Genomic DNA, 55,693 nt, shown 5'->3' on the forward strand with positions numbered 1-55,693 from the left:
AAGCGCAAAACTTATCCTCCATCGCGCTAAATGACATTTGAATTTCACCCCTCAAAATATCTTTAATTTCTGCAGATATCAGCCCTTGGTTGATCGAGTTTTTCTGTTGTTTACATACGGGGCAGAACCAAAGTAACCCGAGCCTTCGAGTCATTTTTATGAATAAGTTGTATTCCGGCTCTGTCATTTCCAAGCATACGATGCATACCCAGGATTAACATGAGTCGCAAAGCAATGCAAAGTCGTCATCTTAAAATTTGGAGTTACAACCTTAGCACTCATCAATACCTTTTTTAGGGGAATGTCTTGGTCTTTTTTTGGGCAACTGAGTTATATGATCCTTTATTCTTCTCCATAACTCTATCGTTCTAATGGTGACAACAGTGCGCGCGCGCTAAGTTTGAAACGGAGCGTACACGTGGGCTAATTAAAACAAGGTCCAACAAAAAGTCCTTAAATAACAAGATTGACCTTAAAAATGCGAGTTACGGTAATACACCACTCTATAGGGTCACTTATTAGCAAAGCAGGTAAGCAGATTGATACTTATTTCCTATGATTTTTGAAAATTTTTGGATTACACTTAGTTAAGATAAGAAAACAGCGTTGTTTTCTGTTTCCCGCGGAATGTTTTTTCACTTATATCAGATTTGAAAGTTTTTTCTCCAGTGTGAGCTCCTTCATAATAAGATAGGTAGGATTTATGCCTTAATGTTTATTCATGTTTGTCACATCTGAAAGGTGTTTCTCTAGCATGAGTTCTTTTACGCTGAGTCAGGTTGGATTTTTGGCTGAATGTTTTTTCCATCTATATCACACTCAAAAAGTTTTTCTTCAGTATAAGTTTTTTGATGATCAGATAGGGTGGATTTATGGCTGAAATTTATGGCTGAAAGTTTTTCACATACATCGCAAACGAAAGGTTTTTCTCACAATTTAAAGGTTTTTCACTAAAATGAGTTCTCTTATCCTGAACAAGGTTGGATTTTTGGCCAAATGTTTCTCCACATATATCACACACAAAAGTTTTTCTCCGGTATGAATTTTTTGATGATCAGAAAGTTTCAATTTATAGCTAAAAGTTCTTTCATACATATCAAATTTGAATTTTTTTTTCTCTGTTATGAGTTCCTTGATGATAAGATAGGTGGGGTTAATGGCTGAATGTTTGTTCATATTTATGACATCCGAAAGGTTAATCCCCAGTATGAGTTCTCATATGCTGAGTACGGTTAGATCTTTTACTGAATGTTTTTCGACATATATCACACTCGAATGGTTTTTCTCCGGTATGAATTCTTTGATGATTAGATAGGGTGGATTTTTGGCTGAACGTTTGTTCGCATATGTCACACTGGAAAGGCTTTTCACCAGTATGAGTTCTCTTGTGCTCAGATAGGTTGGATTTAATGCTGAATGTTTTTTCGCATAGATCACACTCGAAAGGTTTTTCTCCAGTATGAGTTCTTTTATGCTGAGATACGAGACGTTTCTGGCTGAATTGTTTTCCACATATCTCACACTTGAAAGGTTTTTCTCCAGTATGAGTTTTCTTATGATCCGATAGGTTGGATTTATGGCTAAATGTTTTTTCACATATACCACATTTTAAAGGTTTTTCACCAGTATGAGTCCTATTGTGCTCAGATAGGTTGGATTTATGGCTGAATGTTTTTCCACATACATCGCACACGAAAAGTTTTTCTCCAGTATGAGTTTTTTGATGATCAGAAAGTTTGGATTCATAGCCGAATGTTTTTTCACACTTATCACATTTGAAAGATTTTTCTCTAGGATGAGTTTTTTGATGATAAGATAGGTGGGATTTAAATCTGAATGGTTGTTCATATATATCACACCCGAAAGGTTTTTCACCAGTATGAGTTCTCTTATGATGAGTAAGGTTGGCCCTTTGGCTGAACGTTTTTCCACAGATATTACACTCGAAAGGTTTTTCGCCAGTATGAATTCTTTGATGATTAGATAGGGTAGATTTATGGCTGAATGTTTGTTCACATATATCACATTGGAAAGGTTTTTCTCCAGTGTGAGTTCTCTTATGCTCAGATAGGTTGGATTTAATGCTGAATGTTTTTTCACAAAGATCACACTCGAAAGGCTTTTCTCCAATATGAGTTTTTTGATGATAAGAAAGTTTGGATTTAAAGCTGAATGTTTTTTCACACGTATCACATTTGAAAAGTTTTTTTCCAGTATGACCAAGGTCATGTTTCCTCATACAATTTTCGGCAAATACATAAATGTTACTTGGTACCTCATGTTGATTATTCAAATCCATTTCTTTTTTTAGACATGTTCTTGTAAAATTAGGGATGCTAAGCATTCCATGTCCTTGTTTGTTGATATTATTATCATAGAACGCCGTATCAGGAACAACTAAAATAACAAAAAATCTACTCAGAATAAATCACTTCATTATAAATATTTTCAGCACTTTTTTGTATAAGACAAACAATATGGTTTTATATATTTCTAAACGTTGTACAGTTTTACAGTAGATCTAATTTTGATGACTATTCCCGAGATGATTAGTTTTTAACAACAAATTTCATTATCTGTACCTTATTTGGTCTTTATTTTTTTTATTCTTTTTTATTATCTATGTATACATGAATAATTATTTTTGTTTACAAAAATAATTACACAAAAGCTCTTTACACTAAAGTTTTTCACTGTTTTAAAAAGAAGAGTTGGGAGAAAGAGTCAAGCTTTAGCGTAAAGAGGGGGGCGTTGATGAGGAAGCAGCCCCTTTCATATACGAAGTAATTTCTGTTCGTTTTAAGTTTTAATGTCGCTCCTTACTTTCAGTTAAAAAAACTTGTTTTTTTTATTCAATAATATCAAGGGTTGTATGTAGCCAATAAAGCTTCCTGAAGAGCCATTAGAAGTCTGATATGATTTAAGCATGAAAAAAATTCATAAACAAGAAAAAATCACTGGTGATGCGACCATGCATAAACTCTTGGAAGTTCTAGGGGCATAATCGACATGTCACACTCCAAAATAAACTTTAAAAAGTAATTTATCAGGAACATTTAAGTTTAGATATTTCGTATTTCAGTTATTTAGTTGAAGTCTTTTTTTTAATTATATTAGTATTTTTCTTTACTTTTTGTATCTCATATTTTTAATTATATTTTAATTTATATGGGTGGTAGTAACCACTGAGTGGTCGCCACCCATACACAAAATCAACTTCTTCTACTCTTGGTATTGCATTAAAATCAAATGAGATTAAAGTTTCTTAGAAAAAAAAGTCCTGTGCCATTGGAGTGGGACAAAAAAAATTTCCCAGGCACAAGAGAAACCAGAACCACCACTGTGTATGCCATAAACGGCCTATTATTTTTATTACTCATACTACTTGTATATTTAGCGAAGTTCTTACACCAGAAATAAAAGAAACAGAGCCATTAGCATCTATAAAGAATTTATTGGGGTCTTTATAAAAAAAGGGACATATTAATCGGGGTCTTTTAGGATGCAATCTGTTTTAATTGGTTTTAATCTGTGTAACAAAAGGAGCAGAACCATTAGCATCTAAAGAGAATTTATTGGAGTCTTTATAAAAAATTGAGAAATATTTGGGGAATGAATATTAGAAAATTTGGGAAATAAATTGGGGTCTTTTAGGGTGCAATCTGTTTTAATTGGAGACTCTAACTTTAATTTACTTTAATTGAGTAATGTAGGGATTTTAGGATTTCTGACTGCTATGTTATCGGCTAATTTTTACCTTCGATTACTATCCTAACCAGTATAACTTCGCTGAGTGCTACGTAAACCGAAAATATATTTTTAACTTGGATATGGTAAAATTTTCGGGAGTGCTTGTTTCTCCAGGTTCAGATCATTTTTTTTAACTATGTTTTATTAAATCTGCACAAGCAGGATTTTGAAAATGGCTGCAGTTCAAGGGCAACCAGCCATACTCCCCGAGGAAATATCTTTAATTTTTCAGCTAGAAACTGGGAGAAATCGAAAACTTTTCTTTCAAAGAGATTGGGAAGAGGAATAGGAAATGGATAGGGTAGCAAGTGCATATTGATTATTTATGGATAAAATTCTTCATGCCATGGATTCATGTTGAGTGACAAATCCAAAAGATTCGAAAAAATCTGTCCGTCCGAAACCAGTTTTGGGATGTGGTTCGAAACCACTACTGAGATGAAAAATATGATAAAACTGGGGAATAGTCCCTATGTAAAGAATAAAATTCCCCGGCTTTGAATATAATAAACTTTAAAGGGAATACCGGGCAACTATGAACAAAAAGAAAATTATAATTAAAAAGAACAATTATTATTCCGTTCTTGAATTAAATAAGAATAATACACGAGCAACATGGAAAATAATAAATGAGATGTTATCATCCCATAAGAAACAACAAAAAGAAGAAATTTAAAATGTTGTTATCTCCCGGGATGAGAATTTGTTAAAAGAGGATAAGGATACTGCTAATAGATTTTGTACTTATTTTTCAGAAGTTGGTTCAAGCATATCTCGGCAAATTAATAATATTACTAGACCAATTGAAATAACAGAAAACATTAATGTGCTTGATACAGTTAATTCAGTTTTCACTCAGAATGATAGAATACAAATGGAAGAGTTACAAAAAACATTTACATCGCTTGGTCCCTCCGAATACCTAGGAGTTGATAGAATACCAAAAATGGTACTAAATCAATTTTTCCGGTTATTTGTCATGTTTTCTTTTTTGTTAAACATTTCATTTAAAAAAAGAATTGTTACCAGACAACTGGAGAAAAGTCAGATAATACCTATACATAGGAATGGAGATAAATGGGAAATTACTAACTATAGGCCCATTTCCATTTTACCGGTATTCTCTAAAGTATTTGAAAAGGTAAAACATGAAAGAATGGGGAAATTTCTAAATGAAAATGGAATATTGCTATCAGGCCAATATGGTCTTAGTAAAGTCGTTCCACAACACATGCTGTATATCATTTTATTATAAATTTTTGGATTCACTACGTCGGCAATTTTCGTGAATCTTTCGAAATCTTATAATACTGTTAATCACGGGGTATTAATATCAAAACTGAGTGAAATGCAATTTCCAGTTTGGATGGTGAAATGAATAAAACTGTATTTGGAAGATAGAACGCAAACTGTAGTTATCAGATAGAATACAGGGTTCCTCCGTGCTCCATCCTAGGGCCAATACTTTTCTTGGTATATGTTTCAGAAACAAAAGAATATATACCTAATAGCATACTAGTAGCATATGCTGATGACAGAGTAATGTTGTTTAAGTCATATACGGTAGATGGTTTGTTTGCTATTATGGAGACCAGTTTAGCTCAACTGTCTAGTTATTTGGGAATGAATCATCTATCATTACGTTATAGGTAACGATAATGCGATGCCTATAGTAAAGGCCATAAAGCTTTAATGTTGTTTTTTTTCCAGAGGCACTTCATATGGAAGGGGTGGTTGTATAAACTCCGGAGGGGTCTCATTCGGTTGGAAATCAGGAGTTCTAGCGACCTCTTTGAGAGTCAAAAGTGATTGGAGGGCAACTAGCCCCCCCCAAACACTTTTCCCCCCAAATTAATCAGATAAAAATTTTGAGGTTAGTCGTTTTCTTAAAAATAGTTCAGATAACAAGAACTCCGGTGTAGAAACAAACCCAACGGCTCGGGAGCAGGTGTTGTAAGTTATGGTATCGGGGCATATATGGTTCTTATGGAAGGGATGCTTGTATAAACTTCAGAGAGGGCTCATTTGGTTGGAAATCGAAAGTTCTAGTTTACTTTTGAAGAATCAAGAGACCAGAGGGCAACTAGACCTCCCCATGCCCTTTTTTCCCCGAGCCCATCCAATAACGAAATCTCTGGGGTCAACACAACCCCAAAGCCCGGGGGCAATTGTTTTAAGTTATGCCATGGGGTGTATAAGGTTTTTATGTAAGGGGTGGTCGTATAAACTTCGAAGGGGGTTCATTTGATTCGAAACTGAAAGCTCTAGTTACATTTTTATGAGTCCAAATTGATCAGATGGCATCTGCTCCCCCCCCCCGCCCACACAATATTTTACTAGAATCATCCAATGAAAATTTTGAGACGCTCAGTTTGTTTGAAATAGTCCAATGATCAGATAACAAAACTTCTTTGACTACATGCTCCCCCCTCGACCCCGGGGATGGTTTGTAACTTATGCCGCGGGGGCATGCATGGTTTTTATGGAAGCGGTGGTGGTATAAATGTTAGAGGGGACTCCCCAAACCTCCCAACCTTCTTTTCCCCAAATACGTCCATTAAAATTTTTTAAATAGCCATTTTGTTTAAATAAACCAAAAACTCTATATATAACAAAAACTCCAGTGATAAAACGGACCCTAAAATCAGGGGCAAGAGTTGTAAAATGTGCCCTGGGGGCATATAAGATTTTTATTGAAAGATAGATCGTATAAACTTCGAAGGGGGCTCATTCGATTGTAAATAAGAATTTATATTGCCCTTTTTAAAGTGATAGGAAAGCAACTAGCCCCCCTCCCAAGGCCCTCTTCCCCCACAAGCATCCAATTCAAATTTTCAGATAGCTATTTCGTTCAAAATAGTTTAAAGATCAAACAAAAACTCCAGGGTCAAAATAACCCCCCAGAGCCCGGGGTAGGTGTTATAAGCTATGCTCCAGCAGCATATAAGGTCTAATGTAAGGAGCAGTCGTATAAACTTCGAGATGGCTCATTTGATTAGAAATTCAAAGTTCTAGTTACCGTTTTAAGAGTCATCAAAAGTCACTGGAGAGCATCTATCCTCCACACTCTCTTTTTCTCAAATGCATCCGATCAAAATTTTTAGATACCCGTTTTGTTTAAATAGTTCAGCGATCAGACGACAAAAATTTTGGGGTCAACGTAACCTTACCAGAGCCAGGAATAAGGGTTGTAACTTATGTCACAGGGGCATATAAGGTTTTTGTACAAGACGCGGTCGTGTAAACTTTGAAGGGGAATCAAATGATTAGAAACTGAAAGTCCTAGTACCCATTTAAAAGTCAAAAGTGATCCGATGGCAACTAGCCTCCCCCCATCAACCCTAAGGCCATGAGGCTCTAATGTTTCATTTTTTTTCGCATGGGCACTTTATATGGAAGGGACGGTCATATCAACTTTGGAGGGGGCTCATTCGATTGGAAATTAGAAGTTGTAGTTACCTTTTAAAGAATCAAAAGTGTTGGGAGGGCAACTAGCCCCCCTTCCACCACCTCTCTTTTCCTAAAATGCTTCCAAACAAGTTTCTGAGATATTCTTTTTGTCCAAAAGAGACTAAAGATCATATAATAAAAACTTCGGGTTTAAACAACACCCCAGGACACTGAGGCAAGCGTTTTAGATTATGCCCCGGGGGTATATAAGGCTTATACGGAAGATACGGGTTCCTTCCATTGAAAACTTAAAGTTCTAGTTCCTTTAAGAATCACAAGGGACCAGAGGGCAACTAACCCCAACCCTCTTTGCCCAAAATCTTTCCGATCGTAATTTTTAGATAGCCATCTTGTTTAAATAAGGCTAAAGATCAGACAACAAAACCTCCAGGGTCAACATACCCCCCCCCCCCCCGAGCCCCGGGGCAGGTGGTGTAATTTATGCCCTGGGCGCATATAACATTTTTAAGCGAGGTTCTTTAGAATAGTTTAAAGATCAGAAAACCCCAACCCCTACTCAAAAACTTGCCAGCGATATTTTATTCCAAAGCTTATGGGAGCTAAAACCCCAACCCCCACTTAAAAACTTGTTAGCGATATTTTATTCCAAAACTTATGGGAGCTGACCCCTGGTCCTCTATAAGCCGATACCCATCCCTCCCCAAAAAGAATCCTCAATTATAAATCATTTTAGCTGACCCCTGGCCCTCCCTCTAAAATCGTTCATACCCAACAGCCTCATCTGAAAATAATTTACTCATTTCGGAAATGCGCCACGACCATAGAGGTGCACTGTCATTACGACATGTGTGTAGAGGTGTCGAATATGTTGCTCAACTATATAAAAGAATCAATTTAGCCAAGTTGGTTCCAAAAAAATATTAAAAGATATCTTATTGAGAAGATTAAAGTTGTTGTTTAGTTTTTCCGTTTTATGTTTTGTAAATAAGGTATATGTCCTGTTTGATCCGATAATCCTGTAAAGTGATTTTGTTTCACTACATGGAATACTCGTACATTGCCCAAATAGAAGAATCAATTTGGCTAAGTTCGTTCCAAAAATTATTAAAAGATATCTTATTGAGTATATTAAAGTTGTTTGTTCCGTATGTGTCCTTTTTGATGGGATAATCTTGTAAAGCAATTTATTATTTTTCGTATATGGAATGCTCGTACATTGCCCAAATAAAAGAATCAATTTCGCTAATATCGTCCTGAAAAAAATACTTAAAATACCTTATTAAGTAGATGAAAAAATTGTTTGCACTTTTTATTGTTTAGTTTTTGTTTGTTTAGTTTTTCTCATTAATGTTATTTGAAAAAGGTATGTTTTTTGTTCGATGATATTTTTGTCAAATATTTTGTGATATTTTTTTTTATCAAATGATTGATTTTTCAAATTCCTGTCATTTTTTCAAGAATGATGTCCGACACAGAATCTTATGTCATTATAATTTAAAGCAATCTGTAGTTTTACTAGCTAAGTGTGTCTTTTCAAAACCAACCTTGGCACTCAGATACAAGAAAACACATCTCTTCCAGAAAGTATAAATACACCTTTTCATTTAGGACAAGCAAGAATACAAAAGAAACTTGTCTGGAGCAAGCATACCTTTCTCCCAACTACTTTTTGACTCCAGTTTAAGATGACGTTTACAATCCGCTGATATGCCATGAGAAGTAGAAAAAAGATTGGCTCCATGATCCACCGGTGATATGGGTTGCGTATCTCCAAAAACATCTTTATGATCATTTGAAAATCCATCTTCAGCTTCAATAAAAAAAATGAAAAAAAAAATCACAGAAAATCACTAACAACAAAATCAGTTTTTCCTGGAAGACATTTAGAATGCCACACTATTTCTACATGGTATTTCATCAATAAGCAAAAGGTTTGAATTTTTTTTAATATAAGAGAGTTTTAAGTTAAAAAATGAAAAAAATATACAAGGATAATTACCAAATATTGTAATTTTTTTCAATAAGTTTCTTCGTAATAGCTGAAGCAATAGGAGCTACCAAGTAAAGAACAAACCACGGCCGATTCTAACAGGAAGTACTAGACTGTTTCTAAAAATCAAACTTTCTAAAAAGGAGGTTTGGACATTTGATAGGGATTGGTGACTCAGCACTTGAGTGACTGTGCGGATTAATTGGAACAGTGACTAATATTTCGGTCTGCTTCACCAGAGGTTTTCGCATCATTATTTTCTTTGACCTAGTATAAACTTCTTTAAGACAAGTTAACTAAGTCACACCTGGGAGATGGTCTGAACCAGGGTGCAAAACCACATCTGCACATCCATGATTCAAATAAGTAGAACCAACGAAAAAACTATCAATCAGAGCGGCAGAGTGACTTGTTATATGATTGGAACACAAGCTAAGGGGTAAAGATCATTTGAAATCACATAATTCAAAAATTGATAAACCACATCTGCACAACTATGATCAAAACCACATCTGGGCTATAATTCAAATAAGTAGAACCAACGAAAACATTATTAATCAGAGTAGCAGAGAGACTTGATATACGAGATGGAACACAAGCTAAGGGGTAAAGATCATTTGAGATCACATAATTAAAAAATTGATAAACCACATCTGCACAACTATGATCAAAACCACATCTGGGCTATAATTCAAATAAGTAGAACCAACGAAAACATTATCAATCAGAGTAGCAGAGAGACTTGATATACGAGATGGAACACAAGCTAAGGGGTAAAGATCATTTGAGATCACATAATTAAAAAATTGATAAACCACATCTGCACAGCTATGATCAAAACCACATCTGGGTTATAATTCAAATAAGTAGAACCAACGAAAACATTATCAATCAGAGTAGCAGAGAGACTTGATATACGAGATGAAACACAAGCTAAGGGGTAAAGATCATTTGAGATCACATAATTAAAAAATTGATAAACCACATCTGCACAACTATGATCAAAACCACATCTGGGCTATAATTCAAATAAGTAGAACCAACGAAAACGTTATCAATCAGAGTAGCAGAGAGACCTGATATACGAGATGAAACACAAGCTAAGAGGTAAAGATCATTTGAGATCACATAATTAAAAAATTGATAAACCACATCTGCACAGCTATGATCAAAACCACATCTGGGCTATAATTTAAATAAGTAGAACCAACGAAAACATTATCAATCAGAGTAGCAGAGAGACTTGATATACGAGATGGAACACAAGCTAAGGGTAAAAGATCATCTGAAATCATAAATGCGAATGTGGAACATATTATGAAGTGTAATGAACTACTATTTTGCTTTTTTTTTAATTAGCTTCCTGTATGATTTATTCGATTGAATTATGAATCTAAACGTTATATCGTGCATCAAGGTTGCCAGTATCTTAGGAACATAACAGGGTATTAATTTACTTTTCGGGATAATTCAAAAAGGAATGTATTATTGGATCTGTTGAAAAACTTTGTCGAACACGCGAATAGTCAGCGAAAATTTGGATTTTTATGGAGAAATACTGAAAAGATTTAAAGTTTTCTTTTATTAACCAACGATAAAGAATGTGTCAATTAAAAACATAAATTATTTTTAAAACTTTTTCCCGAAAACAAGTTTTTCATAGCAAAGTAAAGAGCTGCATTAAAACAAAGATGAACAGAAATAAAGTTAAATAACCTTCCAAGAGTAAAACTATCAAAAATCACCCTCAATATATAAATGACACCCGAAACAAGCAGAAACTATGAAGAGTCGAGCTGGCACATCCTCGTGCCTTCTAAAGACCAAAACATTGTTTAACTTCAGTGAAAACAAAATGTAACTTGGTCGTAGCTTTAACAAATCAAAAATTACTGATAAATTTGTTTTTGCAGTAATCCTGGTTATGATGGTAATTTTTTCTCTTTTTTCCAAAATTACAAGTAAAAAATATAATTGCTGGAATTGAATTAGGTTTTCAGCAAAGTGAAAATTATGATCTGTCATTTAAATGGGAAAATTACATAGTTTCCAAGCCCCGCTACAATTTCAATGAAGTTTAAAATACACATTTGATTTTGGACATGAAAATATACAGTGAAAAGTCAAGATATCTAAAGCATACCTTTGTTTCCGTCACTATTTAACTCCAGATTAAGACGGTCCAAATTTGGTTTGCAATCTTCAGAAATGCCAGGAGATATAGAAAACAGATTGACGTCATGATCCATCAGTAATATAGGATATGTTCTTCCAAAAACATCTTTATCATCATTTGAGGATAGATCTTCAGCTTCTAGAAAAATTAGAGCACAAATGACATAAAACACTCACACAAAGATAAGTCAGTTAATTGTAAACCATTTAGAATTCCATAAAGGTTATATTATATTTTATTAATTAGTAAAAGTAACTAAAGAGGTAATTAAAAAAATAAACAAATTGGCAAGGATAATGTTCAGTTATCAAAAGCTTTGTCAAAAACTTTTCCATTAAGGTTGAAGAAATAGTTGCTACCAAGTAAAGCGCAAACCACGGTTCAGAATAAATGAAAGTCGAAGAATTGTTTTGAAAAAAAAATTGTCTAGGGAGAAAACTTAGGCATTTCATTAATTTCTACGCGGTTGGAATACCTACACTGTAGGTATACAATCTCATGTCACGAATATTTACCCTCCTCCCCCCCTTTAGAAAGTGAAAAGTAAAATACACGTTTGGCGAAAACAACAAAAATGAAATAAAAAACCGTTTAAGGTATATCTTCCATCAGAAAAAAAAAAATTGCAATAAGCATTGCCACTGTAACTATACCTTAATGAAGACACTTGTATGATTCGTTCATCAGTTATAGCTCCATTCATTACCAATACGATATTATAATTGTCAACAGTACGGGCATGCAGCTTTAACCTCTAAAAATAGTACTCGATGTTCTTGCTGCGCAGATGATCACAAGAACTCAAGAGAGAACCCTTGCTTGTAAGGGCACAAAATGTGTATTGTGTGGTTCTGATGACCATCCTACTATAGTATAAAATGTCCAGTAGCAATGATTCTAATGGGAAATAAATTGTAATCCTCAGGTAGAGGTGTGCTTATGGAATGTAAATGGCACTGTAATTGAAAAACCACCCTTTCTTGAAAGTTCACTATGATGTAATAATGTGCTATGTTTACAGGAGCATTTCCTGACAGCTTCTTCTGTCTCTTGACTGAAATTAACTGACTGCATCCAACTTTTTGCTGTACCTGCTATCACAAAAAAGCAATTTACTGCTGCATGCACCAAACTAGTGCACTCTATCAGGGGATGTTTAGATAAGCATGGTCAGGTGATCGTTATGGTTGACTATAATTGTAATCTGAATGATAATGCTAATGCAAGGACTCAAATCCTTTTATCCACTTTTACGGATCTGCAACATGACTTGAATGACTGCTCCTTCACCTATGTCCATAATTGAGGCTCTACTAGCTCTTTGGTTTGCTTTCTCTGTTCTAACAATATACAAGCGCTCGATAATTGTCACGTTGACACCGCCTTATCAGTTTCTGATCATTTTCCCATATTCGAAGGGACTCATGTTGAGAATAGGTCCCCAAGTAAAAGAACGTGGTATTCTAAGTATGAATGGACCAAATTGACTTAACTTCATAATCAAGCGTTCTTGACAGTATTTTAACTAAAATTAAAATACCATTCCAGCTCCTTCAGCAGAATGCATATATATTAGCTAGTCTTAAGTTTTCAGATGGTCTCTTAACCCCGAGCTTGTACGAGCAAGTGAAACTTATATGGTATCGTATTTCGACCGATTGTGTCAGACCTCTGTTTGGTGTTGTTAACGACGTTAGACTTTATACTAAGCGTAATTTTCCTAAGATCCTTAGTAAACATAAGGCAGATAATATAGACAAATATAGTGATAGGCTGTAAAGAAAGCCTAATGAGAAATGACGGTTCATTGGCTTAATGAACACCGAATGCGAATCAAATGACTATACCTCACCCTTGAACATGAATTGGTCATATATGACACAAGTCAGTTCTCACCCCCTGATAGTCCTTTACAAGATAAAATTTTCTCAGCGCTGGATATGTCCTTGGGTTATTATGAATCTCGTCCAGGGTTTCTGATAAATCTAAAAAAATTAGTCCATGTATTTTGAAACTTCAGAGAAAATATTCACGTGGAATTGACCAGTTGTGTGGCAAGCATATAGTATATGACGATTTAAATCTGTTACACCACCTGGGAGTACAGTTTCAGACAATGTTCAATAGTGGGTTAGTTCCTCATGTTTTTTGTGCTGTTGTTGCGACCCCTGTGTCTAAGAAAGGAAAAGATCAAAATAAGTTAATTTTGTACCGAGCTATAACTGTTTCACCAGTATTATGTAAATTATGAGAGCTCTTAGTTATTGATGAGATCACCCGAGTTTGTTCTATGCCAGACAATCATAATTTCTAGGTGAAAAGCTTCGCAAGGCATACGGCCTGCTTGTTCCTTGCAAAGCACGCTATAAAAGAAGAGTGCTTTCTAAAATTTATAACGCGTTTTCTGCGCCCCATATTTAAGCATTGTCACCTTTTTGGAATGTTTTTAGTATGTTTTTAGTATGTCAGATAAAGGAGCTTGTCGGTCGATTTTTTTTCGTTACGCTAGGTTCCTACTGGGTGTACCTCTGTGGGCTAAAAATCAACGCATGGTTTCTGTATATGGGATTGTCGATCCGCTTGCTGTTGTCGCGGAGCGTAGCTCACGCTTTGAACAGAATTTGGATACTTCAAATAGTTTATTTAGTGCCTTTTTATAAATGTTTTTCCTTTTGAGGTTGTTTTTTGTTTCCTTCTTTTTTCCCTGTATGCTTCATTTGACACCATTGTCTGTTTATTGGGTTAATAAAGTTTCATTCATCCATTCATCATGATATATAATCGCCATTTTGGCTCCGTAATTATGACATCATTTAGAATTTTTCTAAGGGAAAGATCTAAAATAGTTCTAAAAATTGGTTAGAAATCTTAGAACCGGAAGATGATTTTTCGGCAGTTTTAAGAAAGCACTTAAAACGCTGATATGTATTTTTCTTTTTTTCTTGTTTCTCCAGACTAACAGGTGACTAAAATCACGTAGAGATCTGTGAGATTTTGTGATAATCCTAGTGTGGATAAGAAAGACTGGGAAGATTTAATAATTTTTTTGTAAATTGCCATGATCAAAAACCTTTAACCAAACATATATATTTTCTCTTTCTTTCAGAGCTAAAGGGGCAAAGATATATGCAGGGGCAATGAGATGGATAATGAGGGCAAAGAAAACTTAGAAATGATCTAATATTCCCCAATTTTCTTGTTCGTAATTGCCTTTTTTTAACTGGATATTCCTAAATAGACATAATATCCAAAATCCTGTTAAAATTCAGTTTTATCTTTGTTCAATTTTTGGGGCTATTAAATACAATATGCCTCAATATGCAGAGCTATAAATAATATAGCCTCAATTACAATAGCACCAACTATTAATTATAATATGTATTATGTGTTTGTGGCTATGAATTATAATGACCCACAATAATAGGGCAGGTATTTGGGGCCAAATAGATCAATGACGCAAATTTTAATGATTGCAATGATTTTTGCTACGAAATCGCCTACAGACTGCTTTAGGTATCTGATTGACTGGCCACATTTAAAAACAGAAGGCTGTAAGAAAAGAGTGGCTCAATCCAGCTTTCTAGGAAAATACTGAGAGAGAGGTTGAGATGACTAAGGTATGTTCTGCTGATGAAGGTCGTCCACGGTTGGGGTGGTCTACCTTGATCGTTTGGAACGTCGGTGGACGTGCAACAGGTCACTTAAAAAGGTTTTTTTTTTGTCCGAGGCTTTTTATTATTATCAATCATAACCTGGTAAAAGAAGCTTTGTCGGGTGGTTAGCCCTACAAAACCTATACATCCATTGCCATGCATCATTAGATGGAAAACAGTGCCACCTGCCAACACACATCATTACCACATCTTCAGCATGGAGGTGGTGCCCCATAATGTGTTAGGATTCAGCACAAGTACCTCTTACCATTGCAAATTTTCAAATGTACCTTCTTATCCGTTAATGAACAATTTGAACGGAGTGAAGAAGAAACTGATGCAATTATATAAGAGTAGAGGTTCAATTGTACATAACTGGTAGTTGAAAAATCTTATCATGTTAAAAGAAAGCCCAAAAGTAATGGAAATTTTTATAACTGAATAATTCCTTCTTCTGCAGCTGCTGAACAACTATTTTCAGCTCAAGCACATCTTTTAAAAAATACTTGATACAGTACTTAACATAAAGTAAAAATTTTCTGGAGTAGGCGAATTGGTACCTATGCTCAAGTAAGACTTTTAAATTACTTGACACAACACTGGTGGTAGGAATAGAAGCAGTTGCAAAAGTGGAAATACTAGCATTTAAATAGTGTCTTTTAGTTGGTTCAACATCCTCTTCATTTCTCCCTGAACCCTAATACTTAATACTCTATGCAGTTTATGACAAATTCCTGATCTGCCATTCTGACAGCCTGCATCAACACAGGGTGTTTTAATTTAGGGTGATATCCCTCAGCATTCCCAGGCAATTTGAGCTTAATGCTTTATGTCCTAGAAGTGGTAGTAGTTGAACCCCTCATCATGCCTTAATTCAATTTAGCTCCCAAAGCAATTCGTGAGTTTCAATTTAACACCCAAAGAAATTCTTGGGATACTAGTGATAAGCTCTTTCGACAATCTGCATGCAAATTAGTTGGTCATTTAGTTCAGAATTCCTCTCAAAATGTCCTGCAAGTTTCAAACTTATACCCTAAGCCGTTCCTGAGATATTACTGGAACATCTTTTTGACAATCTGGATGCTTAAAGTAACTTTTGATTTAGTCAAACATTCTGTAAAAGTTTCACCTTAGTAATATTGTATATAGGAGCAGTAGCTGTAGTAGTACAAGCAGAATGCCAATATTGCCTCTTTTTAGTCATGCATTACCCTCGACATGTCCTGAAAGTTTAACTTCATACATTAAAAAAATAAATGTGGTTATTCTGAATTTCGAAAAGTATGTAAAGCAAAGGCCAAAGTATGGCTCGTGGAGCGAGGAAAAGGTGATAGGTCAGTCACTTTTGTTTAAATTATTTTATTTAAGCTTCTTTCCTCCACATAGAGAATCCTTATAATTAAACAAACACACGCATTAGCATAATAAGCACCAATAGCGTCATGACAGAGAGCTTTGAGTGGAGGAACTTGGGGTATGGTGACTTTTCATGGGCACAAGTTTGAGAAAACAAATATGGAAAAGGTTTGACCAAAAAAAAAAATCAGGGAAAGAATATTACGAATTTAGGAGACCCAAAGCCAAGATACTACACATATATTTAAACATTTATGTTTTTTCTGCAATGTCAGTCTAACTTGAACATCCTAATGTTTATATTAAAGTACAACCAGTTTGTTTATAGAAGCATTCTAGAATGAAACGAAAAATCAAAAGAGATAATTATATATATTCAAACAATTATATGTTTGAATAAGATAGAAGCTATCTTATTCAAACAACGATAAAGAAAAATACCAATTTGATAATGTCTTAACCACCCAATATTTAAGACACAGAAATTGCAATAAAACACAAAAATGTTTTCAATCAATTTTTTGATTAATACAAGTGTCAAAGATTATTTCATCCATTTTCAAGTAAAAGAAGCCAACAAAGTGAAGAATAGCAATGACTGTCCTAATTTTCAAAAAATAACATAAATTGGCTCAATCACTAAGACAAACAATTACCTTGCTTAACAGTACTGATGCCCAAGAGGTCAGGTGTTTCCATGTTTCACCAATTAAGTCAAATACACAGTGAGTGTCTCCTAGTCCAGACAATTGGCAATCTGTAGAAAACGAATAATTAGTTAATTCCAATGTCACATCTCCAAAATAGAAGGCTCAGAAATCCTGCAAAATATTTGGAAGGTACAATTGAAACATAAAACATTGCTTGGAAAAAAGATGGAATATAAAAAGCATAGATCAACATATTCCAAAATCAAGATCAATTTATTGACATTTCTATACATTATAGAAAGGATGCCTCAAATAGCTGTCAATGCTAAGGTGCAATGATGGCCTGGTGCGAGCAATACTTTCAAGTTTTGCTGATGTAAAACAAGTTTTTCACCGTTTACAATGGCAACAAGTTTTCACCGTTTACAATGGCGGTGAAACAAGTTTTCACCGTTTACAATGGCTGTAAAAACAGAAGCATATTTGACACATGGCGGGAAATAAGGAATTGTAATAATCAAAAGGTGGTTACGAGTGAAAAAACTGTTTGTTAATTAGAACAAAAGACTGTTCAGGCTATATGGCAGAAGAGTAAATTACTATCCATGGATTAAGAAATCTAGTTAGAAACTGTACATATAAAAATGGACAAATATTGTAAAGTATATTGGTGTCATGATAGATGAAAGCCTTAGTTTTAAAGATCATATTGCATTTATAAGTAGTAAATTGCCCAAAAATATTGGAATTCTGCTAAAGCTGAAAACTTTTTCCCTCAAAAGGCTATTAGAGTGATATATTTTTTTCTTATTCGTCCATATTTGTTGTACAGCGTGACACTTTTGTTGTAGACGTTCACTAGCCATTTATAGGTGCTCCCTGTGTTACAAAATAAAGCTGTAGGAGTTTCGACTAATTATTTGTCCCAGAATTCGGTAAGATCTAGGCATCATCAATACAAATTTTTCCATTTTTTGGTTTGGTTAAATTTTATTTAAATTGTTTATGTATAACATTTTCTTTAATGTGTTACCTACATGTTTTCAGAATTTTATAAAGAAAGGGAACGTAGTTATGAAACTAGAAATGTTGAATTGGTTAGAACACCGATTCCAATTACTACCAGATCTAGCTTTCTATTAGGTATATCGTCCCTGAAGTCTGGACCAGGCTGCCGGAGGAAGTAAAAGGTAAGAAGGCCCATGAGGAATTCCGTGCTCTTTGCGATGCCTTTATTTTAACCAGCATTGTAGACATGGATTAAGAGTTTGATTTAGGATTCGCTATATAATTGTGAGTGTTAGAGATATAGATTTGTGTGTTGATTGAGGTGAGTACTGGTATGTGTAAGGAAGCATGATGAACTATAGAATATGAGTGAGGGATTCCTTTAAGTTCCTTATGGATATATTATTTTTAGAATCGCTGATTAAAAGTTTAGTAGGGATGGGGGAGGGAAAAATGAGTCGGAATTTTTTTCCCAGGGAATTGTGTCTCAAACACACTAATTTGCATTGGGACCTATTTTAATCGTAAAAGATGTTGTTTAGTTTTGTTAGTATTACAGTGAACTTGGGTAAATCCGACCCTTTAACGAGTTTTTGTCAGCTTAATTAGGTCCCAAAATCGTTTTGGAGATGCTTGTATAATACAAACTATTTGACGACGCTCTTGGTCATAATAGTACAGGGTGACCCAAAAAAATGCGTACCCATATTTTTTTGACGAACTTCCTTTCAGTTGCAGGACGTGAAAAGTGAACCTATGGATAGCGCTTGCAGCTATAGTAGCCCCAAAAATATCTTGGACAAATCAGCAGAAGATATTCTCACTGGAGCCTTATTTTGTGATAAAATCATACCAGAGTGTACAGATTCAGTTTCGAAAATGTTTCCATTGTCGCAACTTTCCACTAAAGCCAACGATTGTTAGTTGGGTTACGAAGTTTAGAGAGTATGGGACTGCAGTGGACTTGTTCTAAAGCCACAGGGGTAACTTATTCAGGCAGGAAAAAGAGGAAAACATTGCTGCCGTGAGGGACTCAGTAGGAAATCACTGCGTAGACACAGCCAAGAACTCGGAACAACAAGGGAGTGCAAGGATATGCAAGGAATACAGGGACAGAAGAAAACATTGCTGCAGTAAGGAACTCAGTAGGACGCAGCCCTAGAAAATCAGTGCGTATCCAAAGCCAAGAACTCGGAATGGTAAGGGAGCCACTGTGGCGTGTTCTTACGTTTAGTTGAATGGTGAGGGACAGTGTAGTCCGTCACTGCAGCAATGTTTTCTTCTGTCCATGCACTCTCTTTCCTGCCTGAATAAGTTCCCCCTGTGGCTTTAAAACATAAGTCGACTACAGTCCCATGCTCTCTGAAGTTTTCTGAGAGTACCAGCAGGCAAGTCGCGGAAATCTCTTTGGTTCTTTGTCTGATTAATTAGTATGTGGTAAATTATGTATAGTGTGTATTGTTAACATTGTACACAGTTGAGAAATACATTAAAATATAGGTGAGAACTGCCAAAACCTAGCCACTTGTTTACGAGGGTTAAACCCGACCCGTTGTCAGAATTTACCCTGCATGGGATAAGTCGGACATGTCAATAATGTATACTTCATACTTAGAACACTTTTACTTTTTAAAATACTTTAACTTTCTAAAATGGTTAACATAACACTGGTCAGATGCAGAGCTTGAGATTTGGTATTTAAGGTCATTGACCATCCCTTATTTTAGAAACCACTTGTTTTGACTTGCCCCTCCCCTTCCTCAAATAAATTTCTGCACTAACCCGCCGTATAGTCGTCCGTTGCCAAATCGTCAAGAATTAAAGTGCACAATAAAATAATTAATGACATCACTTATTTAGTTGCTTTCAATAGAATTTGTTTTTTTTACTTCACTTTGTGGAATTTACAATATTTTGGTCCCTTAGAAGCAAGGAAATTTTGGCCCATAAGCCTAAAGATTTACTACTGGTATACTTCTGCAGATTCTGGTGATAAGAGAGGCACTCCTTTTTCAAAGTGAAAAGACAGCCTATAAAATATTTCACATTTTGGGAACTATGCAGGTGTGTATTTTCTTCACTTTATTTTTCAATTATGTAAATCAAAATAATTTTTACATCATGTTGACGATTAGTGAAAGGTTTATGTCAAAGTAAAAATATATTTTGAAATATCTGAGAAACAAAAAAGCACCAAATATCTTTCATATACAATGAAAAAATTAGAGATTCTAAATACATTAGGAAGAAGCCAACTCCCTCCCATACCACAACATGAGTTGAAACCCTTCAAAAAAGAAAACTACCTCCACTCCAGGTTTTTTGTCCTTTATTCTCTGATTTGATTTAGTTTCCTAAGTGGTGTTGTGATAAGAGCTAGAAATTTAATTCAAGATAATGTTTTTTTCTCAAGACCAGATGGAATAGTAAGGAGCGACCCAGCTCAATAGTAACCAAAACTCTAAAAAATTGAATTTTGATATCAATAGCTACATCAAAAGAATCGCATTTAATGCTGATTTTAAATATATAAGTTTCATCAAGTTTAGTCTTACCCATCAAAAGTTACGAGCCTGAGAAAATTTGCCTTATTTAAGAAAATAGGGAGAAGCACCCCCTAAAAGTCGTAGGATCTTAACGAAAATGACACCATCAGATTCAGCGTATCAGAGAACCCTACTATAGAAGTTTCAAGCTCCTATCTACAAAAATGTGGAATTTTGTATTTTTTGCCAGAAGACAAATCACGGGTGCGTGTTTATTTGTTTTTTGTTTTGTTTTTTTTCCCCAGGGGTCATCGTATCGACCAAGTGGTCCTAGAATGTCGCAAGAGGGCTCATTCTAACGGAAATGAAAAGTTCTAGTGCCCTTTTTAAGTGACCAAAAAAATTGGAGGGCATCTAGGCCCCCTCCCACGCTCATTTTTTTCCCAAAGTCAACGGATTAAAATTTTGAGATAGCCATTTTGTTCAGCATAGTCGAAAACCATAATAACTATGTCTTTGGGGATGACTTACTCCCCCACAATCCCTGGGGGAGGGGCTGCAAGTTACAAACTTTGACCAGTGTTTACATATAGTAATGGTTATTGGGAAGTGTACAGACGTTTTCAGGGGGATTTTATTTTGTTTGGGGGTGGGGCTGAGGAGAGGGGGCTATGTTGGAGGATCTTTCCTTGGAGGAATCTGTCATGGGGGAAGAAAAATTCAATGAAAAGGGCGCAGGATTCTCTAGCATAACTATAAGAAAACAATGAAAAATAAACATGAAAACGTTTTTTCAAATGAAAGGAAGAAGTAGCATTGAAACTTAAAACGAACAGAGATAATTACGCATATGAGGGGTTCTAAAAATACTTTAGCATAAAGAGCAAGGTATTTAGGAGGAGATAAATACCATGCTCTTTATGCTATAGTATTTTTAGTAATTTCAACTATTTATTGTACGGCCTTTCTGATTCAGGGGTCATTCTTAAAGAATTGGGACAAAACTTACGATTTAGTATAAAGAGCGAGGTATTAACGAGGGTACAAACCCCCTCGTATACATAATAAAAATATAAGGTTATGAAAGTTTGTTACGTAAGTTAATTCTTAAGTTACGTGTATTTTTTACTAATAAAAACGTTCATTAAAAATTAAAAGTTCTAGTTGCCTTTTTAAGTAACCGAAAAATTGGAGGGCAACTAGGCCTCCTTCTCCACCCCTTATTTCTCAAAATCGTCTTATCAAAACTAAGAGAAAGCCATTTAGCCAAAAAAAGAATTAATATACAAATTTCATTTTAATAATTTTTGTGCGGAGAGCCAAAACCAAACATGCATTAATTCAAAAACGTTCAGAAATTAAATTAAAAAAAAACTAATTTTTTTAGCTGAAAGTAAGGAGCGACATTAAAACTTAAAACGAACAGAAATTACTCCGTATATGAAATGGGTTGTCCCCTCCGCAATCCCTCGCTCTTTACGCTGAAGTTTGACTCTTTGCCACAATTCTACTTTTTAAAACAATTAAAAGCTTTAGCGTAAAGAGCGAGGGATTGCGGAGGGGACAACCCATTTCATATACGGAGTAATTTCTGTTCGTTTTAAGTTTTAATGTCGCTCCTTACTTTCAGCTAAAAAAATTAGTTTTTTTTTATTTAATACAAAAAAAAGGCCACTAAACTAAAAAAAAACCTGTCAGTAGGCCTACAGGATTAGTTTAGAAATCTAGTCATGATTCAATTTTGACTAACTTTGATGTTATTTCTATGCATGTTATTACCTCTTGTGATGTAAAAAATATGAACTCAATTTTCAAAGAAATAGAGAAGACAATATGAACCAAAAGAACTCCAAAGCAATATACATAAAGAACATCATGCATCCTTGGTGTACTTGCAAAAATTGAGGTGTCAATTTGTTCCAATTCAACAACAAAACTTTTACCTGTCTAGTTTTTTCCTGGAATTTGTTCAATGGCTTCAAATAGCTTTTTAATGAAAGACCATGTCTGATTTTGGCTTGTTGATGGCATTATTTCTAGGTAAAATCATAGAGACATCACTCAAAACAACCTTAAGACATCCTTAGACATTAGATTCGATAATGAAAAACTATATCATCATGAGATTTAAATTCTCAAAAAGTCTTTTTAAGCCTTAAGCGTTTGATCCAGAAGAATCCTACACAAAACAATAGATATAGTCTATTCATTCCTTCCAACCACCCCTAATTATTTCAAAAAAAAGAATTTGAAATATCCCTAGCTAATTGTATGCCACAAATATTTTCCGAAGCTCAGAGAGACAAAGAACTGAAGAAATTCAAGTTTTGTTCAGCTTGCCGTGAATTTCTCATTGTCTTACTGAAATTTGTTATAAAAAAAAGAAAAAGAAGTGTAGGCTAACTAAAAGCACCTCTTTTGAAATGCTTTTCAATGAAAACATTTAATTTCAACAAATTCAACACAGAAATTCAATTGTTTTCTGCAATAACCATAACTCCAGTAAAAATATAACTACAACCTAAATGTTACACTAAAATTTAAGCAAAGTAGAACTTGTTCAGCTACAAGGATAAAAGAAGCACCATTCTGGGTAGTCCTATTTTTGGATTCTCCATTTTATTGATGTTGTCTGTATATTAAAACACTAAAAAATACTAGAGAGGCTATCTAATTCAAATAAAAAATACATTAGTCAAATTAGACCACATTTATGAAAGCTTTGAATAGGCCTTGGATTAATTGTCTATGATAGGCCTAATGTATATCTATTTGACTTTTTAGCACCTTTATTAAAGCCATCAAAGTGCTTATCTATGCTTCCAGGGATAAAAAATTGAACAAGCCGTTGACATTAAAATAAACCTTATCATAAAGTTATTTTGTTAGTTTTTTATGGCACTTGGTATTAACCAAGTGACATATAGCAATCACAAATTCTGTTGGTCTGTCGGTCCTGGTTTTGCTACTTTAGGCACTTCCAGATAAGCTAGGACAATGAAATTTGGCAAGCGTATCAGGGACCGGACCAGATTAAATTAGAAATGGTCGTTTTCCCAATTTGATCATCTGGGGGAGGGAGTTGGGGGCCAGTTAATTCGTAAAAAAATAGAAAAAATGAAATATTTTTAACTTATGAGCGGGTGATGGGATCTTAATGAAATTTGATGTTTGGAATGATATTGTGTCTCAGAGCTCTTATTTTAAATCCCGACCGGATCTTTGGAGGGGAGAAACCTAAAATCTTGGAAAACACTTAGAGTGGAGGGATCGGGATGAAACTTGGTGGGAAAAATAAGCACAAGTCCTAGATACATGATTGACATAACCGGAACGAATCCGCTCTCTTTGGGGTAGTTGGGGGAGGGGTTAATTCTGAAAAATTCGAAAAATGAGGTATTTTTAACTTACGAACGGGTGATCGGATCTCAATGAAATTTGATATTTAGAAGGATATCGTGTCTCAAAGCTCTTATTTTAAATCCTGACCAGATCTGGTGACATTGGGGGAAGTTTGGGGTGGGGAACCTAAAATCATGGAAAACGCTTAGATTGGAGGGATCGGGATGAAATTTGGTGGGAAAAATAAGCAAGGTCTTACATACGTGATTTACATAATTGGAACGGATCCGCTCTATTGGGGGGGGGGGAGGTTAATTCTGAAAAATAAGAAAAATTTACATATTTTTAACTTACAAAGGAGTGATCCGATCTTCATGAAACTTCATATTTAGAAGGACCTCGTAACTCAGAACTCTTATTTTAAATCTCAACCGGATCAAGCGTAATTAGGGGGGGGGGGGCAGTTGGGGGGACCGGAAATCTTAGAAAATACTTAAAGCAGTGAGATCTGGATGAAACTGGATGGGAAGAATAGAAACCCGTCTAAGATATGTGACTGACATAACCGGACCGGATCTGCTCTCTTTGGTGGAATTGGGGGGGGGGGGGGGGTAATTTTGAAAATTGAGGTATTTGTAACTTACAAAAGGGTGACCAGATCTTAATGAAATTTGATATTTAGTAGGATCTTGTGCTTTAAAGTTCTAATTCTAAATTCCGACCAGATCCTGTGACATTGGGGGGGGGGTTGGAGGGGGAAACCGAAATTCTTGGAAAATGTGAAAATTGGGGTATTTTTATCTTACGAATAGATGATCGGATCTTAATGAAATTTGATTTTTAGAAGGAATTCATGTCTCAGAGCTCTTATTTCAAATCCCAAACCAGATCTTTTGACATTTGGGGGAGCTGGAGGGGGAAATCTTGGAAAAACACTTGGAGTGGAGGAATCAGGATGAAGCTTGGTGGATAGAATAAACAAATGTCCTTGATACGTGATTGACAGAATTGTACTGGATTTGCTCTCTTTGGAGGAGTTGGGGGGAGGGGTTCAGTGGTTTAGTGCTTCTGGACGTGCTAGGACGATGAAAATTGGTAGACGTGTCAGGGAGGTGCACAATTTGACTTGATAAAGTCGTTCTCCCAGATTCGACCATCTGGGGGGCTAAAGGGAGAGGAAACATTAGAAAAAATGAGGCATTTATAACTTACGAGTGGGTGATCGGATCTTAATGAATTTTGATATTTAGAAGGACATCATGACTCAGAGCTCTTATTTTAAATCCTGACCGGCATTAAGCCTCTTATTTTCCTTTTTAAATCAATCTATTGGTTCATAGAATTTTGATAGAGCTCATACCATATGATCTCTTGGCTCTTAGCTCTTCATGCCTTGTCACAAGTGCCATATGAGCTCTTAGCTCTTGTTTTTATTATGTACCATAGGGCAAAATGAGCCCATTTCAGGGGCATAAACTGTTAAAACGCAAGCAAAACAATGACAATAAGCCTTACATTTGGCAATCTAAAAACGTCTTTTTTGTTCTAATATATCTCCTTCAGGAGAGCAACAATTCTCTACTGCTACCTTTGTTCTTAAGGTCAATATTTTATAATGTTGAATGGACTTTTATCAATATATTTTTAATTTTATTATTCAAGAATGATGGTCAAGCTTAGGTCTCAACCCAAATATTTGAAGTGTATTTTTGCATTTTTACAAGCTGTGATTATATTTATTTTTTCATTTTTTCTGTCTTTTTTGCTATACAAAGATAAGTGATTCAAAAAGCCTTCCAGGTGTCTTATGTACTTTTGCACCTTTCTTTTATAAAACAAAGACTGTTTCAGATCATTAATATTCAGAACACATGGATGAAAATATGAAAGAAGATTTGCCTACACCCAAACTTGAAAAATGATTTTTTGTCATTCTTATTGAAAAATGTGGGGTAAAGGGTAAAAATAGTGGCTCTCCAGAAAAGGACATGTTAAAACAAAACTGAGATATTTCAGATTGCTAATTTTATGCTTTTTATTTATTTTTATTTTCATTTCAAGTCCCTTCCTTCAGTTCATCTCCATCCTTACTCTAAATAGCCCTAGATTATATACACAACAAGTAAAAATATAAAAAAAAAAACTGCATCATTAAACACCTTTTTGACATTATTATGACCCCCTCTAAAAAAAAAGGAAAAACACATTCATGCACTTTTTTTCTGGCATCCTTTAAGGACCCTTTTGATCTACAAAACATCCCTAAAAATGACAAATAATATTTCTAAGCTTGTGTTTATGAATATACAGCCCAATTGTTAAATTTCTGTGAATCCTTAGCAAGCAGTGTTTGTTAGCTAACCATTCCATTATAACTCTGCTAACAAAACTAACAACTACATTGCAGAAAAGTGCCCTTGAATAGGTAAATATAAGAGCACTACTATATGCATATTTTTATGCTCCTTTACACATGATGTAATTACCAAGCTCTACAAAGGACTGTTAAGGCCATGTTTGGAGGTGGGGACCATCCTGGCCACCCCTTGATTCAAAAAAGGCAAGGTAGTTCTTGAGCAAATCCAACAAAGTGCCACTAAGCTGATTGCCGATATGGAAAACAAGCCCTACAGTGAACAGCTGAGGGAACTCAGCCTCCCCTCTTTAGTCTACAGGCAGAAACGTGGGGATATGATCCAGGTGCACAAACTCCTCTCTACCAATCAAGGAAATGAGCTCCTGGAGATTGATCATTCCCACATAACACAAGGATACCGAAATCAAATCTGCAAACTTCATGCAAGGACAGGAACAAGATGAAGCTTCTTCTCAAACCAGATTGTGAACCTCTGGAACAGCCTCAAGGAGAACACTGTTTTTGCTGAATCAACAGATGTATTCAAATGCTGTCTGGATGCAAAGTGGAGTGACAAACCGTGGAGGTTTGACTGGGATGCACCAGAATCTAATCAACCACATATGCAACTGTCATCACAAGGAGTGATTCAACAGGATTGAAAGTCCTCATTCCACTCCAAGCTGTGATTTAAGGTAATGATAATTCTTGACTTTGCAAACTTTAGAGAGGGGGGCTCAGGACCAGACAAGTCTTATTGGCAAAAAAGTATTGTAAAATTCATATTTAAACACTTTTTGAGCTCTTAAAAATGACAAATTTTCAATTAAAGTAAGAGTTATCGGTCATTTCCCAACAAAATAATACTATGTTTTTCCAGTGCTGTTTTCTTGGTTGTTTTCAACAAAATAATACTATATTTTCTCAGAGCCAAAATTATTTATAATAATGTTAGTTTAGGTTAGGTTGGATTGGGTCAAAAATTGCTTAAATTTGAATTTGCAATAGAAGCAATTATTATATTTGTAAAGAACAAAAAAAGGGCATTGAGTGGTATGTTCACTTTATTGGTAAGTCAATAATATTGATAATCATATATTTACCATATTTTCATCTAGGCTGATTAAATTATCAGTATAATCCAAGTCTCAGAGAGTATTACTTCCCTCTGTTTCCCTGTTACCTTTGCTGTGCTTCTTAGGACAAATTCCAACAAAATGACCAATATAAACAAGGATAGACTGCAAGGATAGAATTTCCAATTAAGTGCAAAACTAGCTAATAGCCTTATTTCCTACCTTAACCACAGCAATGTTGTTTTACTGAATTGAAACAACCAATTTAATGTATTTACCTGTATAGCCTAATATACAAGAATAGCTTTGCTAAAGCTCTTCTATGAGCTGACTCAAATGTTTGGTCATAACCTATAAAAATGAGAGTAAATAGGTTTGATGACTCCAGTACTTCTTTGTTATTTATCTCAGAGTGAAAATTTAGTTGACACATCCTCTATATTTCCTAAAACTATACTATCTTTTTCTTAAAACTTTATCTGAAGCATCTCTAGGTCCAAAAATCATTATCATGCTGAATGATTTGCCTCTTATAGAAACCAGACTAGTGTCTTCATAATTACCATAATCACACTTATCATATTTGTCAGGGAGGTGTTTAATTAAAGTTTTTGGTAAAATTCGTGTTAATTGACTTCTTGCTATCTCAGAAAGGGTTTAGGTTAGGAAAATGAAACTTTCAGGGATGAATCTATAGACTAAAGTATGTCCAGGAAGGTATTTTGAAGCAACTACCTCCACTCCTTCTCCCTCTTAAGGGCCCTGACCTTTGATGACCTTTAAAAATATATGTGTTATAGAAGTGAAACCTTGCAAAATCGATCTTCTGCTTAATTGAAGTACAACAAAATTGTTTTCAGCTTCATAACTTTGCTCAACTCCATTTCATAAGGTATTAAAGATATGCAAATACATTTCCTAAATTTTGAAAAAAAACATTGATATGACTCAAAATTCTACTCAAATAACAGGAATTGCATTTTCAGAACTAAAGGCAGAGAAAAAGCAACTAGTAACTGAAAATTAAGGTAAAATGTTGTTTTGTCAAAATTTCAATAGGTATAGACCTGTCATGTAGGCAAATTTTAGAGCCCTCTAGAGGGAGAAGGAGTGGAGGTGGATACTTTAAAATACCTTCCCAGGACATACTTTACCCTGTAGACCCGTCCCTGAAAGTTTCAGTTTCCTAACCTAAACCCTTTCTGAGATAGCAAGAAGTCAATTAACTAGAATTTTACCAAAGTTTTCTATAAGAATTGATTTTTATACATAAACCAGTATTATCAATGGTGAAGATCTTTCCATTACTGACTTACAAATTCAGTGAACATAGGCCTGCTTGGTGTATTTTTGATACTCTTATAAATATAATATTTTTTTACTGGACATCTAGTCTTAGGCCCTTTATGGACCCTTAAAGATATTAGCTTACATTTTCTCTAATTTCTGCATATAGAAAAGGGTTAAAACCTTGGTCTAAAAGCTACATTTTTACTTAAATAGAATTTGATAAGTTTATATATTCTAGCAGCATTGATTATTCATAATCTATTTAGACAAAAAGGAAAATCAAATTTTGGATATGCTTTAGACACAGTCTACATTGTTTTTGTAAAATTAAAGACTGAGTTTTCTCAATTAAGAACAGTGTTTTCTTAGTGCTAATGTTTTATCAACAATACAATAGTTAACACAGAAAAATAAGTCAAGGCAGTATATGAAAATTCATTATCCCTAACCTAGACTATTGATTTAAGATCAAATTGTAGCCTAAGTATGAAATCAATAATTAATTATTTTTTAAAAAAGCCATAAGTGTTGACAAATGTATTATCTTTAAGGGTCTATAAAGGGTTTTTACAGTAATCAGGCTAATACCTCAATAGTCTATTTACCATAACCACCTTTACCTATCTGTACTATGTACCAACAATTTTATCTGCCCTACCTTACAATCTCAAAAAATGGGTCAGTTATTGAGGAGATTCCTGCTATGATTTCTGAAGCTCAGGCAAAATAGTATTTGTAACTCAAAAGAGTGGAAACTTGTGCTGGGTCAAAAAAACACCAGCGCCATCTAGCATCTGGCGAAATTTGGAATTTTTTAATTATAATTAATTAGCCATCATATTACTACTCAAGACCTAGCGATATGTACTAAGCCTAATTACGTTAACAAGACAATTAGGCATAACCCTTTCCCATCATAAAATAATAGACTAGGCCTTATATGTCTTTGAACAGTAGGTGTAGGTTACCCTACCCTAAACAGCCAAATATTTTATTTTTGTGACTTAAAAAGAAACTTCACCGTAAAGTGATATAAATATACACATCAGGCACAAAGAGCATGGGAAACTACAAGTTTTCAATTCTATTTGGTTGGGCCTTTGTCCAGTTCAACTTGATTTTTTCTACTTATTTAAAGACATTTTAATGATTTCGCCAGCCACTGCGCCGCGCCTGGTGCTAGCAGTTTTCAACTCATATCTTTCCATGTTAAATTGCCAAAATTTCCACTCTTATAGTATCCCATGCTCTTTGGCTCATGCTTGAAGCTTAGGATAAACGAGCAAAAGCACCAAATTTATTGGTACCATGAAATTATTTCGATTTGAAGTCTATATTACCATGTACGTAGCTAGCGTTGGGCACGGGCAGGTCAAGGCCGACGCTGAGACCCTTTTACCCTTCGAGGCGTGACGACAGAAAAGTGAGCAGAAAGAGGGTGAGTGAGTTGGTGGCAAGAGTTGTGGTAACCGCCGGGCGTTCCCCTTAAATTGTGGGGACAAAGTATTCAATCTTCAACCCTTCCCTTTCTTTTCTCGTAAAGAAACCACCAGTAAAATGGTGGTTTCTATACAAGTATGTCCAATTTTGAATTTCTTGCAGCGGAATATTACGGAAGAAAAAAATACACATATCAAGATTGTATTTAATTTTTTCGCAAAAGATGCAATATAGCAGGCACAGGATGTTCTTGAACAAAAGTTTCTTGAAATTTGATGTTCTTGACAGGCACAGCGCAACATTTTTGGCAGATTTCCATGATCAGCTGATTGGTTTTTTAGTGCACAAGTAGGGGCTACCCCTTTTCGTTATATCATATGGACGATCTTTTTTCAAGATACCATAAGCCTTTTTAAGAATTGAATCAAAAAAGCAACTTTATACATTCCATTGAATTTGATTGCAGAAGAGAGTTTTGTCCACAAATCGCGTATTTTATTCAAATCATCTTATAAAGGGTCAGAGACATTAGACACGGATGTCACACAGAAATCGTTAGGGACTATAAATATCCTAAGAGGCAATCCAATAATCAAAATCAGAGCTGTATCCAAGCCAACGAATAAGCAACTGTCTTATACCCTTGCGAGTATGACTCTTAAATATCTTTTTTCCATTTGATACATTCCACTGTTTTTGATTTTTTGTAATTCATACTTTTACAAAAGCAAAGAGTTTCATCATCTTTAATATCATAAGGACGATATGTTACTGGTTTAGCGTCTAAGACTTTTGACACTTAAAAAATTCAGTGGATAAACGGGCAATTTTCCCTTTCAAAAATAATATTAGTTTGATTGATTCGAACAGTATCACCAACATTAATTTTTTTTTTCACTTGCTTTTCATTGGAATCTTGTTTTTTTTTAAATGTCAACTGTATTTCCACCGTGATGAACTTCAACAGGACTAAGATTGGAAACTAATCTATTAGAGTGTTGATTATAAATAAAACTGACTATCTGAATCTTGTATAAAAGCAGCAGAATTTTTCAATGTACAAAATCTCGAGATTAAAAGTCGAATAGTTCTTATCAAAAGCTCAGCTAATGCTGCCTTTATTGAACTATATCATAATAGTACATTATATTTCAATAAAAGCTTTTTTCGCATGTAGATTAACAAATCCACTCCCCTGATCTGTTTGAATTTTGCTATAACAATCTTTTTCAAAGATAAAATCAAGGGCTTTAAAAGCCTCATCACTTCTTTTTGCAAGCAATGGAATGGCATATGATTAGCGACTTAAAGCACTGATTGCAAGTAAAATACACTTGTATGGACCATTGTGACGCCTTTGAATCTTGTCTAGAGTCAAAATATTTGCTTGTAATATATGCAATGGGAAAAAACCTTTAGTTTTTCAATAGAGACTACTTCGGATTCTATGATTTTAATACAGAGTGTGGCTGGGTTAAATCTGTAAGTACTCTGTGACTAGCTTCCTATCAAGTCCGGTGACTCAAGCAAGTGTTGTGGGGGAAGTTAAACTTCCCACTCCAACTATACTCTTATAAACGTGTTGGGAAACTTAAGCCATTTTGAACATAAACTAAGTGTGAAGTGTCCATTACCATTTTGCATACTAACAGGTGATGTATTGACATTAAGACACCTTGGTTTGATATTCTTGCTATATTTAATAGTAGCATAATACCTCAATGTGTTTTTTGCTAGAACGCTTAGATTAAACAGCGGATGTGAGAATGACCACTACCTAATTGAATAACAGTAGGGTGAACTTCTGGCGGTGCGCAATAATTAAGCTTTATCTCACGTACCAACTTATGGAATTTTAACGCAGCTATTGGAATAGCCTCCAATTAGCTGAAAAGCCCGTTAAAATTGGAGCCGGGGAAAAATCAGATATTTCGGGAGATAAACTGCGATTAATATATCGGCGATGGAGCTTTCTTGGGAGAGGGAGGTGAAGTTTTACTTGTTAATTTTATATAAAGAATGATACTAGTTCTTATTTGAGCATAATCTCTGTGAGCTATCTTACTGAATGGTTAACAAGAGCTAAGAGCTCATATGACACTTGTGACGAGGTCGGAAGAGCCAAGAGCTCGTATGGTATGAGATCTAGAAAAATTCTATGAATCAATACATTGATTTAAAAGGAAAGTCAGATGCTTAATGCCTCGATTTTCATATTTTTCAAGAATTCCGTTTCCCCCTGCAGCTGCCCCCAATGTCATCGGATCTGGTCAGGATTTAAAATAAGAGTTCTTAAGCATAAGATCCTTCTAAATATTGAATTTTGTTCGATCTAATCACCTGTTCGTAAGTTACAAATACCTCTTTTTATTAATATTTCCAAATTGCCCCCCCAACTCAACCAATGAGATCGGATCCACTCCGGTTATGTCATTCACGTATCTTGGACTTGTGCTGATTCTTCCCACCAACTTTCATACTGATCTCTCCGCTTTAAGCATTTTCCAAGATTTCCGGTTCCCCCTCCTCCAATGACACTGGATCCAGTTGGAATTTAAAATGAGATATGTGAGTTACAAGGTTTTTCTAAATATGAAATTTATTCAGATCCGATCACTCCTTCGTAAGTTAAAAATACTTCTTTTCTCTAATTTTTTATAATTAACCCTCCCCCAACTCCCTCAAAGAGGGTGGATCCATCCCGGTTATGCAAACCACGTATCTAGAACTTCTGCTTATTTTTCCTACCAATTTTCATCCCGATCCCTCCACTCTAAGCATTTTCAAAGATTTTAGCCCCCCCCCCACTCCTCCCAATGTCACCGGATCCGATCGGGATTTAAAATAAAAGCTCTAAGACACGATATCCTTCTAAACATCAGATTTCATAAATATCCGATCACTCCTTCGTAAGTTACAAATACCTCTTTTTTATGATTTTCCCCACCAAGTTTCATCCTGCTCCCTCCACTCTAGGCGTTTTCCAAGATTTTAGGCCCCCCCCCAACTCCCCGCAATGTCACCGTATCTGGTCGGGATTTAAAATAAGAGCTCGGAGACGCCAAATCCTTCCTAACATAAAATTTCATTAAGATCCAATCACCCGTTCGCAAGTTAAAAATACCTCATTTTTTTCTGATTTTTCTGATTTACCGTCCCCCCATTCCCCCGACCGACACAATTTGTGGTCGCTACATGTCACTTGGTAGATACCAAGTGCCATAAAAATAAGACGTAATCACTGTCAAACCATTTTTATTGCAAAATTATACCCTAATTCACTTTTTAATGTTAACAGACAGGCTACAAAATACGAAGTGTTTACAGGAAAATATCTAAGGTGCTTTATATTGAACTGGTGAATGTGAATGTGTATTTTTAAATCAAGAATGCGTAGGAGGGGGCCATTGGTCTTATAAATCTTGATGTTTCGACAAAGAATCAAGAAACATATAATTGACCGATGAGAAGCTAATTGGATGGTCTGTAAATTACCCTTGTTTATATTCCGTTTAAAACCAAAAACATCTCTCGGATTATCATTGAGATGAATCATTTTATTCTCTGTGGGAGAGCTAATGTAAACCCTAACTGTCCCATTAAATTGTTAAAGTGGTATGCACTATTCTGAATTGTAAGAACTTCTCTATTGATTGCAAGACACAAATTGGTCATATTACCATATTCTTTGTATTTTAGAGTGAGATGCGGACATAAATAACAGTTAAGTGATTTTAGCCATTCCTCTTCCTCACCATAAACTGACCAATCGTCCGGTCTATTTATATCATATGTACAATCTTTACTCAGGATACCATTAGTATTTTTAAGAATACAATCAACGAGAGCAACTTCATACTTTCCATTGAGTTTGAAAGCAGGAAAAAATTTTGTCTGTAAATCCCTTGTTTTATTCAAATCATCAAAGAAGGGGTTAGGGACATTAGAGACGAATGTCACACAGAAATTATCAGGCACTATGAACATCTTCAGAGGCAATCCTAGAATCAAAATCAGAGTCTAACGTCTGGTCTAACATTTGTATCATATGTATAATCTTTTCTCAGGATACCATAAGTATTTTTAAGAATACAATCAATAAGAACAACTTCATACTTTCCATTGAATTTGATAGCAGGAAAGAGTTTTGTCTGTAAATCACCTGTTTTATTCAAATCATTATAGAACGGGTCAGAGATATTAGAGACGAATGTCACTCAGAAATTATCAGGCACCGCTAACATATTCAGAGGCAATCCAAGAATCAAAATCAGAGCTGTATCCTAGCCAACGAACAAGCAACTATCTCATACTCTCCTGAGTTCGACTCTTTAATATCATTTGCATCTGATACATTCCACTGTTTTTAACGTTTTGCAATTCATACTCGTAAAAAACACAAAGAATCTCATCATTTTTAATATCACGTGGACTGTACGTTAAAGGTTTAGTGTCTAAGACTTTAGGTACTTAAAAAAATTCAGTGGACTACAAGTAATTCTGTACTGTATCATCTGTATTTTCATCTGAACTCTATCACAAACATTTTTTTTTCTTTTTCACTTGCTTTAGAAAATGTCTTTAAAATCTTGCTTTAAAAAGCTTGTTTAAAAAAGGTCCAACTTTATTTTCACCGTGAAGAATTTCAATAGGACTAAGATTGGACACGGTCTATTAGAGCGTTGATTATAAATAAAGACTATCACAATCTTGAATAAAAGCAGCAGTATTTTCCAATGTACAAAATCTCGAGATTAAAAGTGGAATATTTCTTATCAAACGTTCAGCCGATGCTGTCTTTATTGGACTATATCAGAATAGTATATTATATTTCAATAAAAGCTTTCTTCACATGTGGATTAACAAATCAACTTCCCTGATCTGTTTGAATTTTTCAATAAAAATCTTGTTCAAACATAATTCAAGAGTTTTAAAAGGCTCATAACCTCTCTTTGAATGCAATGGAACGGCATATGCATAGCGACTTAAAGCAATGACTGCAAGTAAAATACACTTATATAGACTATTCTGACGCATTTGAATCTCGTCTAGAGTCAAAATTTCTACTTGTAACATACTCAATGGGGAAAAAAGCATTTAGTCTTTTAATAAAGACTAATGCATATTTTATGATTTTGATAAAGAACATGGCTGGGTAAAATCTGTAAATACTCTGTCACTAGCTTCTTATCAAGTCCGGCGACTCAAGCAAGCTTTGTGGGGGAAGTTAAACTTCCCGTTCTAACAGTATTCTCATAAATATGTTGCAAAACTTGAGCCATTTTGAATAAAAACTAAGCGTTAATTTTCTACTAGCCTTTTGCATGCTAACGGGTGATGCACTGACATTAAGACACCTTGGTTTGATCTTCTTGCCATGCTTAATAGCAGCATAATACCTTAATGTGTTTTTGCTAGAATGCTTAGACTTAACAGGGGATGTGAGAATGGCCACTACCTAATTGAGTAACAGTAGGGCGAACTTCTGGCCGTCTGTAATAATTAAGCTTATCCCACTTATCTGTTTATGCAATTTTAACTCAGCTACTGGAATAGCTTTCACTTAGATGAAAAGTACATTGAAATTGCAACCGGGAGAAATTAGATATTTTGAGAAGATAAACTGCGATGAATATATCAGCGATGGGGCTTTCTTGTGAGGGAGAGGTGGAGTTTTACCTGATAATTTTATATAAGGAATTATACTAGTTCTTATTTGAGTATCATCTCTGTGAGCCATCTTACTGAATGGTTAAAAAAATGACACGTAATCACAGTCAAATCATTTGTATTGCAAAATGATCCGCTAATTCACTTCTTAATGTTGACTGACAGGCTTCAAAATACGAAGTGTTTAAAGGAAAATATTGAAGGACCTTTATATTGTACTGGTGAATGTGTAAATGAATGGTTGTGAATGGGGCCATTTGTCTTATCAACTCTTGATGTCTCGACAAAGGATCAAGAAATATACAATTGGCCGATGCCCTGCAGAAGCTGGCAGGATGGTCTGCAAAAATAATAAGTTTCACCCCAATGGTAGCTCCTGCACTTTTACCCTCGTTTAAGTTCCGTTTAAAACCAAAAACATCTCTCGGATTATCATTGAGGTGAACTTTCTTTCTCTTTGGGACAGCTAATGTAGACCCTACCCTGTTCCATTAAATAGTTAAAGGGGAATACATCATTCTTACATGCAAGGACTTCTCTATTGACACAAATCAGTCATATTACCATATTCTTTGCATTTTAGAGTGAGATGCGGACATAAATAACAGTTAAGTGATTTCAGCCATTCCTCTATCTCACCATAAACTGGCAAATCGTCCGGTCTAACATTTGCATCATATGTACAATCTTTTCTCAGGATACCATAAGTATTTTTAAGAATAAAATCAATGAGAACAACTTCATACTTTCCATTGAATTTGATAGCAGGAAAGAGTTTTGTCTGTAAATCACCTGTTTTATTCAAATCACTATAGAACGGATCAGAGAAATTAGAGACGAATGTCACACAGAAATTATCAGGCACCGCGAACATCTTCAGAGGCAATCCAAGAATCAAAATCAGAGCTGTATCCTAGCCAAAGAACAAGCACCAATCTCATACTCTCCCGAGTTCGACTCTTTAATATCTTTTCCATCTGATACATTCCATTGTTTTTAACTTTTGGTAATCATTTTTGTAAAAAACGCAAAGAATCTCATCATTTTAATATCATGTAGACTATACGTTACAGGTTTAGTGTATCAGACTTTAAACACTTAAAACGATTCAGTGGACTACAAGTAATTCCCCCTTTCAAAAATTATATTAGATTTGAACTGTATCACCAACATTATTAAAAATCTTTTTTTCTTTTCACTTGCTTTTCTTTGTAATATTGTTTTAAATAATGTCAACTGTATTTTCACCCTGATGAACTTAAAGAGGACTAAGATTGGACGAGGATTGATTAGGATGTTCATTATAAATTAACTGACTTTATCAAAATATCGAATAAAAGCAGCAGTATTTTTCAATGTACAAATTCTCGAGATGAAAAGTCGAGCAGTTCTTATCAAACGTTCATCCAATGCTGCCTTTATTGGTCTAAATCAGAGCATTGCATTATATTTCAACAAAAGCTTTTTTCACAGTTGGATTAACAAATCCATTTTCCTGATCTGTTTGAATCTTTCTGTCACAATCTTGTTCCAACATAAATTCAAGGGCTTTAAAAGCCTCATCACGTCTCTTTGCATGCAATGGAACGGCATATGAATAGCGACTTAAAGCACTGATTGCAAGTAAACTACACTTGTACGGACTATTGTGACGCCTTTGAATTTCGTCTAGAGTCAAAATATCTGCTTGTAATATATGCAATGGGAAAATAAGCCTTTAGTTTTTCCATAAAGACCACTGCAAACTCTATGATTTTGATGAAGAGTGTGGTTGGGTTAAATCTATAAGTACTCTGTCTCTATCTCCTTATCAAGTCTGGTGACTCAAGCAAGCGTTGTGGGGGAACTTAAAGTTCCCGCTATACCAATGTTCTCATACACTTGTTTCAAAACTAAAACCATTTTGAACGTAAACTATGTGTGAACTCTCCACTATCATTTTACATACTAACAGGTGATATATTGAGATTAAGGCGCCTTGGTTGAATTTTTTTGCCATGTTTAATTGTAGCATAATACCTTAACGTCTTTTGGCTAGAATGCGTAAATTTAACTGCGGATGTGAGAATGACCCCTACCTAATTCAGTAACGGTAGGGTGAACTTTTGACGGTGCATTTTAATAAAGCTTTACCTCACGTGCCTGTTTATGGAGTTTTAACTCAACTGTTGGAATAGCCTTCCATTAGCTCAAAAGCACTTCGAAATTGCAGCGAAGGTAAAATCATATATTTTTGACGTGACAAAATGAGATTAATTTATGAGCGATGGAGCATTCCTGTGAGGGAGAGGTGGGATTTTACTTGTTAATTTTATGTAAAGAATCATGCTAGTTATTATTTGACTATAATATTGGCCCCCCTTTTTGGTGGGAGTAGGGGACCATTCTCTTAATATATATAAGGGCTTACCTGTGGGTGTCTTTTGGCCATATCCATTCTGGAAACTTGAACTGTATTGTTCACCTTTAATGTGAGACTAACACAATTTGCCCCTGGGACTGAGTTTTATAGTCCCAAGAGAACAAAGGGTGTTACCCAATGCCGCCTTGCGAGTAAACAAATTCTTGCACGATGCTCTTAAAAATCTAAAATAGAGCATGTAACGGTTTGTTTTTGTTCCTAGGAAATCAATACATGGATACGTAACGCTTTGCCTTTGTTCTTGGAAATAGCGGGACATTTCTTTTTCTCCTAACAACAATTATAACAAAGGGCTTATGTGTAAATCAGAAAAAATGTAAATATTCAGGTATGATCTTTTTTCAAAACCTTGGGCTCCTCGTGCATCCTTAGGTTTTTAAGTAATTTACAATAAAAGAAATAACTCTGATGCAACGTCTACCCTTTGCATTTTATTATGTAACAAACACCTGTATCTTGAAGAAAACACTCTTGATTATGGAACAAATACCTACATCTTGAACAAAATTAATAATACCTGCGTTTCGAGTGAATCGCCGTTAAACTTCTTCGTGATTAACGATACAGAAGAAATGAGTGATTGCTATGGGCATTTATAATTTACTCTCCCCCTCACTACTACTAGGCCTAGATTTAGGGGCACTTAATGCTAAGGTGTGCCATACATTATCTCTGATCTATTTTTTTTTGTTAGAAAAACCGGAATGGTGTTATTTATTGCAAAGCTCCAGGTGCATTCCGCCGTCACAGAAAAAGTGTCCCTATTCACAGAAAAGTGGTTTAGAAACAACTCAGAAATTCCATGACCATTTATAGACTATCAGATGTCTTTCATGAATGGCAGCTGAGAGTTTGGTTGGCTCATTAGTTACATTCCGTTCAACACTCCAACTATCCCCAAATTTTCAGGGATAAGGAAGCGGCAAAAACGCTTTGGCCTAGAAGGATCAAAGCTTTGAATCTGGCCCTGCATATAGCTACATTAGCTGAAAAGGAGAATCTTTACTTTCAACTTTCTTATTTTTGACTAGATATTAAGGAAGGGCCGATAATTTTGGTTCTAAACCTTATACATCTTTAGAAATCCAAAACTATAGATTTGGATTCCATGAAATATTGTTCTAGGTAACTCGACTCAGGTTCATCTCAACCCCTTTCAACTCAATCTTTGATTAACTCAACTATTTTCCAATTCAACCTTAATTCAACCTAACCCCCTTATTTATCAAGCCAATTGTACTCAAGTCCAGTTTAATTCAACTCCTCAACATATTAGGTCGAATGTTGTCGAGTTAAACGTGACTGAGTTGCATAAGGGAGGAGTTGAACGAGCTTGAGTTACACAGACACCCGAGTACCAATGTACGTGTCTCAGACTCGTGCTTCTAGAGTTCGTTGGGAAGCCCCTTAGGAGGGGCTTTAGTTTTTAATTTTTTTTAAACTTTTAAATTTAAAAAAATTGAACTTTAAATTTAATAAAATTAAATAATTATTTAATAAATTATTAATAAATATTATTAAATAATTATAATAAATTAAAATATAAATTATAATAAAATAATTATTAATAAATTAAATAAATTTGAATTTTAAATCTTTAAATTTAAATAATTTTTTTTTAATTTAGCTTTTAATTTTTTTCCCTTCCTAAGGGGAAGCCCCTTAGGAGGGCTAATTATCAGCAATAGAAGAGTTTCAAAAAATTAAGAACTTCCAATTTTGCTTATAAGAAAAAACTGACTTCAGAATATCATCTACAATGGATTTCATTTTATTTCAATTATGAATAAAAACACCGTTCTATTTTAGACAATATTGGGAAATTGCCGAAATCTTTTGTGAGACTTTTCTCTTTCAGGAGGGATAAAAAAAAATGCTAGTTTCTATGTTATTTTTGAATTCCAGCGTGCGAGGATTGGTTAGAAAGTCCTGGCCTAACAAAGAAAGCAAACAAATTTGAGTCAACCTTTTTTTTTTGTTTCTCATCATCTTTAGATAGGCAAATACATTTTTCGTATATATGTGTTAATTTAATTAAAATAATTTCTATTACCCCTTAAAATGTCATCCGATGAAATCCTCCATTTTTAACCTATTTTTCTATCTATACTTATTTGCCCTTATGGCATAAGTGGTTCTTTTTTGCTAATTAAACAAAAAAAACAAGTTTTTTTAACTGAAAGTAAGGAGCGACATTAAAACTTAAAACGCACAGAAATTACTTCGTATAGGAAAGAGGCTGCTTCCTCATCAACGCCCCGCTCTTTACGCTAAAGTTTGACTCTTTCTCTCAATTCTTCTTTTTAAAACAGTAAAAAACTTTAGCGTAAAGAGCGGGGCGTTAATGAGGAAGCAGCCTCTTTCATATACGAAGTAATTTCTGTGCGTTTTAAGTTTTAATGTCGCTCCTTACTTTCAGTTAAAAAAACTTGTTTTTTTTATTTAATTTCTGAACGTTTTTGAATCAATGCATGTTTCGATTTTGGCTCTCCGCAGAGGAATAATCAAAACGAAATTTGCATATTTTTTTTTTTTTGGCTCAATGGCTTTCTCATAATTTTGATCGAATCATTTTGAGAAAAAAAGAGCGGGGGACGAAACCTAGTTGCCCCCGATTTTTTGGTTAATTAAAAAGACAACTAGAACTTTAAATTTTTTACGAATCTTTTTATTGGTAAAAGATTTACGTAACTTATAAATTAGCTTACGTAAAGAACTTTTGTATTCTCATGTTTTTATTACATATATGAGGGGATTCGCCCCATGGTCAGTACCTCGCTCTTTACACTAAAGCTTAAATTTTATCCCAATTCATTAAGAATGACCCCCTGAATCACAAAAGCCGTAGAATAAGTAGTTGAAATTACTGAAAATACTTTAGCGTAAAGAGCGAGGTATTAAAAGGAGGTGAGCCCCTCATATGGGTAATAATTTTCGTTTGTTTTAAGTTTTATTGCTGTTCCTTACTTCCAGCTGAAAAAGCTTTTTCACTTTTATTTTTTAATTGTTTTTTTTTTAAATAATGCTAGTAAATCCTGCTCTCCCTTCATGGAAATTTTCTTCTCCCATTACAAATTCTCGAAGGAAAGTTCCCCCAGCATATCCCCCTCTTCTCAACCCCTCCCCCAAACCAAAAAAATCCTCCTGAAAACGCCTGTATACTTCCCAATAACCATTACTATATGTAAGCACAGGTCAAAGTTTGTAACTTGTTGCCCCTCCCACGGGGACTGTGGGAGAGTAAGTCGTCCCCAAAGACATAGTTATAAGGTTTTTCGACTACGTTGAATAAAACGGCTATCTCAGAATTTTGATCCGTTGACTTTGGGAAAATGATTAGCGTGGGAGGGGGCCTAGGTGCCCTCCAATTTTTTTGGTCACTTAAAAAGGGCACTAGAACTTTTCATTTCCGTTAGAATGAGCCCTCTTGCAACATTCTAGGACAACTGGGTCGATACGACCACCCCTGGGGAAAAAAACAAAAAAAAAACAAAAAAACAAATAAACACGCATCCGTGATCTGCCTTCTGGCAAAAAATGCAAAATTCCACATTTTTGCAGATAGGAGCTCGAAACTTCTACAGTAGAAGTTCTCTGATACGCTGAATCTGATGGTGTGATTTTCGTTAAGATTCTATGACTTTTAGGTGGCGTTTCCCCCTATTTTCTAAAATAACGCAAATTTTCTCAGGCTCGTAACTTTTGATGGGTAAGACTTAACTTGATGAAACCTATATATTTAAAATCAGCATTAAAATGCGATTCTTTTGATGTAGCTATTGGTATCAAAATTCCATTTTTTAGAGTTTTGGTTACTATTGAGCCGGGTCGCTCCTTACTACAGTTCGTTACCACGAACTGTTTGATTAAATAAAAAAACAAGTTTGTTTAACGGAAAGTAAGGAGCAGCATTAAAACTTAAAACGAACAGAAATTACTTCGTATGTGAAAGGGGCTACTTCCTCATCAACGCCCCGCTCTTTACGTTAAAGTTCGACTCTTTCTCTTAACTCTACTTTTTAAAACAGTGAAAAACTTTAGCGTAAAAAGGGGGGCGTTGATAAGGAAGCAGCCCCTTTCACATACGAAGTAATTTCTATTCGTTTTAAGTTTTAATGTCGCTCCTTACTTTCAGTTAAAAAACTTATTTTTTTTAATTTAATTTTTGAACGTTTTTGAACCAATGCATGTTTTGTTTTAGGCTCTCCGCAGATGAATAATAAATACGAAATTTGCATATTTATTTTTTTGGCTAAATGGCTTTCTCGTAGTTTTGATCGAATGATTTTGAGAAAAAAAGGAGCGGGGGTGGAGGCCCCCCGAGTTTTTTGGTTATTTAGAAAGGCAACTAGAACTTTTAATTTTTTTACGAATGTTTTCATTAGTAAAAGATATACTTAACTTATAAATTAGCTTGCGTAACGAACTTGTGTATTCTCATGTTTTTATTAGGTATATGAGGGGGTTCACCTCCTCGTCCATACCTCGTTCTTCACACTAAAGCTTAAATTTTGTCCCAAATTCATAAGAATGACCCCTGAGTCACAAAGGGCGTAGAATAAATAGTTGAAATTACTAAAAAACTTTAGCGTAAAGAGTGGAGTATTAGGAGGAGGTGACCCCATCATATGCGTAAAAATTTCTGTTCGTTTTAAGTGGTTTTAATTCTGCTTCTCACTTTCAGCTGAAAAAACTTTTTCATATTTTTTTTATTGTTTTTTTTTTTAATAATGCTTGAAAATGCTGCGCTCCCCTCATGGAAATTTTCCTCCCCCATGAAACATTCCTCCAAGGAAAGTTCCCCTAACATATCCCCCACTTCTCAACCCCCCCCCCCCCAACCAAAAAATCCCCCTGAAAACGTCTGTACACTTCCAAATAACCATTACTATATGTAAGCACTGGTCAAAGTTTGTAACTTGTAGCCCCTCCCACGGGGACTTTGGGGGAGTAAGTCGTCCCCAAAGACATAGTTATAAGATTTTTCGACTACGCTGAACAAAATGGCTGTCTCGTAATTTCTATCTGGTGACTTTGGGAAAATAAATATCGTGGGAAGGGGCCTAGGTGCCCTCCAATTTTTTTGGTCACTTAAAAAGGGCACTAGAACTTTTCATTCCGTTAGAATGAGCCCTCTCGCAAGATTATAGGACCACTGGGTCGATACGATCACCCCTGAAAAAAAAAACAACAACAAACAAACAAATAAACACGCATTCGTGATCTGCTTTCTGGCAAAAAATGCAAAATTTCACATTTTTTAGATTTTTTAGGAGCTTGAAACTTCGACAATAGTGTTCTCTGATACGCTGAATCTGATGGTGTAATTTTCGTTAAGGTTCTATGAGTTTTAGGGGTTGTTTCCCCATATTTTCTAAAATGAAGAAAATTTTCTCAGGCTCGTAACTTTTGAATGGTAGGACTAAACTTCATGAAACTTATATATTTAAAATCAGCATTAAAATGCAATTCTTTTGATGTAGCTATTGGTACCACAATTCCATTTTTAGAATTTTGGTTACTATTGAGCCGGGTCGCTCCTTACTACAGTTCGTTACCACGAACTGTTTAGCAAAAGTATGAAAAAAAGAGACATAAAATAATATAAATAAGATGTTTTTAGATTCTTATTATTCTGAGAATTTTCTGGACAACTCTAGATATTTTTTTTTTCTTTTTTAGAGACAAGCTAGAGCTACTTCTCGTATCGGTTCCTATCGGTTTGTATCTATCTTTTAATTTAATTAAAATCATTACTATGACCCCTCAAAATGTCTATTACGTCCTCCGATGAAATCCTCCATTTGTAACCTAATTTTCCATCTATACTTATTTGCCCTTATAGCATAAGTGGTTCGTTTTTGCTAATATGAAGCGAAAATATGAGAAAAAGAGACAAAAAATAAAATAAATAGTATGTTTACAGATTTTTATAATTAACTTTGGGAATTTTCTGTGTATCTCTAGATGTTGTTGTTGTTGCTTTTTTTTTCAGAGACAAGCAAGAGCTATTTCTCGTATCGGTTCCTAAAATCTTTAGAAAAGTAATAGAACAATCTATAGTAATAGAAAAAGAACCTAGAAAATAATGATGAAATTTCTTCAGCCTTGCGAGTACGCAGAAAAAAAAATTGAGAGGAGAGGCAGTAATTATTTTCTATATGTAAGTTAAATAAGAAACGCCCAAAAAATTCTGGAAAATTGAGGGGGAATTAAGACTGAAGCCTTATTAGACTTCACAAATTTAATTGGAAGCCTCATTGAGATTTTGCTTAAAATAATAGTTAATGCAATAATAAAAAATGCAGGGTAATTATCTTTTACAGAAAAATCTCCGCTTTAATCCTATAAGATCGCAGATTAGTCATATCAATTAATTTTTTTTGGAATTTCTTACTTCTTTAATAAATTGAGGCTATAGCGCAAAGTGTTACAAATACACTCTTGTAAGATATAGGCCCTGCTATTTTAATCAAATCTAATCTGCCATAATCCTTTAAGATTTGGTGGGATTATTTATTCGAGCATTTAAGGAACTGTCGCGTTTGGATTCTGGCACCTTGAAACAAAATGGAAATATCATAAAATGCGTTTATCTGTTTCTTTCTTAATATATTTTGATGCTGAACTATTTGAATGGGAGCATTTGATCACCATCTGTTTTCAAAATCTTCTATTTCGTGAAAACTCTCCTTCTGGTCCTAATTAAAATGTTGTTAATCGAAAATTTATCAAGTTACAGACCTCAAATCACAAACATAAGCTAGTTTGGGATAAATCGACCTAACGGCGCCATTTTATATCTTGTGTGGAACTTGTCAACTCTCATATGACAATCTCTGTAACATCTGGGATACGGAAGATAATTCCCGTATCCAAATACACATGGAACCTCTTTTTTCAAGCAAATCGTTTGAATATCTATATTTAAATTCAACTTCTAGCACATCATATTTAATATTTTCAGAGGACAATAATTAAGTTAACAAAACTTATTTCACCAATTGTTGCTTAAAGAATTCACAGGTGTTGTTTTATTATGTATTATTCGTTTTCAGCATATTTTTCTATTATGGTAAACATTACTTTTCGTGATATTGCCACTTGTATTATGGATAAAATGGTTTATGAAAGCTAGATATAAGCCTTTGTTTCCTGTAGTAGTCGTTATGATATTAAAAGGATTACTTCTGGGTCTTTTGGTGAGGACTATAGTTTTCAATTATGCGATTGCAATGAAACTTTGTGTATCCCTATCAGGCATGTATGGTGAGGGAATTCAAGCTTATCCTCCCTTTTCTCCCTGACACCTCAATATATTTCTTCATTACAGATTATTTATTATCTTTCTCATACAATTTGTTTATTTTTTCCAAGCTACCCTCCTTCAAGTCTTGCCCCCTCACCCAAAGTAGGTTCTCAAATGTCAGTGCTCTGTCTAAGGGCTCGATGCTAAGCTCAGATAGTCGGGGTTTAGCAACACTGTTTGGAGAGTTCGAGTATGGTAGATGCTAGCTCCAGGCCCTTGCAAGGGTTACAACTGCCTTCTTTGATGAAAAAAAAAATATGGTAATTGGATATTCCAATTACATTGTCTCTAGTAGATTCTTGTCTGCTGTATGGTTTTTAAATTCAATGATTTTCCAATCAGAAATTAATTCAAACTTAGTTATTGGAAGTTTTATTAAATTGAATGTAATTGTAAATCAATTTTATTAAACTGATTAGGTGGTTGTCTCCACCATTGGCAGATTTAGGGATGCATAAGCAGGATTGCAACTCCTAGTGATTTACCACTATTTCTAGTGATTATTTATACTGCTTAAAAAAAATCACTAAATTATTGATAACTAGTTATTAATCACAAGGTTATTGAAGAAAATCACTAAATACACTAAACAATCACTAAAATCTGTTTTTTTTTTTTTAATGGTTGGCAAACCTGTACAGAACGTTGCACTTAGATATTTTGTATTGGAGCCACTTTTGTCTCTCTGAAAAAGACTCGTCTTGTTTTAAAAAATGCCCTAAACGCTATTCATCTGTAATTTTTTGAAAAAAATCCTATCAGAAAAAGTTCTCACCAAGCTAATAAAAGTAACCTCAGAGCATTAAATTTAACTAATAGAATAATAAAATATTTGTTGTTATCAAATGAAAAAAAAAGTTTTTTTTAACTAAAAGCAAGGAGCGACCTTAAAACTTAAAATGAACAGAAATTATTTCATGTATGTAAGGGGCTGTCCCCTCCACAATACCCCGCTCTTTACGCTAAAGTTTTTTATTGTTATAGAAAGTAAAGTTGTGAGAAAGAGTCAAACATAAGCGTAAGAAGCAAGGTGTTGAGGAGGGAGAACCCCTTTCATAAACGAAATACTTTCTGTACGTTTTAATATCGCTCCTTAGTTTCAATTAGTAAAAAAAACTTATTCTTTTTATTTAATTTCTAAACATCTTTGAATTAATGCTGGTTTTGAATTTGGCTCACCATAGATAAATAGTTAAAACGCAATTTGAATATTAATTTTACTCTTTTAACTAATAATAACATTAAAATAACCCAAGTTTGATTTTTGTTCCAGTTATTTAACCAAAACTCCTGAATCACAAAGGCTGTTTAATTAGAATAATAACCTCTTTTAAAAGTAAAAAAATAGCATAAAAAGCGACCTATTGGGGAGAGGCATTTAATGTTTGATAATTCGCCCCCCTCCATCCGAAAAATACAGGCATGCTTCCCAGTAACAAATACTATGTTTAAACAATGCACAAATTTTGTACCTTAAAAAACTTTCCCCAGGGTCTGTGAGGAGTCAAGGTATCTCCAAAGGCATAGTTATTCAGCCTTTCAACTTTGCTTTCACGCTTTCAGTCTTTTAACGCGCATCAGCGATCTTTCCTCCGACAAAAAACACAAAATTCCGCATTTTTGCAGAGAGGAGCTTTAAACCTCTACAGTAGGGTTCTCTAATACGGTGAATCTGATGGTGTGATTTTTATTAAGATTTTTTGACTTTTAGAGAGTGTTTTCCCCTTTTTCGGAAATAAGGCCAATATTCTCAGGCTATTTGATTGAAATAAATAAACTTTATGGAACTTATATGTTTGAAATCAGCATAGAAACCCAATTCTTTTGCTGTATCTATTCGTATCAAAGTTCCATTTTCGAGTGTTTCGGTTACTATTGAGCCAGGTCGCTCCTTACTTACAGTTCGTTACCACAAACTCTTTGATTTTCAATTGCTAACTCCGTAAGAACTGGTATTCCAAAACTAAAACCCAAGATGCAATAGTTTTAAGGATAACAGCTTCTTCGCTTCATCTTTACAGATTGGCAAAGGGAGATCTATGCTGTAGGTATCACCTCTACTGTCGGTTTTTAGACGGTTCGCGAATTTTGATTACATACGCCTGTAATTGGGTGTCTTTTAATAGTCTAATACAAAATTCTTACTATTATTTTAAACACCAAAAAACAAGTAAAACAATAGGTATTTTTTTCCGTAAGACAGTGGAATTTCAAACTTTATATGAATATTTCAATCCACTGTCCCACAGCCATCCTCAGCATAACCCAAATGAAAATATAAATAAAAACTTACATTGACATACGACCATTGAAACTAAAAAAAAATTAAACATCCCTAGTATCCTTACTTCAACGAAGCTCAACCAGGACTGGAGTCCAGGGGCATGATTTGGTATCGGAAAGGGGGGGGGGGTAACTGTACCTCCAAACCCAATTTTTCCCCTTCCTCAGACCTCAGTTTCCCCCGTAGCTGAAATTTAGTTTGTGTAAAAAAAAAATTGTTAAAGTTGAGATAAGCTTGCATAATTCAAGTATCCAGAGAAACAGGTCAGTTTTCTCTAGTACACCTTTGCCTTTATGATAATATATAACTCATTCTTCAGTTTTTACTGTTGTTTTCACTTAATTTGGGATAATTGGCTCCAACTTCCCCCCCCCCAGAATTTTGACAAAATTACACTACTGCTAGAGCCCTGGTTATGCTGAGTTATGCTAAGGACAGTCCTTGAAAACAGGGTTGAAATATTCACTTAAAGCTTGGAATTCCATTGTCTTATGGCAAAAAATCCATATTTTTCTATATACTATTTGTTGTTTACGATGGAAAGGCAGTGTAGTCTTCGACACTTTTAAACTACTACTTATTTATACTCTATACGTTAATACATATTCTTTAAAAGACAGAGCTCAAGAGACATAGTTACATCACCATTATACAAATGGTCGATCAAGCAGTCTTAGAAACCTAAATCCTGTTGAGTTTTTCAATCTAATTTTATCATAGTTTTAGAGTCTACCAGTCCTATAGCCCTAACCAAACGATTTTGTTCGACATGCTGCTGGGCTCCTTTTCCATTCACAGGAAAAGTGATATCTCCTGCTTTGTCATTATTCTGTAATTGCTAAATGAGCATTCATCACTTATCTCTTAAGTTGTAATTAAGACTTATGTTTAAATAAGATATATGATTAAGATAGGTCTTAATTTACATAAATTTTTTATTTTAAGACTGTTTTTTAAGCAAATGGACTTACTTTTTAAAGGAATTGGTTTTGCTCGCCACGAATGACGAAGAGGGGGTCTGATGTATCAGCTTTGGTTGAATAGCTACAACCTATTCTCGGTCCCTGAAACTACCCCCCCCCCAATCACCCAAAGCTCAGTTAAGATTCAACTTCTAAATGATAAAGACCCAAAGGTCTTTTTTGGTGGTGAATTAGTTTAATTCACCGCAAAACATAATGGTATAAGAAAAGTTTTATTCTGTCCTTTAAATCCAGGATTAACTTCCATCAAATTACCCCTCCCCCTTTGAAATTATTGTTACCTCCTATTCTAAATTAGCTTTTTATATATCCAAGTGACCTTTTGAAAGTCAATGTTTTTTCTTCTCCTTTTCGTGGTTTTATTTTCATGCTGATTAAATGACTGACGTTTTTAAGCTTTCTCTTTGAGTGTGCTCACGTTTTTACAATTTGTGTGCATTTACCATGGACAAAATTTCTGCATTCTTGCTTTGTGGTAGTTGTTCCACGGATACAGCGATGTAAACCATTCAAAGGGGGGGGCTTCCCCAGGCGCTGTGACTGGGGACACCGCAATTGGAAAATTCTTTCCCGAGCTGCGAGTAAAAAAAGGGGAAAAAATAGAATAAGGACACTAGAAAAATCTTGGGAGGCTAGGTTGACCACAGCCCCCAGATACAAAATTTCTTCTTTAGCTAAACCTGTTTTAAAAATTTTCAAAACAATCCAGTATTTTTGAACACTTTCGACCTCCATTTCGCAATCTCCGTAAAGCACTAGCTCTGCATAATCCTATAACCGTAGGGAGGCATCGGTAATATTAATGAAACGTAGAGAAGATTCGCCATAGAATGAACCAAAATTTGTGCTCGTTTCCAGTTCACTCTTTATTCCATCACAAATGCCTTAAAAAATTATTAAAATTAAAATTCGTTGTATTTTATTTTGAATCTTAGGTGTCTTATAAGGCTTTCACCTATTCTAGGCCCAGTTTTGCATAAGCAACGAGACTGGTTTGCATTCAACAGATATCCTGTCAACAGAAATAAAAGATGCGACGATGAAAGGTGGTCAAGCAAAAGAACTTGCTTTAGCATCTAGGAAACTTGCAAATGTACTGTTTACAAAAGAAAACTGGAAGGAATGGAATGACGTCCACGGAAAGGGAATTGGTGATGCCAAACTGACAACGCTCAAAGACAAAGGAGGGCATAAAGTTCCAACGGGAAGATTCACTCTGCATATTAAGTGCAAATTTATGCGATTAATGGAAAGACTATGGTGTCATATATTCCCTTGGAAACATTATTGCCAGAGAGATGCTTACTGGAGACAGCTCTGCAGACGTAATTGTTTCCAAAGAAAAAGGAATAATCAAAGATGGCCAGAAGATAAACAAGAAAATCATAATGTCCCTTTAATGATTGCTTAAACGATAAAAAATAGTAAGCTTTCTTGTCTGAAGTAAAGAAAAAAAATTCCTCAAAACACATAAAAATAACTTAGTATTAAGATACGACTTTCTGTCGGAAAATTTTACTTTGCTGACCTTTTAGAAGACTTGCCCTGATGGCAAAAATTTAGAAATTTTCAAGCAATGTGTCATACAAGTCCAAATAATTCACCAATGTTGGCGTAGATTTCAAACTGGTTTCTCCTCCCTCAACATCAATTCCTGAAAACATCCCTGAGCAAGGAGAGCAAGCATATGAAAATGTTGTTTCTTTACCTTCCTGAATTAAAAAAAAAAATCATCTCAAACCAAAATTATAAAAAAGAAAATAATTAGAAAACTAATTCAGACGATTTATTTAAACAAACTAATGTAAAAAGAAGAAAAAAAAAACAATTTGAAGGAAGATATTAAAAATGACTAACATAATACACTTATGACAAATTTCGAAGACATGAATACGATGGACCAGGAAGTCTAGCCTGAAAGCCCAAATGTGATTATCTTCTGTTTTTATCGTAAAACACAAAAATTCATCAAAATATGTATTGAACCTGTAGACAAAGAGTATAGGTATCTTACAAGAGTTGGAACTGGCTCTAGTGTCGACAAAAAAAAAACAACAAACTATTCAAACCATTTAGCGTTTGATGACACTTATAAAGGTGTAATCAAGAGAATAGTTAATTTAATTGGCATAATTGTTAAAAATAGGGTAGTAATAAGTGTCTGATCTCGGTTACTGTCAGGAAAATGATTACAATGTTTGAAAAAATGCTCGACTGTCGCTAAACGCTACATGGCATTGATATTATTTTCTCTATACTAGCGCCAATTTCCCGTCTTATAACTTACCCATTCTCCTTGCCTGGCCGATTATTTAGGTCAGTATCTCGATTGCCCAAATTTTCATTCAATGCCTGATGGCGTATTGTAAAACTTTTGTTCTAAAATCATCCCGTTGAGTTCAGATCATAAATGAATGGGGGCGGCAACCCAACCTTTGTACTACTCAGTTTGTTTATCCATGAGTTTGAATTTTGCTCTTTTTTTCGGACAGGAAAACTTAGTTTTTTCTCCTTTTTATCTTTGTTAGTTTTCTTTTTATTTAAGCAAAAAGATGTTTATAAATATCTTAATCGCAAAAAAGCATATTACAAAATAGTAGCTTAGCTTTTCTTGTGAAAAAAAGGAATTGGGAAATTTAGCGATTTGTGTGTGTTTTGTTCTAATAAAATGTTTGGAACGCGGAAAATGTCTTTTAGAATACATTATTTGTTAGGAATTAGTAAGAACTTCAAGAACCACTCAGAACTCAGCAAGTTGGATAATAGGCTCAGGTATAAGCACAGAATATCCAAATTGCAACATCGTAGTTAATGTCACTTATCAATGCAAGTTTGGGGGAGAGAATCCTTTTCAATTTTCTAATTCATATAAAAAAAGGTATTGTTCAAAGTCTATTCGGAAGGCTTATTTCAAAATACCCAGAATGCTTATTTCTAAAATATATGAGGAATTTGATTTCCTTTCCCCTTGTCCTCTCAAACAGAACCCCCTTGCTGCATTTTGATTGCATCTATATGTCATATCTGGCATTTTTTCAATTCTGAAATAATTGCCAAAAATATTTTAACAGAGGCGAGATGCTTTACCCGCAATAGAATCTCTACTTCTAAATATTAATTTTTTCTTCTTTTTGGGGTTTGTTGTCAAATATAAACTTCTGACGATTCCGAGATAAAACATATGTTCAGTTCCTGGTTAATTCTATGGAATGAAAATATGGAAATAATGATTTGTCATTATTGTATTGTACAAAAATAAACGAAGCTGGTTCAACAAATCTAAAATGGTCAAGCTGTACTGAAAGGGAGGACCAATAAGACATTGTATGTCCACTAGCTCATTGACTCTTCTGAACTACATTTCCCTTCCGATCCTCCATTTGAGAACAGCTTAGCAGTTGGTTCTTAGGAATCATTTTAAAATTGTAAAACGTCAAAGGCAACCTTCAGGCGCCTTTATTTTGAAATAAATAGCCAAAGTTTTAAAAGTATTTTTTCAAAGATAAAGTAAAGGACAAGTAAAAAATAGAAAACACTTCGAAAATTTTTCAAAATATACCTAGAAGTTTTTTTTGGGACAGCAGTCGCTAAGAACAAGCTATGTCCGTTCCCTAAAGCTAGAACAGGAAACGTAAAGCCTTAATAGAAAATATGGGCTCTTTTTCTAAAAATTACCAGCTTTGTTCTTTTTTGTACAATTCAATGATGACAAACCATTATTTCCATATTCTCATTCCATATAATAGCCAAAAAAATTAGCCCATAGCTGAACATAAGAGAACCCTACATAAATAAAAACATAAAAAAGTGCAATTCATGTTTTATATCGGGACAATCCGACGTTTCTATTGGATAGCAAACCCCAAAAAGGAGAAAAAGAAAATATTTAGAAGTTGAGAAACTATTGCAGGTAAAATATTTCGCCATTGGTACAACATTACTTACTCCAGAAGTTTCCTCTTTAGTTTTAATATCCTTGCCTCCTTCTGCGTTGGTGAAGTGTATCTCCAATTCTCCACCCATCTCAAAACGAGTGACAGCTAGCTCTCTTCTTAGATGTTTATATGTTTGCTGCGAAAAAAATTAGGGAGGCCTTCAGCAAAAACTATAGATACCTCTCAACGAGAAATTAACTAAATTTTCATTATTTATAATTTCTTGGACCTGAATAGTTAAAATTTAAATGCTAATAGTAGTGGCCGGGAGATTCCTCAAGCTGGAATAACTCAAGTCGAAGAGGCAATTTCACTATTATAATAATTTTGTAATCTTGTTTCATACTGAACGCGTAAAAGGAATCGCCTTTATATCTGTAAGTCAAAACGCCATAGCTGAAGTTCAGTCAAAGGGTTTATCGTAACGTCTAATTTTCCAGGTCCATCTATTTCTAAAATATTAATTGTTTCCAGAGTTTTATTACCCGATACGCTTGCTTAAACTTCTTAATCCAATATTTGGCTAAAGAAGTCTACACTGACGTTTTAAGAGCAAAGCAACAAAAAAAGGACCCCCCCTTAAATGGCTGAAGTCTTGGATAGAAGAGTTTTCAAACGTTTCGACACCAACAATCGAACTAATAGTCTTCCAGCTCAAGCCATCTATAAAATAATGAAGTTTACTAATGATGCCATCAGTAACTATATTCAAATTTGTACGACAAGTGTGTAGAACTCAAATTTTGCTTTAAAGTACTGAATTTGGTTTTTAGCCAAATAAATGTCTTAGTTTACAGTTGAGACTGAAAAACAGGAGCTGCTTTTTCTTAGGTCACGGGGCCAAGGAGCTAAAATTCCGTGTTTATCTAAAAATCCTCAGATAAGCATTTTCAAATACGATAAACACAATTGCAAAGTTTTTATTCAGATCTATACTATTTCTTGTGACGTTTACCACCACCATCTTCCTTATCAAATAAATTTATTTTATTTCTGGAATGGAAACTTACGAATATACCCTACGGTAAAGCTATTACTTTTTTCAATCAGAAACATACCCAGTTTTCCCCTAGATGCTTTTCACTAAATCAGATTGAATAAATTTAAACAGTTTGCGACAGATTGTAAGGAAACCTCGAAGCGCGAACTGTGCAGTAGTTTATGCGTAATATCGTTTAGCATGTACTTCTATGAATGTATATTTATTTGCATTGGATTTATTTGGGAGTAAAAGTGCTCTAAGAAGACTAAAAACTTAAGTTTTCAATGTTAGATTTTATAACCCACAGCCATTGCTAATTTAAGATCATGCGCATTATTGCTTTTCTGACATTATCATGCTACATAGGTGAATTTGATTAATTTAAAAAACAGTCCAGCCCCCTATTCTTCTTGCATTTTAGCCTTATTTAAATCTGAGTATGTTTCTTTTCACAGATATTTTATAGAGGTGTGATATACATAATAGTGCCAGTGATTTAAGCAAGAACACTCTGTACAACGTCTTAGTACTCTCCCAAGATATCTAAGTGTTGACGTGGCCTGTGCCAAAATTTTATTTGTGTGTTTCTCAAAGTGACGTGGCTTCATAAGCCAAGTTTTAGAAGAGGATCGCACGTATACGAGCGGTTGATTCGCTCAAACATCAACTAAACAACAACAACAACAACAACAGTCCAACCCAAAAAGAGAAAATTTCCGCCTAAAGGCTTAATAGCTATTTAATTTAATGTGAATATTTGGTTAATTATTTATGATTCTAAATTGTTTTATTTACACAGCACTAATTTATTATTGATTACAATAATAATTATGCTAATTAGTTATAATAATTACCAATCTTTAATAAATATTTATTTGTGATTTCAAACCAAACCCAAGTGCCCTTACCGAGTCTTTAAATAAAGAATTGAGAATGTTTCACTTGCCACAGCTAGAGCTGGTCTTGCTACTCTGACAATATTCATCTGTATGGGATCTTACCTTCAAGTTATGTCGAAAATGGACTAGGGTGTAAACCTCAAACAAAGGCTTTGAGACCATGTGATAGATAACCTTTTCTTTTTTTACTTAAACTAATAGGGGGATGACAAAGTATTAATTTTTTCCTCCGTCATTTCCAAAAAATGTAATCGCAGTTATTTTCCCTATATTTTGTATTTTATACGGCCACTTTCCACTAGGGTAATTCCCTAGAGGAATTTCCCTAGGGTATTTACCACTAGGGTAAATCCCTAGAGCTGAAAGCTTACATGTTTAGTCTTGCAACTTCTCAGGCAACAGTTTTAGCAAGTACAAGAAACAGTAGAATCAAATGCAAATTTAATTATTTATTTTTTATGAAATAGCACCTTAGTTACATGTAAAAACAACGAAGCTAATTATCTTTTATAGCTAGATATAAAATAGAAAAATATTAGCTATCAACACAAAGTTCAATGTACAATTTAATTGAAAATTCAAAGAATACTAAAAATAGCTATTTCAAACTGCAAAGTTAAGACATGGTGCCGTGGTGTCAATTTTTTTTGAAAAGGGAAATTGTTAACAATGCTGTTAAAATTTAGGAAATAGGACCATCGTTCTGATGTTTTCTATCCTGTCAAAAATGTAAAACGAGCTGAGATCAAGTTAAATGAACAACAAAAAAAGACACTCATATCGTAGTCTCAACACATAGCCATACTAATTCCTTCAAGCGTCATTCAACAACCTATTTTGTAATAGGAAGAGTTTGGTGCTTTCAAGAAGAAACGAGCATGTGGATAGGTTCTCATAAGCAGTAGTAGATTTTTTTCTTTATTTTTTTTATATTGTTATTTTTTCTTTTCTTTTTTTTTAAGCAAATCCTAGGTTCACAATGGAACAATATTTGCTTGTCTGTCTAATTCGAGATTTGTTTTGTTAAAACAAATCAAATACAGTTTGGCACAACCATTCTTCAACGAGAAATCGATTTCGACAAAAAAAGGTTGCTTATATCGTAGTCTCGACTCTTAATGTAGCCTCAAGCAAGCCAGAGCAGGTCTTTAAACTCCATTTACATGTCAAAACAAAAGAACTTTACATGGTAGAAAGTGACACTGACAAATATTCTAACATTCAA

At 34.6% G+C, this 55,693-nt stretch overlaps 1 protein-coding gene and 1 long non-coding RNA gene across 3 annotated transcripts; one reads left to right on the plus strand and one right to left on the minus strand.

The window, feature by feature from the left end:
- Positions 1 to 887: 887 nt before the first annotated feature.
- On the minus strand, positions 888 to 29,662 carry LOC136040141 (zinc finger protein OZF-like). Of its 2 annotated transcripts, none has more exons than XM_065724252.1 (5): positions 29,566 to 29,662; positions 16,993 to 17,093; positions 11,295 to 11,465; positions 8,813 to 8,971; positions 888 to 2,397 (listed from the first exon to the last, which is right to left on the minus strand). In XM_065724252.1, the coding sequence occupies exons 2-5, from the start codon at positions 17,033 to 17,035 to the stop codon at positions 1,196 to 1,198; spliced, it is 1,575 nt and encodes a 524-aa protein (XP_065580324.1). In that variant the 5' UTR covers positions 17,036 to 17,093; positions 29,566 to 29,662; the 3' UTR covers positions 888 to 1,195. The 2 variants fall into 2 exon arrangements, with proteins under 2 accessions (XP_065580324.1, XP_065580326.1); XM_065724254.1 differs by having other exon boundaries at positions 16,993 to 17,157; positions 29,566 to 29,661.
- A 15,504-nt stretch (positions 29,663 to 45,166) lies between these two features.
- LOC136040142 (uncharacterized) lies at positions 45,167 to 49,998 on the plus strand. Its single transcript, XR_010620630.1, has 2 exons — positions 45,167 to 45,278; positions 49,617 to 49,998. It is a non-coding gene; the product is annotated as an uncharacterized LOC136040142 (long non-coding RNA).
- Positions 49,999 to 55,693: the final 5,695 nt, after the last annotated feature.

This window comes from Artemia franciscana, chromosome 20 (assembly GCF_032884065.1).
Source record: "Artemia franciscana chromosome 20, ASM3288406v1, whole genome shotgun sequence".
NCBI lineage: Eukaryota > Metazoa > Arthropoda > Branchiopoda > Anostraca > Artemiidae > Artemia > Artemia franciscana.

What these genes read in the sequence shown, in the direction of transcription:
- LOC136040141 (XM_065724252.1), bottom strand. Translation starts at nt 17,035, where the DNA reads ATGGAAACACCTGACCTCTTGGGCATCAGTACTGTTAAGCAAG. An exon ending in AAATAGTGACGGAAACAAAG is followed by an intron (nt 8,972 to 11,294) that starts GTATGCTTTAGA and finishes TTTTTATTGAAG; the next exon opens with CTGAAGATGGATTTTCAAAT. An exon ending in AAAAAGTAGTTGGGAGAAAG is followed by an intron (nt 2,398 to 8,812) that starts GTATGCTTGCTC and finishes TTGTTATTTTAG; the next exon opens with TTGTTCCTGATACGGCGTTC.